The 72,089-nt window shown below is 37.5% G+C and overlaps 4 protein-coding genes, 2 non-coding genes and 1 pseudogene across 6 annotated transcripts; 1 reads left to right on the forward strand and 6 right to left on the reverse strand.

Annotated features, from left to right (window-relative positions):
• Positions 1–22,552: 22,552 nt before the first annotated feature.
• LOC145556949 (small nucleolar RNA R71) lies at positions 22,553–22,646 on the reverse strand (annotated as a pseudogene).
• A 9,288-nt stretch (positions 22,647–31,934) lies between these two features.
• Positions 31,935–32,041, reverse strand: LOC145556859 (small nucleolar RNA R71). The gene has a single exon (XR_014091952.1). It is a non-coding gene; the product is annotated as a small nucleolar RNA R71 (small nucleolar RNA).
• Positions 32,042–46,131: 14,090 nt separating this feature from the next.
• On the forward strand, positions 46,132–48,885 carry LOC145641736 (proteasome subunit beta type-2-A-like). The gene is made up of 3 exons (XM_081692668.1): positions 46,132–46,426; positions 46,525–46,648; positions 48,334–48,885. Exons 1-3 carry the CDS (start codon positions 46,269–46,271, stop codon positions 48,691–48,693), a joined length of 642 nt encoding a protein of 213 aa, XP_081548794.1. The 5' UTR covers positions 46,132–46,268; the 3' UTR covers positions 48,694–48,885.
• Positions 48,886–55,333: 6,448 nt separating this feature from the next.
• LOC145642767 (uncharacterized) lies at positions 55,334–55,747 on the reverse strand. The gene has a single exon (XM_081693941.1). The coding sequence runs from the start codon at positions 55,745–55,747 to the stop codon at positions 55,334–55,336; it is 414 nt and encodes a 137-aa protein (XP_081550067.1).
• Positions 55,748–55,792: 45 nt separating this feature from the next.
• On the reverse strand, positions 55,793–57,142 carry LOC145642768 (uncharacterized). Its single transcript, XM_081693942.1, has one exon. The coding sequence runs from the start codon at positions 57,140–57,142 to the stop codon at positions 55,793–55,795; it is 1,350 nt and encodes a 449-aa protein (XP_081550068.1).
• Positions 57,143–58,500: 1,358 nt separating this feature from the next.
• Positions 58,501–60,803, reverse strand: LOC145642769 (uncharacterized). Its single transcript, XM_081693943.1, has 2 exons — positions 60,793–60,803; positions 58,501–59,332 (listed from the first exon to the last, which is right to left on the reverse strand). The coding sequence occupies exons 1-2, from the start codon at positions 60,801–60,803 to the stop codon at positions 58,501–58,503; spliced, it is 843 nt and encodes a 280-aa protein (XP_081550069.1).
• Positions 60,804–61,627: 824 nt separating this feature from the next.
• On the reverse strand, positions 61,628–61,733 carry LOC145557006 (small nucleolar RNA R71). Its single transcript, XR_014092089.1, has one exon. It is a non-coding gene; the product is annotated as a small nucleolar RNA R71 (small nucleolar RNA).
• Positions 61,734–72,089: the final 10,356 nt, after the last annotated feature.

The following is a 72,089-nucleotide window of genomic DNA, read 5'->3' on the forward strand; positions in this document are numbered from 1 at the left end:
TGTTAGGGTGTTTTGATCTTCCTAGTATCATGTTTAGGGTAACAACTATAATTTCTAATATCAAATATGACAATTGTGATTCATGTGATGCTTCCTATTTTCTTCCTAATATTCATGATAGTATCATGTTAGGGTTAAAGATTTGATTTTTATATGTTTAGTGACATGATAGGGTTTGTTATTAATCTTGTTAGTATCATGCCTAGGATCTTGCTATTATTATGCTTTAATATGATAATTAATATTGATTATTATTATTATGATTATTAATTTATGATTGTTATTATGTTGCTTGATATTTTTTGTTATTGCTTGATCACGCCTTTTATGCATGTTTAAAGGGAATTTGTACTTGTAATCAGGCTTATATAAGATAATTAATAATCTTGTTTAGGGTTAATATGATTATAATTCAAGTGATCGCCAATAATAGTTTTATTTGTGCATTAATATTCAACCAACATAGATAAACAGGTTTAGAAATAATCCTATTGCTTGCATGTTAGTCAGAAAGCAAACGTGAATACGATCAGAATAAAGTAGAGGCCTATTATTAGGGCAGGTTCAATCTCTTTAGGTTGGATTTGTACCTTCATCCCCGAACTACCAGTCATGGTTCCAGACCTATTGGAGTTGACGATCTCCTGGACGTTAAGGGGTGCAATCTTCACCTCGTGAACGGTTTACAAGTTCCTAAAACTTGTTGGCGACTCTTTTGCTCTATCTTCTTTCCCTTAGGACGCCACCGTACTTAAGTGTATGATCACAGTGGGGTTCAAGCTAGGGATAATGCTTGAAATATTCCCTACATTTGCCATGGGTAATAGGTAGTAGAGTATGGGTGTCGAATTTTTCTACTTGTATTATTCCTCTCTTTGACTCTGATATTGCTATGAATGATAACTAATCACCCAGTTTGGGTTGTTTTCAAAAAAAAAAAAAAAAAAAAAAGGTTTACCTTGGGTTTTCTCCTCTCTAGACAAAGTTTAATTTGCCCCAGTGTTGAATATTTATACCCCTTTCTCTAGAAACCCTTCTTACCTAAACTTTCCTTTTTTTAATCTTTCCTAATCCCTTTCCTAATAAAACTTTACTAAAATAAAACTTTCCTAAATTAAACCCCAACTTTAATAAAATAAATAATTAAATAAACTTTTCTTTTATAAAATATTTCCAAACTTATTTAAAATAATAAATTAAAATGCCATAAATAAAACATTTCAAATTATTTGAACACTCCACAAAATACTTATTTTAAATAAAGTCATATAAAAATATGGGGTATTACAGTGGAAGTGGTTGTCGGAGGTGGAGGGGATCTAAGCGGCAGGTCCGGTGGGGGAGGGGGTTGTGGCCAAGGGACGAAAGGGGAGGGGTGGTTGGGTGGTGGGTTTTTTTTTTTATAACATATATAATCTAGTGATAAGTTTGGAAGGGTTTCCCTAGGAACTAATCTAGATCGTCCATCACGTTTCATCCAATGGTCTACACTTCATCCGCCTCATTAAGGAGATTTTCATAATATTATGCTTTGAACGACTACCTAGGTTTTTCCTCTATTTCTTTTTTCTCTCTCTCTTCTCTAGATTTTCTCTCTCTTCTTCCCAAATTCTCTATGAAGCAATTTTGTTTGACCTCTCTTCGATTCCTTCGCTCTTAGATTCTTCACTTTTGTTCATCAATTCTTGCGTTTTTCTATAAAGATAAGACATGTGAATTTCAATTATTAGTATGTTGAATTTGCTCAATTCAGTTTAAGTTATTACTCGATTTGGTTTCAATAAATTTGAGTTTGAATTTATGGGTTTTTTTTTTTGTTATTTTTAGTTCGATTAATTTGTGTTTCATTTCTTAATCAGATAAAATAGTCGAAATTTTGGGGTTTTTTTTTTTTTTTTTTTTTTTTTGTGTTTGTATGATTGCTTTGTGAATTTTGATTGTTTTGTGTGCTTTAATTTTTAGGAAATTTTGAATTTTGGTGCCTCAAAAATGACCCTAATTGAATTTTTGTACCTATTTAAAATTTATTTTATTTTGCTACTCATCAAAGTCACAAAATATAGGTTTTGGTACCTGCGTCCAACCTACGTTTAACTTTCTATTAGTGGGGGCCCATTATCAAATTATTTAATAATTTAATTTATTAAAAAAAAGAAAAAAACTTTTTTTTAAAAAAACAACTACCACCCCCCCCCCCCCCCGTGAGCCACCCTTCCCCCTCCCTATGCAGCTGCCAGTGCCCAAACATTCCCTCGACACGGCGAGCTCACCTCCTCCGATCTCAGCCGCAACATCCCTCCAAAACAACCATCGCTTGCTGGAACAACCCCCTACCCTGTTCGTCGGCCCCCTCCCTCCCTGAAACAACCACCCTCCCCTTCTTGCGCGGTCCCCAAAACCCTAAAACCCACCTAATATAACCCGTAAAGCCAAACCTATTTAGGGATTTTAAACAACCCGAAAAATAGGTGGTTTCTAGGTTATTTCAGGTGGGTTTTAAGGTTTTGGGGGCCAGCTGTTGTATGCGGCAGTGGAGGAGATGGTTGGTGATGATGGTTTTTTTGCAAGGGATGAATGGTGCGTGTTGTAGGGGGTAGTTTTGGTTGTGATGGTGCGACGCTGGTGCGAATCAGAGGTGCTGGTGCTGTGATGGTGCAGCGTTGGTGCGAATCGAAGGTGCAAGGGTTAGTTTTGATGGTGATGATGATGGTGTGGTGGTTAGACGAGGTGGATGCGCACCTGGTTGCTATGTGGCTAAGGGGTGGCGGGATCCCAATAACAAAAAACTTAACAGAACATGGACGGTGGTACCAAAATCTATATTTTTTACATTTGATGGGTACCAAAATAAAATAAAATAAAAAGTTTTAAACGGGTGCAAAAATTCAATTAGGTCCATTTTCAAGGTACCAAAATCCAAAATTTCCTAATTTTATTTGCATAGTTTTTACTTGATTATCCATTTTTCTTTTCTTATTTTGTCTTTTGCATAATTTGGGGATTTTTTTTTGCTATTTTGTTTTTTTTTTCTTCTTAATTTGTGCATTTATATTGTTGTATTGTTGTTTTGTGAATTTGGGGGTTGTTGTGAGATGAAAGAGTAGGGGGTTTAAAGGTTTGGGGGTGTGCGAGGTTGTAATGAGGTGAGCTAAGGGTTAATCTGAACGGAATTGAGGTGGGGCAAAAAGGTGTTGTTCCATAGGGATTTATTGTTGGTGTGATTCTTTTCATATGTATTAGAGGTTATACTTCTTGCGGTGCTGCATAATTGGTTCTATATACTGCCTGTGTTAACTTTTAGTTGAAACTTTGAAATATTTTATATCTCACAAATAATACCCCAAAGGTTCAACTAAAAGTTAACGGATGTAGTAATTAATATAGGTGTAGATGTGTGGTGTAATGTCAAAGTAACCGCAATTCTATTCATTAAAGCATGTGTAAAACTAGCAGGGAAAATGTCAGGTTAAACACCGAAATTTAAGTGCTAGAATAGTTTGCCATCAAAGTTTACTAGAATTTACAGAGAATTGAGGATATAAGCAGCAATAACTTATTATATATAGCAACTTAGCAAGTTGTACGTTATTCTTGTAAATGTGCCATGATGAAGATAATTAGAGCTGATTTTGACAAGATGCTAAATTAGTGCAGGCATCTCAAAAGGGAAATATTGACATTGTCTTAGCAACAAATTGGTACGTACCATTGTCAAGTTCTATACAAGACCGCGATGCAACTCAAAGGGTACCCTTATGTCTTGTTGTTCCATGACTGCTAACATCCCTCCTAACTGCTTTTTTTTTCTCATTGTCCTTTCCATATTCTTCATGTTGATGACATGAACTGATTATTATGACATTCTAGAGTCGAATTCATGTTTTGCTACTAATGTTTCATCTATTACATAGAGTATATATATGTAATTTTTTACTTACTTTTTGAGATATATATTTTATTTACTTTAGAGTTATTTAGCGTTACTTTGACATTGCCACACAAAATTCACGTTTACGTTGGACTTAATGATTTTGATGATGACACAACCTAACTTATTTATGAACTAATACGAGCTTGATTGTTTGGGTGTGTGATCAGTTGCAAAGACTAGGAGAATTGAGTGTCTTGCGAAGATTCCATGAGGAACAAGAAAGCCAGGAACAAAGCAATCCAAAAAGAGAAGAGTTCCCTCACGGGAGCTGGTGCTTCAGAATTGAATACTTAAGAATAGAAGTTTCCCCTCAGAGAACTGAAGCTTCAGAGTGGAAGCTTCACAAGAGAAAAGAAGTTCCTTCCAAGGAACAGAAGCCTCGGAGTAGAAGCTTCATCAGAGAATCATAAGACTAAGATACTTTTATATTATAGGATTTATGTAAGTATAAAGATAGTATTACACTCGAAAATAGTTGTGTGGAATTGGTCTAAAAAGATTTAGTTGTGCATGCTTAGTTTATTATTATGCTAAATTGGTTGAATATTAATGCAAGACATAATTTTAAAATATCGTGATCACTTGATTAAACAACAAGATTAAAAAGGAACCTAAACCGGTTGTCCAAATTATCTTATTAGGCGTGATTTTCAATTACATATTCCCTTTAAACATGCAATATGGTGATCAGAAATAACAATAGAATAAACATTAATATTGGAAGCAATTCAACAATAAATTGTTACTCAAATAAAATCATAACCCTAATCATGATAATAGCAACAAGAATAAAAATAAGAGTAATTAGTTGATTAATTACTCATTTTCCGCGTTTCCTTGAATTGCTACATCATGAATAAACTGTTAATAACTTCAATAAAAAAAATCAAATTTTATTAAATTAAATAAAAAATAGAGTTTATTTGGTCTAAACCCTCAGTTAATTCTACCTTTCGCGCCTTGGTTTAAGGACAGAACCTCGGGTCAAGTATGGACTCCTTGGAGTGCTTAGGGAAAGTATTTTGAGAGAATAGGATGACTAGTATTTAGGCTAAAGAGGGAGAAGAGAATTATTTGGTGATCAAGATTGTTGATGATTGAAAAATGGGAGATATTACCTCTATTTATAGAGAAAAAATAAGGGTCTAAGAATTAAGATAAGATCCGAGTAAAATCGGAATAATACTCGATAGACTGCAGTTTTTGCAGTTTTTGTTTTTATCATATCTTTTTATCCAAAAATCGGAATAATATAAATAATATATCATTGAAAAGATGTTGAAGTCTACTTTCCAACCTAATCCAATTAGAATCAGATTAAAATCCTTTGTAGAATAAAAGATATGGACGAAATAGTGGGACGGTGTCAGTTTTGGATAGAGTTTGATATTTCATTCATATCTTTTCCGTTATAGCTCGGAATTGATATTATAATATATCATTGGAAAGATAATTTAAAGGGATATCCAACCATCTAAGATTTGGATAAAAACTATGAGGCATGAAAATAATATCTATCTATCTTTGAACGGCTTTCAATTCGAATAGAATTAGCTTAGGACTTTCAAAAAGAAAAGTTTTATTCAATTTCAAACTCTTTAATCTTATCTTTTCAAAAAGGAGAATTAAGATATTTTAGAAACTTATAGAAGATTCTAATTAATCCTAATTGGTTTAGGAATGGGATGAAATAATTTGGACCCTCCACATGATCATTGGGTCGTAGGTAAGGTGGGCTTAGGTTCGGTTTGGGCTCAGTTTAGTATTTTGGTCTTAACTTATTCGTTATAACTCGGATTTGGACTTATAATATATCGTTAGAAAGCTCTTTTCAAGACCCATCCAACTATTCAATAATTGGACCTAAATTATAGACCAAAATAAACTTTACTAAATGTTTTTATAAAAAGGACACGAAGTGAATGATTTTAAAGGACACGAAATGAATTATTTTGGGTTTAAAGGCACGAAAAGAGGAAAATACGTTATGGTTTGGGGAAATGGGCTAGGAATTGGGTTGATTTATGAAATGGAAATATGAATTTAAGCACTCCAAGATTAAATACTCAACCCGACCAATAATGGCGGTGAAAGGTTGTTCATCATCGGGTTTGGTTTTGGGGAGACATTTTTAGGTGTCTACAAAAACAAACTTGCAAAATTCAGAATTTTCAAATTCATAATTACACATCTTGGGGATTCTCTCAGGTCTTGAGTCTTTTACCCTTTTCTTCTTTAAACCATCAACTTAATCACATTACAATCCTTGAAAGACCTCTTTGAGGTGTACATACACTTGTGCAAAGTTCGGTAAGAGCTACATTCGACCTGATTCCTAAAAGATACGTAGGCAACCTCACAATCAGGTGGAGCCATATTCATACTCAAATTCATACTAACATTCATGTCAACATTCATATCCACACATGACCGAGTCATTTCCAATGCTTATCCTTACCCATTTAGAGCTAGACTTGGGAGCTTGAACCCACATCACTTAGCTTACCCAGCCTAAAGAGTCATCATCTTTGACTCTTCTCACATCTATTTCCATCACCACAGCCTTTGCAGCCATCCTTAGTATCACATTCACACACTTTTTTCACACATACTTAGCCATATCATCTTTCCCTTAGGTACCCTTTATCATGAAATCTTGTTTCCCTACCGCGCATGCTTCCTCATCTTTCAAGACAACATCTATTAAAAGAAACATTATATACTTGATTAGCTTCCTGATTTGAGAAATGTCCATTGTTTCACGTGTTGCATAATGTGATGAGCAACATTTATATATCAATGATTTGTAATCATACAAAGCATGTCATGCTTAGCTCTAGACCTAAGCAACATTCATAATGCAATACTCAACAATCACTTCATCTATATACGTGCTTAGCTTCCAAACCTATGTGACGTTCAAGATCATTTCTTTACACCATATATGATGCTTAGCTCCATGACCAAAGTTCATTTATGTAACATGATGTAATTGTCCTTAGCCTCATGGCCTAAGAACATGCATCATGCATACATAATTTTCAAGACAAGTAATTCAATCCATACGATTCATTTCATCTTGCTCAACGAGGAAGTTCAAAACTTCTTCCCTTTTTCATCTTTTTCTTTTAGGGAAGTTCAAAAACTTTTTCAAAATTTTCTCATCGAAGAAAGTTCAAAAACAAAACTTGATTTTTCACGTCTTTCTTTTTCGAGAGAAAGTTGGTACCCTCCACTCATGACAAAAATGAAGGAAAATTTTTGCTTTTACATTTTCGGTTGCTTGTGTCTGTGCACACATTCACTCAATACACATATACACACAATCATAAGTCATACACAGGTCATGTCTTGGAAAATCAAGTCAAGCTTGGTCAAGTTAGTTGGCTAAGTCAATCATAGTCTAAACAAGCCCATTGGCAAATTTCATTTTGCAGGTCTCATTTACAGCCCATGTTTGGGGGACAAGCGAACCATCTACAACCCACGTTCAAGGACAAGCGAACTATCTACATCCCACGTTCGGGGACAAGAAAATCATATTCGACAACCCACGTTTGGAGATAAGCAAACCATCTACATCCCACGTTCGAGGACAAGCGAACCATCTACAGCCCACGTTCGGGGATAATCGAACCATCTATAGCCCACGTTTGGGGACAAACAAACCATCATCATTTTTCAAAGTTTAGTGGTCATCTCCCAGGCAAAGAGGATTCACGGCACAAGGTTCTCGATACACAGAGACTTGTAATCTCATCATTAGACAAGTTTTTCTACAAGCATGGAAAATTGTCGGTCGTTGCCACTTCTCAAGGCGAAGAAGTCAGCAATTATATCATTTACCGACTTTCCTCAAGCATGGAAAGTATCAAATTAAACATCATCCGGTGGATTTCTTCAAGCATAGAAAACTACCAAACTCGTTTGCCACCAATACATTAGTGTTAGATACGTATTCTATCCCTTTACTCTTTTATTTGTGAAACTAACATTTTTCTGCAGGTATTGGCATATACAAAGTGATTTAGGATCGCAGAACATCTTAAATCATTCTTGTGGACATCTACTTTTGGCCTCCTATCCCGACAGGAAGTGCAATGACGATAAATAAAACCATCTTCATGTTGGATTGAAGTGAAGAATGCTTATGGATAACTAGCTAAACCGCAAAGACACAAAAAGACTAGCCTAACCCAAAACAAATACAAAACAAAGTCCAATTAACTAAACCCGATCATAATTAGGCTTAATCCCGTGCTTAAGACCCAATAATGACGAATTTAGAGGCGCCTATGTTAAAATTAATGTTACCGCAGAAAAATCTGCGCGCATCTCAATGAGTCGTGCTAGACAGGCGCGGTCAACTAATTCAGTTGCGCGCAACACCCAGCGCAACTTCCAGAGATGCGCTCGTGGAAGATTAAGAATTTTATAAAAACATAGAATCGAATCTTACCATAAAACTGCGCGCAAGATATTGGGAAAATACAAGTTACTCATCCTGAGTAACAACAAATGTAACTCAAGGGGCACGGATGTAATTTTGTGCTTTTAAGTTGGGGGTAAAAACGTCCACAACATATTTCATAGCAATGGATGAGTTCCTTCCATCCTCAACAACACCCTCCTTCTTCCTCCATTCTCCCACAGCAGTACCCTTCTTCTTCTCCACCGTTCTTCCTCCTTCCCTCCGCAAGAGTAACACCTCCGTCGGAACAAGATGCTAGCCCTAAGGGGTTGATATGGCCCTAATTAAAACTATTTGTTCCAAGGGTTTCGTTTTATTCCGCCGCGAAGCGGTGCTTAGGGCTTGAAGCCATTGTTATCGAGGAAGGAAGAAGAAAAGGGGGACAACGCGAAAGAAGATCAAAGATCGTAGGTTGGTGGTGAAGCGCAAACTGGTGGTGGTGGTGGTGAAGCCCTGAAGCGCACTCAACTTTCTCAAGAAGACGAAGGTTTTTTTAAAAAAAAACAAAAAAAATTAATAATAAAAAAAATTTGTGTAAAATTACAATATATGCCACTTGAGTAACAAATTTCGTTACTCAGGATGAGTAACTCGGGCTTGCTCCAAGATATTCAGTTGCGCTGCCCACAGCAACACAACTAAATCACTTGCGCTGGGATGTCGTGCGCAACTCATTCAGATGCGCGTGACACCTGCTGCGGCATAATGCTCAAAACCTTAATTGCACCCATTCCCTATAAATAGGGGCTTAATACGAGGCTTAAACACACATAAATTAACTTAAAATCATGGCGGAAACTCTTGTGAGCTTGTGCTACCAAACCCTCTTGTCCTAAACACTCACCCCTCTTAATCTTTGTTACTACGATGGAGGTTATGAACAAGAAGGAGTCCATAAGTGTTCTAAACGGAGATCTAGCAAAGAGAAGTGGTAAATTACCGAGCACTTAGATAAATAACATTTACTTTTCTTGTTTAAAAGAACTTTAATCAACAACATAGTGTTGTTTGACCACTTTAAAAGGATATTCAATTAATCAATTCCACATAGTATCTTGTGTTAAATAAGATTAGAATTGAATAATTAATTGATTGATTGATCACCTAAGCCAAGGTGAATCTTGTTTACTTTTGATCTTTTAAAAAATTAGAATTAAATAAAGAATAACGATTTTGCAATGTAATTCCTACATGATTAATGCTTGCAAACAAAATCAACTAACTTAGTTTTAGGTATCATGTTGCATAGATTGTTTGGTGATGAAATTGCAAAAAAGGAAGAGCTAGTAGAGGCCGCACTTGTAACACCCTAGAAATTCCTTTATTTTAAAATACCTGTTTTGCCCTGTATAAAACTTTAAATAGGAATATCTAAGACATTATCGCCACCGTGGAAACTGTTAAGGCAAACATCAAAGATACACAGTGGAAGACTAATTTTTAAAACCTTTCCAAAACAAACCAACTTGAAAAGTTAACCAAACAAAAGTAAAGTTAAAACCAAAATAAACGAAGTAAAATGAAAATCAACCTATAACTTGGAACCATTAAAGGCCCTTATTAAAAACCAAACCAAACCAAATCCAAAACTTGATGTTAGCTCCACATATAAATAATAGCATAAATAATTAAAGCAGAAACACATTGTAAACTAATAGAAACTAGCATGATTCGCTCTTCACTCATGCCCCGTCATGAACATTCTTCAATACCTAAAAAAGCTCATATCTACATGTCTCAACTACTCTCCATTAAAAATGGGTCATCATAGGGCCAAGATAAAGACATGGCCAAAACACACAAACACACACAATCATCAAGGTTGAGTACATAAGCATAATAAAGCACACTAACATGCTTTCACCTATCATCACGCACTTACCTCAACGCACCTGTTTACAACACACACAACATCCAACAAGACTCTACAACTAGACACTATATAATTTATTTAGCATTGATCACGCATCGAACGGATTTCCAACTCTACCTCCCCCAAATTAATTGAGGTTACTGACACGGGAGCTAACTGTGCCAGCATCAAAACCACACATAGGTGGCGGAATTCCTGAATAATTAGTGACCACATAATATTTAATGTTGAACCCTTTTTAAAACTACCTCAGTGTCAAAGACACCTTAAACCCATAAAGCGCCACAAATCCTATCCCTCGGTGTTAAAAACACCTTAAGTGCACGAAGGCACCAACATACAATTTATTCCTCGTGTACCTATACAATTATATAGCTCCATTCTCGTGCTTATAACATCAATAAAAATAATATGAACCATAATAAAATTCCTTTTCCATAATCAAAACCAAATAAAACATGTTGTTTAATTAAACATGCATTCTAACATGACATAAATAAAAGAGTAGTCCATATAATCATGCCAAAATGTAATTTTCCAATCCATAAACCATCACAAATAAATCATGCTTCGCAATACAATCACCAACATCAATAATCTACAATTCTAAACATAAACCTTAACATGATACTACTTGGAATTAATTTAAATCAAGTCTAGCATGATACCACATCACCAAAAGATGTTAAGTACGCGAATGTACCTCAATTAAGCCCCTAAAGTAGCCGATTACACTACAACAATTCTCAAATCAAGTCTTCTACAAAAAGGGACATAACACTATATTACTCCTCTTTGTATACACAATTTCCAGCAACTTAAATTCACTTTATACTACTTAAAATAATCTGAAAATTATTTTTAAAAAACCCATAATTAGTCCCTTCTTTAATGGGTAATTAAACCCTTTTCATAAAACCATCAAAAGTAGTACTTTGGGCAAAATTCCAGCATTATAATTTAATTAAAAACTCATCTAAACTCCATAAAGATTCAATCTTTAAGCTTTATTAACGCTTCCAATCAATGGGTATATAAAACCCCCAAATTAATTGCAAGTTAGAACCCTAAAAATCAATTCTTTTAAAATTAAAACCCTAACTTTATATACTTTATAAAATTGGAAAATAAAACACTTTAGTAATCTTAAATTTAAAATCTTTAATCATCAAAACATAATTATAAAAGATACTAATCACGTTTAGACAATTAAAATCAATACCCAAAATACATAATACATAAATTAAATTAAAAACAAGAATTTAAAACAAGGAGGAGGAGGAGAAGAGTGGCTTACGGTGGTGGTGGCTAGTCGGATCGGTCGCCGGCGGGAGTCGGAGGTGGTGCCGCTGGTGGGGACCTCGGGTGACGTGGCAACCACTAGGGGTTATGAATGGAGAACCATGCGTGAGGTGGGTTTGTTCCCCATGGTTCTCACGTACAACCAAAACAAAGGGGAAAAAAAGAAAGGGAAAAAGAATAAGAAAAAGAAGAAAAGAAAAAGAAAGAAAAATAAAGGAAAAATAAAGAAAAAGGGAAAAAGAGTACTTACTCCCAAATAATCTGACTTTTGATGTCTTTGTTTGGGAAAATTTTGAGGTTTTGAGAGGTATTTATAAAGTAGGGAATAGGGTTTAAGTTTGGGCTCAATAAATAAATGAGCTTGAGTTATAAGATGTTTGACCCACAAGGGTTCAAATAAAGGGTTGAGCTTATTTAAATGAAATGAGTTGTTCCAATAAGAGTATGTAGGACCAGGTTACATACAATATTTTAAGCAAGGCCCAATATTTAGTAAACGTTTGACCCAAAATATATATTACATTTATAAAACCTTATATTTAAAATACTTTAACCCTTTAAAATATTTAATTAAAATACTTGAGCCCTTAACAGTACATTTTATTAATACTTAAATACTTTATAAAAATACATAAAAATACGGGGTATTAAAGTCTAACCCCCTTAAAAGAAGTTTCGTCCTCGAAACTTAGGTACGAAAACTTTAAAAACTCGTTTAAAGGCAAATAAATACTTAAAATCTCAAAAACTTTTCTTAATACTTTTAGTTGCTGCACTTTTGTGATACTTCCTTTCTACCTCATCTATTCATTCACACACAAACTAGTGTGTAAAGTAACCAACTTACTGACCAACTTACACAAAATAATGTGTAAGATAAGAACTTTACTAACAAACTTACACAAAATAATGTGTAAACTATTAGACTATCTAACAAACTCACACTAGCATTAGTGTAAGAATCAACTTTGGTAATAAACTAACACATCTTAGTGTGTAAAATAGTCAAACTTATAAACTAAATCAGTGTAAAACTGACGAAAAAACACTTTAAAATGCCAAAATTAAGGAAAAAGCGCGTAATTCTATCGCACTCTACCCCCCTTAAAGAAAACGAGTTACACCCCTTTAACTCCACTTAACTCAACTTTAGAATTATGGTGATCTTTTCTCATTCGATCCTTGGTAAGGTCATAATACTTCTCTGTATTCATTCCTTGTTGCGAACCAAAATTCTTGTTAATTCCTTACTCATTATACCAAAAATAATCAATTTCCATCTATACTATCTTTTACCAATCCTCTAGTAAAAGTATGAAGCACTTTGATATTCAAAACCTTGATTTTTTCTAGATTTCTCTTAATCAAATTGGTTTCGCTCAATAGTTTCCTTTGCAACTCATGCCTTTATTCAATGTTTTTAGCATGCCATATACCTTACCAAGGTCCGATAATATTCCAACTTATTCGCCACTTTACCAATTCTATGAAAATTCATATATATTTCTATATATTTTGGCTCATATTCCTTTATTTCCAATGTTAATCTTTTGTCTTATGAGTTACACTTTCAATAACACTTGTACCTTGTTTGTTGTTTAACTTGCACCACTCATAATATATCCATTCTTGGATACTTTTCCTGCTTCAGTCACTAATGTTCCCTGATATAGTTAACTTTCATGGTTCTTTTATTCCAACCTCAAAATGTTGCCATGCCAATGCTGGCTTGTATAGTGACTTTGTTACATCCTTTCTGAAATTGAATACACATGTTTTCTGCATAAATTCCCCTGTCAAATATTATTTCGTTATTATACCAATGGGTGGATGTTGTAATCGTCCCCAATATATTACCAAAGTTCTCATGTATACCTTCTTCTATGATTTTAAAAGAAACTAGGAATCTTTATCTAACATGATATTCTCAGGAACTCCATGTAGTCTCACAACAAATTTGATGTAAGTTTGCAAGTTGCTCCATCTTCCAAGTCTCCTTCATCATTTTTTTTAACGCTTTCGAAGAGATTGATTTCCTTATTTCCCAATTACTTTTTCAAATATTACTAATGTATCAATCCACCATATCACCTCCCTTCCAATAATATTAGATGTCTTACCCATAGTCCTTTATTAATTCCTATCATTACCCTGTTACACATTCAAATCCTTATGTGTGAGAGTTTACCTCAACTCTACACTTCACTCATATATGCATGTTTCCATATAAAATTATTCCACACTTATTACTCTCCATTAATGCATTCACTACTTGTCACTAATCCTTGAAAATCCATCATAGGTCTTTTCACCACCATTATCCAACTTGAAACCTCAAAAAATAATTAATTTATAACATAGTCCATAATTCACCGTTTCTATCCCTGCCACACCGACAATTGCCTTTATACTTTATCACAAGGTCTTCCAAAATGGTTTTTTTTTCAATCACAACTCACTCTTAGGAAATCTATGCGTGCATTTACTTCTCTTTATATTAATAACTTTATCCCAAGTGTTCACATCGTCCTTTCTTTTCCATTCTTAGAATTCACCAAAATATCTTCAATAAAAATACTCCATTCCTTTAGGTCCATATAAAACATAGGTGCTTCATTAACCCAAAAGGCAAAATAAAAACACCAACCGTCCAAATTCTATCATAAATGCCAATTTCGAAATTTCCTCTTTTAAATATTCTTACTTAGTAGTTCCTATCCTCGAGTCTAACCTCGAAATTATATTTGCACCTTTCATTTAATCAAACAAATCATCCCTTTAAATCAAAAGATAATTAATTTCCATTGTCACGTTAATCAATCCCCCATAGGCCTTTTACAAACACTTTTATCCTTCCTCTTTAACAATTACTTTCGCTCACCAAGGCGATGTAACCATCTTCAATGACCTACAATAGTATCTTCCAACCCAACATTGATTCTTCCTCCACACACAAAGATGTCCTTATAATACTTCCAAGTTCCTTAACCTTTATATCCTTTTTTTTTCATACTCCCCTTGCTTATATTTATCCTCCAATCAATCCATAATCTCTCTTCTAGCATCCCTTGAATAAATTCTCATGACTCATAAATAATCTCAACTTCAATCACCTCATGGACAATCCTTACTTAAATTATATCAACGCATCTCAATCAAATTCATAAATCTGGTCATAAACTCTTCTCTTTTATGACATTTTTATATCCATAGTTCAATATTCTCAATATTTTCAAGTATACCATGTTTTCATAGTTCAAACTTCCTAAATTTTCAAGAGTTACTCAAGCCAGCTTCATACTTCTTCTCATTTCCTAAAATATTCCTTTAAAGCTTCTTTAGCTATTTTGTTGGCCTTTTGCCTACCTTCTTTCTTGTTTTGATCCTCTATCTTCATCCTTAAACTTAACACTTACTTCCAAGAGTATATAAATACGACATACTCTTTACAACTTTATCGATTGAAATCCATATCCAATCCTCTTTCAAGTTTGTTCACTTGTTCATCCCTGCCTCCTTAATAGACACCACCTTCTCAAGTGTACCCTATGCAACTCAATGAACTCCAACTGTTGTTATTGCCAAAGAGAATCCTTTACTTCCAAATCCATTATGACTTGTATACCTTTTCTTATAACAACCATGGACAAGCAACCATTTTCTGAGTTTTTGACAAGGTAAAGTCGTATCCCCTAATCAAAAGTAATTCCTAAATCCTCTAACTAATGTAGATAGGGAAGTAGGGTCGAATCCACAGAAAAACGAGTCTTTATATTCCTAATTAATTAATATAATCTAGATTATAAAGTAACCAAAATATAATAATCGAAGGAAACTAAACTACTAAGAGTAAAAGTGGGAAAGAATAAAAGTAGGAGGAGAAACAATGAATAAAAGGCCTAGGGCATAGGTTCACCAATAAATAATATTCCAGGGTAAAACATAATAATCAATCATCAATGCATACATTAATCAGATCATAAAGGGCTTTCGCTACGTATTACAATCACACAATTAATTTACCGGTATTAAATCTTATCTCTCGAATCTCGACTTAACCATTTATAAATTAACCTGCCTATTGAAATTAGACCTAAACATTAATTCTCATCTGTCGAATCTCGAATCAATATTGTCAAACTCATGCATAAAAGATCTGCGCAAATCTAGTCACAGTGCATTAAATCAATCAATAGGAAATTAATCTAGCATTGATAATCAACAACAATAAATTACCTCTTCATATAATTTATGGATCCCCACAAACCCTAGAAATAAAACTACTCACACATAATTAAATTTAAATTAAACAAAGCAATTCAACAAGAGATGATCAAGGAAAGAGAATTAATAAAGGATGGAGTTGTAGAGAGAGAAACAAGAGAGAAAGTAAGACTAAGAATTTAATTAAAAGGAGAGAGAGAGAGAAAGAGAAAAGAAAACTAAACTAAAACTAATAACAAATTAATAAAACTAAAACTAAACTAAGAAAGGAAATTAACAAACTTAAAACAAAATTAATAAAATTTTCTCCTCTAAAACCTACGTACTTCCTCCTTTTATAAGGAAGGAAAAACAAGTTGATTTCCAATCAACTTAACTTTTAATCTCCACTGAAAAAAGTTGTGTGAACTTGGTGCAAGGCATTAAAATCGGTCATCTAGAGTAGGGCCCAAGGAGATCGAGCCTATCCATTTACCAGGTTTCGTAGGTTTCGATTTGGGCTTAATTACCTCGACCCAATTTATTTCCTTTCTTCACATGGTCCATGATAATGATTTGGTACGTGAATAATAGTATTAAAACCTTTGAACTCTTCATTAAATCATCGAACTAAATTCCTTTAACTCAGCCTTGGTATCAAAATATACAGTCATAAAATACGATCCGACTCCAATATCTTTGTAGTGGCTCAATAGACTCGGGAATCGTCAAAAATCTACAAATTCCTATAAAATAATACCAACTCTACAAAAACACTAGAAAACGTATATTAGTAATAAAAATAGCTCCACAGAGCTCAAATAAGCACAAATATGACCGTGGGACGGGGAATAAAAATATATATAAAATAGACTCATCAGTTATGCCTTAAAGCTTGCCAATTATAATTATGCGTGACCATCACTGCACCGTTCTTTCATCCTTTTTCATTAGCTCTAAAGAGATCTTTATTAATTATGGTCATGATTATCTCTCAAGTTAGCCACCCATCTAACTAACTTATACCTTTCATATACACATTCAATTTAAGCTAACAAATTGAGGTTGCATAATTACAACTCCCAAATTTTGCAGCATGATCAATCAAATTTTGATTGCTAACCAACCATACGTTTAATAAAGAATCACATAATAAAAAAAAAAATTCCCATGGTTTCCCTTGAGTTTAGAAATGAATTATTGGAATATTTGAGTAAGAAGTGACTCATTGGAGTAGTAATATGAAATGAATGGTTTAGAGATGAAATGAAATATTTGACGGTAAAATAAATTAATCGGCAAGAAAATGAATAAAATTTTGTTGCTGAGAAAGAGCAGGGCTGGAAAATGAAATGAAATATATTAAATTAACCTGCACAACTCAATAGATTGAAATAATTAAATTGTGGAAATGAAACTAAGAATCCTAAAAGAAATGAAACTACAAAATTCTAGTCCTTTCGAACATTGTCCTTTGATTGTTTGTAGCTTCTAGGATCGAATTCACGGTTATCTTCCTCCTTTATTGGTTCAGGTGTCTCTGGATTTTGCTCTACTTGAATAAACTCTTCATCTTTTTCATCGTTAGATGAAATGTCAATTATAATTGGAGTTAAGGGTGGATTTAGATTCGAGATCTCCATAGTGGAACTATTAATAATATGGTTACTCCCATCCATTAACTCTCCTTCCTTTTGCCCTCTATTCGTTCCTACTTGATTACCTTGTGGTGGAGAGGAATATTCTGATTGATGACTAGTGGAAGGGGGATGATTCCCTACTGGTGATCATAGTAATAATTTGGATATAGAATATGTAAGCGTTCGCAATGGTATTTCTCAACTCTAACGAGATAAGAAATCAAGTATTTGTAATCTAGGTACCACAGTCCATCATAACCTTTATAGTTGGAGCAATATGGGATGTCCCTAGGTAAATAAAAATTAAAACTTTGCTTTGACAGCAAGATATGGGGTTTCATCTCGAATACATTGAATTATCATAGCTGAAACAATATTAGGAAGGTTGTAGTGCTTGTCTCCTAAGACAATTCTCATGTGTGAGCAATAGGACCGAATTTCCTGACATAATCGAATGGATATTCCTTGGTTTTCTTAATTAGAGTACCAATTTGGGAATATTTTCTAAGAAAGATCGGCATTCTCTAAAGGAAAAGGCTTAGAAAATAATTCCCTTCCCAAAGAAAATAAAAATAATACAGTTCTTGCATGATTTAGGTTCAATGTTCAATCAAACAATTTCATTTATTTCTAATCACATAATTACATGCTTCCAATCAATCAATTCACATGATCAAACATCACAACCTAAATATTAATGCATACAAGAACATGATTATTTCTAACTTATATGCCCGAATTCTTTCCTACCCAAGCTCACCAACATGCTTTTAAAAGCTTTTAACACATAATACTTACCTTAATCCTTGCTTTCTTGCAACCTGAACAAACTAAAAATATTTTTAACTCCTCTTTTTAAAACAATTTTTGAAAATAACCTTCGAAAAATAAGGGCCAAAAATTCGGACCTGCCATAAAAATTTTGGATGTCCAAACTAAAAATTTCGGACCTCATAAAAATAAATAAATAAATATTTTGGTCTTCTTAAAATCAAAATAAAATAAAATAACTCGCTTTTAAAACTTCTTAATTAAATAAGAACTTGGCCAAGTTTTAAAACAAAACATTTTAAAACACGTTTTTCACTTTAGTGGTAATAAAATCTCAACCAAAGCTCCCAGATACCACTTTGTAACACCCTAGAAATTCCTTTATTTTAAAATACCTGTTTTGCCCTGTATAAAACTTTAAAAAGGAATATCTAAGACATTATCGCCACCGTGGAAACGGTTAAGGAAAACATCAAAGATACACAGCGGAAGACTAATTTTTAAAACCTTTCCAAAACAAACCAACTTGAAAAGTTAACCAAACGAAAGTAAAGTTAAAACCAAAATAAACGAAGTAAAATGAAAATCAACCTACAACTTGGAACCATTAAAGACCCTTATTAAAAACCAAACCAAACCAAATCCAAAACTTGATGTTAGCTCCACATATAAATAAGAGCATAAATAATTAAAACAAAAACACATTGTAAACTGATAGAAACTAGCATGATTCGCTCTTCACTCATGCCCCGTCGTGAACATGCTTCAATACCTGAAAAACTTATCTCTACTTGTCTCCACTACTCTCCATTAAAAATGGGTCATCATAGGTCCAAGATAAAGACATGGCCAAAACACACAAACACACACAATCAGCAAGGCTGAGTACATAAGCGTAATAAAGCACACTAACATGCTTTCACCTATCATCACGCACTTACCTCAATGCACCTGTTTACAACACACACAACATCCAACAAGACTCTACAACTAGACACTAAATAATTTATTTAGAATTGATCACGCATCGAACGGGTTTCCAACTCTAACTCCCCCAAATTAATTGAGGTTACTGACACAGGAGCTAACCATGCCAGCATCAAAACCACACATAGGTGGCGTAATTCCTGCGCATAATAATAAATAAAAGGAATGTACATCATCCTGTACTCCATTAGAAGTTATAGTCAAATATAAAACCCCATAACTCCCCCCATATGTTCATACTCAAGGTATATACGTTCGAAGAGTTTTGGTGCGTAATCTCTTTCACTTTATGTTATTTACAAATTATTAGACTTGGTGATGACTCTCAAACCACAATCATTCAATCATCAACAAATATTCAATCAACCAAACACGCCAATTTAATTCTTGAATAATTAGTGACCACATAATATTTAATGTTGAACCCTTTTTAAAACTACCTCAGTGTCAAAGACCCCTTAAACACATAAAGCGCCACAAATCCTATCCCTCGGTGTTAAAAACACCTTAAGTGCACGAAGGTACCAACATACAATTTATTCCTTGAGTACCTAGACACTTATATAGCTCCTTTCTCATGCTTATAGCATCAATAAAAATAATATGAATCATAATAAAATTCCTTTTCCATAATCCAAACCAAATTAAACATGTTGTTTAATTAAACATGCATTCTAACATGCCATAAATAAAATAGTAGTCCATATAATCATGTCAAAATTAAATTTTCCAATCCATAAACCATCACAATTAAATCATGCTTCATAATACAAACACCAACATCAATAATCCACAATTCCAAACATAAACCTTAGCATGATACTACTTGGAATTAATTTAAATCAAGCCTAGCATGATACTACATCACCAAAATATGCTAAGTACGCGAACGTACCTCAATTAAGCCCTTAAAGTAGCCGATTACACTACAACAATTCCCGAATCAAGTCTCCTACAAAAAGGGACATAACACTATATTACTCCTCTTTGTATACATGATGTGTCTATTTTATATAGTTTTTTACCCCCGTCCCTTGGTCATAATTAGTAGTGTTTTTGGCTCTTTAGAGCCACTTTTATTACTAATTGGGGTTTTCTATTGTTTGCGTAGATTTGGTTGACTTTTGCAGGGATTTATGCTTTTGGAGTATTTTCCCGAGATATTTTGGAGCAATCACGAGCATTGGAGAAACGCGACCAGATTTTATAACCCAGGGCCGGTTAGAGCCATCGAACCGGTGATTAAGGGCTTAGTATAGGTGATACCGGGGCAATTGGACCGAATATTCAAGACCCAAAGAGGAAACCCAGATTGGCTCGAAGAATTGGAGCCTAATCGAAGTCCAAATAGTGGCCCAAATGAGCCGCCCGGCCAAAGAGGCTGGCGCCCGGAGGCGCGCCCGGCCGGGCGGGAGAAGCTAAGGCTGGCGCCCGGTGACGCACCCGTCCGGGCGCGAGATTAGTATTAGAGGCAAAAAGGCGCGCCCGATCGGGCCTCGCCCGATCGAGAGCGTGTATTTCTTAGGAGACGATTAACGTCGTTTTAATTTGTTTTAGTTTAGGATTTTGTACGGAGTATAAATACTCCTCCGTAATACGATTTTAGGATCTCTTCTTCTTCTCTCTTCACTTTTCTTTACTCTCTTAATTATTCTCTAAGATTTCTATTCTCTTAAAACCTTTGTTCTTAATTCTTCTCTTAATTCCAGATTTATTTTGGTAACGATTCTTCTTCCCTTAATCTTAGTTGTTTATTTTATTCCTTTCATCATGATTTATTTTATTACTTTGATTAGTTTAGTTTTTAATATGTGTGAGTAGTTTAATTTCTAGGGTTTATGGGGATCTAATAAATAATATGAAGGGGAAATTTGTTGTTGTTAATTATCAATGCTAGATTAATTTCCTATTAATTGATTTAATGCTCTGTGACTAGATTAGGCCTATCTTTTATGCATAAGTTTGACAATATTGATTCAATATTCGAGAGATGAGAATTAATGTTTAGGTCTAGTTTCAATAGGCAGATTAATTTATAAATGTTTAAGTCGAGATTCGAGAGATGAGATTTAATACCGGTAAATTAATTATGTGATTGTAATACGTAGCGAAAGCCCTTTACAATCTGGTTAATTGATGCATTGATGATTGACTATTATTGATTATTGGTATTGCATGATAATTTCTTATTGAATTGTTTTAATGTTTTACAATTGCGGCTTGTAAAAGTATAGCAATATTAAATTGATGAATCGAGCAGATGTTAATTTGATATTAAAGGCTATTTTCAATAAGAACTTAGATCTAGTAAATTGCGAGAGCCTGTTAGATCTATGTTGATTAATAAATTGCGAGAGCCTGTTAATCATGTTATTTATGCAATGTCAATGATTGATTACTATGTTTTACCCTGGAGTATTATTTATTGGTGAACCTATGCCCTAGATCCTTTTATATATTGTTTTCTCCCTATTCCTATTCTTTGTAGTTTGGTTTCATACTCAAATATAAATATTAATTACTTAGATAATTTAGATTATAATAATTAATTAGGAGTAAAAAGACTTGTTTCCCTGTGGAGATCGATCCTACTTCCCTATCTACTTTAGTTAGAGGATTTAGGTATTTACTTTTGATTAGGGGATACGACTTTACCCTGTCAAAATTTGGCGCCGTTGCCGGGGAAACGGTTTTATTTTTATTTCTGATTGTTTTTGTAGTCTAGATTATTTCCCTTTTTGTCTCAGAGAGCGATATAGTTCTCTGAGACAAATCTCACATTTGCTTCTAGTTTTTGTTTATGCCCAGGTGTTCCAGATCAGGTTATATCCCATTCGATCCTGAGATCGAACGTTCCTTCCATAAACAGAAAAATCTCTACAAGCAAATCCTGGCGGATTCTGGTGATAATAAATATAATCACCGCGATCCTCCAACTGATTCTAGCGATTTAGAGGCATCATCAGACGCAGAATCAGAGATGACGGCTCCAAAGAAGCTTAGTGATTATTCACAACCAAAGCTTACGGATTTTCCACATCTCACCCCTACTCCGGCTCTTGATGGGGTTCAATTCGAAATCAAACCTCAATTTATAACGATGATAGAGAGGAAGCAATTCAGTGGAGCCAAGGGTGAAGACCCGAATCTTCACATTTCCGACTATTGTCAATATTGCAACACCATCAGGCAAGCCGGGGTCACTCAAGACCAAATCAGAGATATTCTCTTTCCCTTCTCTCTAACTGGAAAAGCTAAATTGTGGTTTAATGGCTTAAATAGAACTACACTTGGTATAACTGACTGGGAAACTCTTGTGTTGAATTTTTATAACAAGTATTATCCTGCAGAGAGAACAGCAGTACTATGGAGTGCGATTCAGAACTTTGCCCAAGAAGCCGATGAGTCTTTATATGAGGCTTGGGAGAGGTTCAAGGACTTACAAAGAGAATGCCCTCACCATGATTTAGCACAATGGCAATTAATCCAAGCCTTTTATAACGGCATTGGAAATTCCTCTGGAATAATTTTAGACTCTGCAGCTAGTGGGAGATTTATGAATCTTAATGTTGATGATGCAGGTCAGGTTATTGAAGATATAGTGATACACAATTCCCAATATGGGAATCCCAGAGGATTTGCTAACAAGGGGAAGCATAGTGTCGACTCGGTATCCTTTTTGCAAGCTCAATTAACCTCTATTTGCCAAAAATTAGATAATCTGAGTACTGCTAATGTAGCTAATTTTTCTGCGATTAATAATAATTCTAATGAGGCTTTCTGTGAAAGTTGTGGTATTGTAGGTCATTGAGAGCAGGATTGCAGGAGTTCCGTGGAGCAAGTTAATGCCTTCCAAGCTTATAGGCAGAATAACCCATACTCCAACACTTACAATCCTGGGTATCGGAATCATCCATACCTTTCCTACCGGAGCTCCAATGTTCAAAATTCACCACCACAAGAACCACAGGCGCCGCAGCAACAGCAGCAGAAATATTATCATCCCAATGCTAGCCAGAAGAACCAGCCACAACAACCCTCCTCATCTTCCGACCCTTCTCTGGCGGAAATTAGAGCAATGTTGGTCAATATGCAAAAGCACATGGAGAGCAGAGATGCGACAATTGATCAAATTCTAGCGCATAATAAAATTGTAGATAATCAAATTGCGCAACTCTCCGCTACTCTACAAGCCCGCCAACAAGGAGCCTTGCCGGCACAGCCTACAAGGCCTACGGATCAAGCATTTGCAATTACTCTAAGGAGTGGTTCGAACTATGAAGGGCCCTCTATGCCCAGAGTTGATGAACCTGTTTTATCAAATAATGCTAATCTTGATTCCATTAAACCAAACAATGTAGTTGATAGCCCTGGGGGCTAAAGAATAATACTAACATCTCTAATTCTACATTGCAGGGTAAAACTCTAGAGAAGGTGGCTACTCCGGACAAGAATAAGAATGCTCCAAAGCCAATTATCAAACTTCCTTTCCCCAATCGTCAATTGAAGACAAACTTGGATAAGCAGTTTGGTAAGTTCCTGGAGGTGGTAAAAGATTTGAAGGTAACAGTTCCCTTTACTGAATTAATAACACAAATCCCCTCTTATGCAAAATTTATGAAAGAAATATTGACGAGAAAAAGGTCTATTAGTGAGGTAGAGACAATAGCTTTCACTGCAGAGTGTAGTGCCTTACTTCAAAATAAGTCTCCACCTAAATTAAAAGATCCGGGTAGTTTTTCTATCCCTTGTCATATTGGCAATCTCTTGATTGATAATGCATTATGTGATTTGGGTGCTAGTGTTAGCGTCATGCCATTATTTGTGTGCTCCAAGTTGAATATGGGTAAGTTAAAAGCTACCAATATATCTCTACAAATGGCCGATCGTTCTTTCAAATACCCCTTAGGTGTTTTAGAGGATGTCCTCGTTAGAGTAGGTAAATTTTATATACCTGTAGATTTTGTTGTTCTTGATATGGCTGAGGATATGCAAACCCCAATTATTTTGGGTAGACCATTCCTTAACACTGCAGGAGCAGTCATAGATGTAAGAAGTGGTAATCTAACACTATCAGTAGGGGACGATAAAGTTGTTTTTAATCTGAATAATGCCCCTAAAAGCTCCATGACTGAGGAGAAATGTTTCAGTGTTAATGTGGTTGTAAATTATTCTAACAAGCCCCAAGCTCTTGAAAAAGATCCATTGGAGGCGGTATCTTGTGTTGCATCTTTTTTAGATGAGATAGACAAATAGCAGAAGGAAGTCGATGCAATAGAAAGAGCACTCTACAATGTTGGTCTTGGTTTCGAGGATGAACAAGTGGAACCGATCGAGCAAGTTGTGGGAATCGAGCCTACGGTAAGTGTTCAGCCAGATCGAGTTGCAAGTGTTGAGCGCAATGACAATTTGAAGCAACATTCGATCGAAAAAGGGGTTTTAGTGCGTAGCATTGAAGATTCCCCAGTCCAAGTCAAGGAGGATCCACCAGATAAGGCGACTTGGCGTCCCACAGGTTATGTCAGGAAGCCGCATCGCAGCTTAAACATCGCTAGACCGGGTGAGAAACCACCCGATCAAGCGTTAGGCCAAGGGTCCTAGAAATTGTACTTGGTAAGAAGGTCGTGCGGGACCTAGATAAACCAGCGCTTTGCGGGAGGCAACCCGTATTTTTAATGCTTTTTAGACCAGTTTTTCTTCTCTTTTTCTTATGAGAGGAGAGATGAGGGAATTTAACGAGTTCTATGAGTGTTTGTACAGGTTTGAGGAAAAAGAGTTAGCCATATTTTGGAGAAAAGAAGAAAATTAATATTTCGCCGATTTAGTCTCGGGCCCGACCGGGCGAAGCTCGCCCGATCGGGCGAGAGAGCAAGGATCTAAAAATAAGAAATTTCGCCCGACCGGGCGAGTGGCGCCTGATCGGGCGCGACACTTGACGTTTACGAACTAATTTGTCCGCCCGATCGGGCGCGAGAAGGGTGAAATTTTTGGCCTAAAGATCGCCCGATCGGGCGAATGGCGCCCGACCGGGCGCGAGAGCTAGAAGAAATTCAGGTTGGCAGATCGCCCAACCGGGCGAGTGGCGCCCGACCGAGCGCGAACATAAGCAAATCAAATCGCCCGACCGGGCGAAGGCCGCCCGACCGGGCGCGAGTATCAGCAAGGAAAATTATTCGGGTCGCCCGACCGGGCGACCCACCGCCCGACCGGGCGCGAGTGGTTCCTCCCCCCCTACTTCTTCTTTCTTTCTCCATTTCTTCTTTCCTCCATTACTTTCTCTCTCTAAAACTCAAATTTTCTCTACCTTCTCTCTAAGATTTCTCCTCCATTTCTTATCCAAATTCAAAACTCTTTACATATTTGTGATCCTCTCTTCATCCTCTTCACTCTCATATAAAAATTTTTCAGTTTTAATTCAATAAATTTTCAAACCCATTTCTTGAACATGGCATCAAAGAGGGCTAGGTCCATTTTTGGTAGGAGCTCCAATTCGAGGGAGGAATACGACCCGGACTTGCAACTCCCGTATTGGCCGACGATCCGGATTGTGAGCCGGGAACAAAAGGAACGGCTAGAGCATTTGGTCGGTCGTGAGGTAATTCCTTCTCGGTGGTTACACCGCCCTACCTTAGAATCATTTGGTTTGTATGATTTTGTTAAACGATTTTTGAATGACATTGGCATGAGAAAATTTGTTGACATGCACTATCCTACATACCGAGAACTTACCTGTGAATTCCTGTCCACTTTTCATGTTGTTAGTAGTAGGAATGGGCCTAATTTATTTTTCAGGTTAAATAATAGAAATATTAGTTTAACTTTTGTTGAATTTTGTAAAATTTTTGAATTAAATTCTGAATTATCTCACCAGTGGCATGCAGACTATAAAATGGGTGACTTATATTATGCTTTGACTGGTTTACCTGCCCCCGACCCCCAACATGCTAGTACCAAACCTATTCACCACCCTGTCCCAAAAATCTGGCAAAGATTTGCAGGTTTGTGTTTTTTAGGTAGGGCCGAGCCTCATAACGCTCAAACTAACGAACGCTGTCATAGGACACTATGTATACGGGTACGGGAAATTGAACATAGGTAGGTTTATAGTTCACCATTTGAGTAGGCATGCCACAGCCAGCACCACTTCCAAGTCCCCTATCCGTTTAGGTGGCCTTATCACTCGAATAGCGGTGAAAAAGGCCGGTTTTGTAGTAGACGGACCCCACCAGCTGACTAACTGTGGACCAGATACCTACATGATTGCTAGGTATTTTGAGGATGTGGGGTGGGTTAGACCGGATAGCGAGCAGACACCATTTTGGTGTATTCGGACTGGGAACGAGCAACCTTTGCCCATTTTTCCCCTACCCAGTCCTGACTTGACCGCCTTTCCCCCAGGGCAACTTTCTTACACTTATGATGCTTTAGTTGCCAACGCTAGGGGGCAGGCACCACCACCTCAGCCTCAGCCCGAGGTGGCTTTCTCTCCACCTCGTATGTCCCATTCCGTCCCTCATGTTGACTCTGACCCAGTTTGGGATCTTCAGAGTATAGGTCAGGCCTTAGGACGTATCGAGCATTCACATACTGACCTTAGGAGGATGGTAGGCTCCTTAGACCAGAGGTTAGGGTACCTAAAGAGGAACCAGGGTAGAGCTCTCTACCCTATGTACGATGATTATGCTCGTCGGGGCAACATTCCCGACGACGCTATTCACCCTGACTGGTTTCAGCCTCCACCCCAGGGATACGATAGGGATCCCACTGCCCGTGGTATTTACACTGACTATTCTTCTTTTTTCGGGTACGGGCAGGACATTCCTTTCGGGGGACCGGCGGGGGGGAGTTTTCACGCTGATTATTTTGGTGGTAGCTCTTCTGGTGCAGGTGGTGCAGGTGGCAGTGGAGGTGCGGGTTTCGGCTTGATGGATGAGGATGATGAGGACTAGCTATGTTGGGCTAGTTTCCGAGCCAATGAGGACATTGTCTGATTCTGGCTTGGGGGAGATTTTGGTTTGGTATTTTTTCTTTCTCTTTTCTTTTATTTTTGGTGTGTTTTGTTTTCTTAGGTTAGTTTTCTTGCTTTCTAGGTTAGTTTTATTGCTTTCTTTATATAAAAAATACAAAAAAATTGAAAAATAAAAAAATCCAAAAATACGTTCCAATGAATTATAAATTATGCTTCCCTGTGCCCCTTACTTGAAAGATTGTTTTGATTCTTGGTATTTGATGATAGGCATTTTAGATTAGTTGATCATGATTTGATGTTAGATTGCCTTGAAACCTTAACATGCGTCAATTTTGTCCAACTACTTGTGAATATAGTGCTTGACTAGTTGATTTGGTAAGGAATGTGTGATAGTTCCATAGTTCCTGGTATGTCAATGAATTTGAGTATTGGTTTGCAACTATTAGTAATATTTATATGATTCATTATTATGCACATTGTGGAGGACGAAGGCATTTGTTCTTTTAGGTAGCCTCCAGATGATTGTAGATACATTTGTTCCCTTCTTGCTACCCATGTTGTTGCCTTGACCTTTTGTTGTTTATTAGCCACATTACAAGCCTATTTTTCCCCATTGGTTACTAGTCCCAAGCTTGGCTTGGGGGAGCTATTAGTGAGTGAGGCGAGGGAGTTTGTAGTGTGCTTATTATTAGCACAATTTGGGTGGGGTTTTGAGAAGTTGTTTTGTTGTTATTCATGTTTATTTTTGATGAGTTTGAGAGTTATATTTTCTTGAAAAAAATAAAGCATGATATTATGAAAAAAAGAGAAGTTCAAAGGAAAAAAAAATGTGAAAAAATAAGTGAACTTCGGAAAAAAAAATGTACAAATGTTCTAGTTGGAGGTTGATCAAAAGGAAAATAATTTTGAGCCTCAATGTAAAAATTTAAAGTTTGAAAATAAGTTTGTTTATTCACTCTACTTCTCCATTATTATATCTTATGAGTGAAATTGTAAGTGTTGGGATTATTTATTATGATTGGAGTTTATTTGGTTGATGTTAGAGTTGGTTATGTAGGAGATGTTGATCATTATTTATTTTTTATCATGGGTTTTATTAGGATATGGCTCCTTTAAGCATAGCTTTTCTCTCACATAATCCCAAATTTATCCTACCTTTACCCTAGCCTTACATTACAAGCTTTAAAGACCTTCTGACCTTTGTGCATAGAATTGTATGAATGTGAAAGTGTTATTTATCAATGCAAGTTATGATTTGGCATATTTCGAGTCGACTAGTAGGATTGAGCGTTCATTGTTTTATACACACGAGAGTGTGAGTTGGGAGGGCATTGTTCACATAAAGGGGTTGGATGGAGAGCGATCGAGTACATATTTTACTCGCCACATAAATGAGAGTTGAGTGTGTGAGCACTAGTCTTGAATTCTATATGCTCTTGTGGTTTGCTCTGTTTGACAATTGTTAGGGACGAAAGGTAATTGGATGCATTTGATTGGTTGACTCTGAAGCGTGTTTATTTGATTTACCCTGGATCGTTCGTGCTTGATTTTTGCTTTTGGGGTGAAGCATACTTATTGATTCATTGATGAGATCTTTGCTTAGGGACAAGCAAAGGTTTGGCTTGGGGGAGTTTGATGTGTCTATTTTATATAGTATTTTACCCCCGTCCCTTGGTCATAATTAGTAGTGTTTTTGGCTCTTTAGAGCCACTTTTATTACTAATTGGGGTTTTCAAGTGTTTTCGTAGATTTGGTTGACTTTTGCAGGGATTTATGCTTTTGGAGTATTTTCCCGAGATATTTTGGAGCAATCACGAGCATTGGAGAAACACGACCAGATTTTATAGCCCAGGGCCGGTTAGAGCCATCGAACCGGTGATTAAGGGCTCAGTATAGGTGATACCGGGGCAATTGGACCGAATATTCAAGACCCAAAGAGGAAACCCAGATTGGCCCGAAGAATTGGAGCCTAATCGAAGTCCAAATAGTGGCCCAAATGAGCCGCCCGGCCAAAGAGGCTGGCGCCCAGAGGCGCGCCCGGCCGGGCGGGAGAAGCTAAGGCCGGCGCCCGGTGACGCGCCCGGCCGGGCGCGAGATTAGTATTAGAGGCAAAAAGGCGCGCCCGATCGGGCGGTGCCTCGCCCGATCGGGCGCGTGTATTTCTTAGGAGACGATTAACGTCGTTTTAATTTGTTTTAGTTTAGGATTTTGTACGGAGTATAAATACTCCTCCGTAATACGATTTTAGGATCTCTTCTTCTTCTCTCTTCACTTTTCTTTACTCTCTTAATTATTCTCTTAGATTTCTTTTCTCTTAAAACCTTTGTTCTTAATTCTTCTCTTAATTCCAGATTTATTTTGGTAACGATTCTTCTTCCCTTAATCTTAGTTGTTTATTTTATTCCTTTCATCATGATTTATTTTATTACTTTGATTAGTTTAGTTTTTAATATGTGTGATATGTCCATTTTATATAGTGTTTTACCCCCGTCTCTTGGTCGTTATTAGTAGTATTTTTGGCTCTTTCGGGCCACTTTTATTACTAATTTATGTGTTCTAGTGTTTTCGTAGTTTTAGTTATATTTTACAGGAAATTGCACTCTTGGAGCATTTTCCCGGGCCTTATTGGATCAACTACGGAAACTAGAAGAACACGACCATTTTTGGAGCCCAAGGCCGGCTAGAGCCATCGAGCCGGTGACTAAGGGCTCGGTGATTTGGATCACGAGGCATTTGGGCCATGTATTCGAGACCCGAGAGGAAATATGGATTGGGCCGAGAAATCTAGCCCAATCGAAGTCCAAGCCTCGAAGGAGAAGACCGGGCCCGATCGGGCAAGCATAGACCCGATCGGGCGGATGCACGCAAGGGCAAGATGCGCAGCAAGCCAGGCGCGCCCGATCGTGCGAGGCTTAGCACGATCGGGCGGTGCTGTGAGAAGACCTGTGCGAGGAAAAAGGCGGGCCCGATCGGGCGGCCTCTAGCCCGATCGGGCGCGTGTTTATGGAAGGGTCTTTTGACGAGCAATTAGTTTCTAATTAGGAGTAGTTTTTAGTTTTGTTTAAGTACGTTTTTAGGAGGCTTAAGGGGGAGCTCTCTTCTTCTTCTCTTAATCTATCTTCTCTCTTAGACTTTCTCTCTCTACTTAGTTTTCTCTCTCTTAAATTCTCTCTAAACTTTTGTTCTTAATTCTTTCATGAATTCCAGATTATTTTGGTAACGATTTCTCTTCCTTTGATCTTATTTATTTTATTCCTTCCATCATGATTTATTTTATTACTTTGATTAGTTTAGTTTTTAATATGTGTGAGTAGTTTAATTTCTAGGGTTTATGGGGATCTAATAAACAATATGAAGGGGTAAATTATTGTTGTTGATTATCAATGCTAGATTAATTTCCTATTGATTGACTTAATGCTCTGTGACTAGATTAGGCCAATCTTTTATGCATGAGTTTGACAATATTGATTCAAGATTCGAGAATGAGAATTGATGTTTAGGTCTAGTTTCAATAGGCAAGTTAATTTATAAATGGTTAAGTCAAGATTCGAGAGATGAGATTTAATACCGGTAAATTAATTGTGTGATTGTAATACGTAGCGAGAGCCCTTTACAATCTGGTTAATTGATGCATTGATGATTGACTATTATTGATTATTGGTATTGCATGATAATTTCTTATTGGATTGTTTTAATGTTTTACAATTGCGGCTTGTAAAAGTATAGCAATATTAAATTGATGAATCGAGCAGATGTTAATTTGATATTAAAGGCTATTTTCAATAAGAACTTAGATCTAGTAAATTGCGAGATCCTGTTAGATCTATGTTGATTAATAAATTGCGAGAGCCTGTTAATCATGTTATTTATGCAATGTCAATGATTGATTACTATGTTTTACCCTGGAGTATTATTTATTGGTGAACCTATGCCCTAGATCCTTTTATATATTGTTTTCTCCCTATTCATATTCTTTGTAGTTTAGTTTCATATTCAATTATAAATATTGGTTACTTAGATAATTTAGATTATAATAATTAATTAGGAGTAAAAAGACTTGTTTCCTTGTGGAGATCGACCCTACCCTGTCAAAATTTGGCACCGTTTCCGGGGAAACGGTTTTATTTTTATTTCTGATTGTTTTTGTAGTCTAGATTATTTCTCTTTTGTCTCAGAGAGCGTTAGTTCTCTGAGACAAATCTCATATTTGCTTCTTGTTTTTGTTTATGCCCAGGTGTTACAGATCAGGTTACATCCCTTTCGATCCTGAGATCGAACGTTCCTTCCATAGACAGAAAAACTTCTACAAGCAAATCCTGGTGGATTCTGGTGATACTAACAATAATCACCGCGATCCTCCAACTGATTCTAGCGATTTAGAGGTATCATCAGACACAGAATCAGAGATGGCGGCTCCAAAGAAGCTTAGTGATTATTCACAACCAAAGCTTACGGATTTTCCACATCTCACCCCTACTCCGGCTCTTGATGGGGTTCAATTCGAAATTAAACCTCAATTTATAACGATGATAGAGAGGAAGCAATTCAGTGGAGCAAATGGTGAAGACCCGAATCTTCACATTGCCGACTATTGTCAATATTGCAACACCATAAGGCAAGTCGGGGTCACTCAAGACCAAATCAGGGAGATTCTCTTTCCCTTTTCTTTAACTGGAAAAGCTAAATTGTGGTTCAATGGCTTAAATAGAACTACACTTGGTATAACTGACTGGGAAACTCTTGTTTTAAATTTCTATAACAAGTATTATCCTGCAGAGAGAACAGCAATACTACGAAGTGCGATTCAGAACTTTGCCCAAGAAGCCGATGAGTCTTTATATGAGGCTTGGGAGAGGTTCAAGGACTTACAAAGAGAATGCCCTCACCATAATTTAGCACAATGGCACTTAATCCAGCCTTTTATAACGGCATTGGAAATTCTTCGAGAATAATTTTAGACTCTGCAGCTAGTGGGAGATTTATGAATCTTAATGTTGATGATGCAGGTCAGATTATTGAAGATATGGCGATACACAATTCCCAATATGGGAATCCCAGAGGATTTGCCAACAAGGGGAAACATAGTGTCGACTCTGTATCCTTTTTGCAAGCTCAACTGACCTCTATTTGCCAAAAATTAGATAATTTGAGCACTGCTAATGTAGCTAATGTTTCTGCAATTAATAATAATTCTAAGGAGGCTATCTGTGAAAATTGTGGTATTGTAGGTCATTGGGAGAAGGATTGCAGGAGTTCCGTGGAGCAAGTTAATGCCTTCCAAGCTTATAGGCAGAATAACCCATACTCCAACACTTACAATCCTGGGTATCGGAATCATCCATACCTTTCCTACTGGAGCACTAACGTTCAAAATCCACCACCACAAGAACCACAGGTGCCACAGCAACAGCAGCAGAAATATTATCACCCCAATGCTAGCCATAAGAATCAACCACAACAACCCCCCTCATCTTCCGACCCTTCTTTGGGGGAAATTAGAGCAATGTTGGTCAATATGCAAAAGCACATGGAGAGCAGGGATGCGACAATTGATCAAATTCTAGCGCATAATAAAATTGTAGATAATCAAATTGCGCAACTCTCCGCTACTCTACAAGCACGCCAATAGGGAGCCCTGCCGGCACAGCGGACTAGGCCTACGGATCAAGCATTTGCAATTACTCTAAGGAGTGGTTCAAACTATGAAGGGCCCTCTATGCCCAGAGTTGATGAACCTATTTTATTAAATAATGCTAATCTTGATTCCATTAAACCAAACAATGTAGTTGATAGCCCTGCAGGGCTAAAAGATAATACTAACATATCTAATTCTACATTGCAGGGTAAAACTCCAGAAAAGGTGGCTACTCCAGACAAAGATAAGAATGCTCAAAAGCCAATCATCAAACTCCCTTTCCCCAATCGTCAATTGAAGATAAACTTGGATAAGCAGTTTGGTAAGTTCCTGGAGGTGGTTAAAGATCTGAAGGTAACAGTCCCCTTTACTGAATTGATCACACAAATCCCCTCATATGCAAAATTTATGAAAGAAATTTTGACGAGAAAAAGGTCTATTAGTGAGGTAGAGACAGTAGCTTTCACTGCAGAATGTAGTGTTGTACTTCAAAATAAGTCTCCACCTAAATTAAAAGATCCGGGTAGTTTTTCTATCCCTTGTCATATTGGCAATCTCTTGATTGATAATGCATTATGTGATTTGGGTGCTAGTGTTAGCGTCATGCCATTATCTGTGTGTTCTAAGTTGAATATGGGTAAATTAAAAGCTACCAATATAACTCTACAAATGGCCGACCGTTCTTTTAAATACCCCTTAGGTGTTTTAGAGGATGTCCCCGTCAGAGTAGGTAAAATTTATATACCTGTGGATTTTGTTGTTCTTGATATGGCTGAGGATACGCAAACCCCAATTATCTTGGGTAGACCATTCCTTAACACTGCAGGAGCAGTCATAGATGTAAAAAGTGGTAAGTTAACACTATCAGTAGGGGACGATAAAGTTGTTTTTAATCTGTATAATGCCCCCAAAAGCTCCATGACTGAGGAGAAATGTTTCAGTGTTAATGTGGTTGTACATTATTCTAACAAGCCCCAAGCTCTTGAAAAAGATCCCTTGGAGGCAGTATCTTGTGTTGCGTCCTTTTCAGATGAGATAGACAAATGGTAGAAGGAAGTCGATGCAATAGAAAGAGCACTCTACAATGTTGGTCTTGGCTTGGAGGATGAACAAGTGGAACTGATCGAGCAAGTTGTGCGACTCAAGCCTACGGTAAGTGTTCCGCCAGATCAAGTTGCAAGAGTTGAACGCAATAACAATTTGAAGCAACATTCGATCAAAGAAGGGTTTTTAGTGCGTAGCATTGAAGATCCCCCAGTCCAAGTCAAGGAGGATCCGCCAGATAAGGCGACTTGGCACCCCACAGGTTATGTCAGGAAGCCGCATCGCAGCCTAAACATCGCTAGACTGGGTGAGAAACCACCCGATCAAGCGTTAGGTAAAGGGTCCTAGGAATTGTACTTGGTAAGTAGGTCGTGCGGGACCTATATAAACCGGCGCTTTGCGGGAGGCAACCCGTATTTCATGCTTTCTAGTTTAGTTTTCCTTCTCTCTTATTTTATTTTTATTTTAGAAAGGTGAGGAGAGTGATATTTTACCATTTTTAAAGTGTTGTTGTACAGGTATGAATTTGATAGGTAAAAAGACTTAGAAAAATTTGAAGAAGAAAAGAAATCGGAGAAACTCCAGGGCTTGGTACGGGCCCGATCGGGCGAGGCTCGCCCAATCGGGCACGCAAGTGAGGTAAAAATCGGAGAAAAATTCGCCCGATTGGGCGTTTCTGCCCGATCGGGCGCGCAAGCAAAGCTGTTTTCGAGGCTAATTTCACCCGATCGGGCGCGAGAGGAGAGCTGGAAACGAGTTCTCTTTTTGCCCGATCGGGTGAGGTCGCCCGATCGGGCGCAAATCGAGTGAGAAGAAACGAAATATCGGGCGAAGCTCGCCTGATCGGGCGAGCAAAGGGCGAATTAATATGTTCGCGTTCGCGCCCGATCGGGCGCGCAACTTGCATTCTGGAAATTTCCCCATTCGCCCGATCGGGCGCGCCTACAACCCGTCCCCCCTTTATTTTCTTTTCTCTTCTCTCTTTCTTCACTTTCCCCTTATTTCATCTTCTTCATTTCACTTTCTCTCTCTAAAACCTCCATTTCCAAACCTTCAACTCACACTTCATTCCAAGATCTCCCCCAATTCTTCCATCCAAACTTAAAAATTCTTACATTTTCCAACTCCTCTCATCTTCCTCTACAATCTACACTAAATTTTCAACACTTTCTCTCAATTTCTTCTCAAACCCTAAGAGTGAGAAAGCTTCAATTCCTACTATTTTCACATTAAAATGGCTTTCAAGAGGTTTAAAACTGTTAGGGGTGAAGGATCGAGGCAACAAGCACCTAGCATTGACCAGGAGCTGCAAATTCCGGGGTGGGAGAGGGTGGTCATCACCACCCAAGAGCAAAAGCAGAGGATGCTCAACCTCATCACACGGCAGGTAATTCCTACCCGTTTTATTCACCATCCTACGCTTTCTAGACTAGAAATTGATAAACATGTTGAAAAACTATTCAAAGGAATTGGCATGAGTGGTTTGTTCAATTTACACTATGATACTTATGATTATTTGACTTTAGAATTCATTTCTAGTTTTAATGTCATAAAATCAAATGCTCTAATCTCTCATGTTCAATTTCGATTGTTTAATAATGATATTAGATTGTCCTTGAAAGATTTTGGAAAATTGTTTGAATTGAAAGCCGATAGACCAATTGAACCACCCCAAGACAACATTACTTTTGTCTACCGTGCTATAACAGGGAATCCTAACTTAAACCTCCAACATGCCAAGGGCACTTGGATTCAACATCCCGTGCCAAAACTTTGGCAACGGTTTGTTGGCCTTACCATCTTTGGGAGGCATGAACCGGCTAATGTGAGGAGAGATGAACTAGAGCTATTAGGATCATACATGATTCCTAAGAGTGACAAGCTTAACATAGTTCATAGGATGACCCAACACTTTCAGAGGGTGGCCAATGCGGCCGAATCGGGTAGGTCTAGGGTCCCAATTTACTTTGGTGGGTTAGTAACCCACATTGCGGTCAAATACCTTAGTTGGACCCGTAGCGATGATGGTAAGGTAGCCGGACCAACCTTAATGGACGCACCCTACTTAGGAGGCCTTAATTGGATAAATGTGATAGGGGGTGAGACTTGGTGGGTGATTCATAGGGAGTCGGGTAGGAAAGACAACGCTTTCACCTTGCCTAACCCGGCCTTGACCAAATTTGGGAAGGGTCTTCCCTCTTATACCTTTGAATTAGGAGACCAAGGGGAGGCCCAAGCACACCACCAAGCACCTCCCTCACCACCACAACATTTCCACCAACCATCACCCCAACACTACACACATAACATTCCCACTTCTTCAACCAACTACAACATCGACCCTAACGCCCCATATGACTTTTCGGCTTTTAGAAGCCAATTGGATCGGATAGAGAGTGGGCAAGGGAGGATGGAGGGTATGGTTAGGAATTTGGACACTAGGGTAGGAGCCCTAGATGCTAGGGTTGGGGTTGTGGAGAGGAACTTAGGGCGGGGTTTATACCCCATGTATAATGATTACGCCTGTCGGGGGGCTATTCCCCCCGAATCACTTGTCCCCGATTGGTTCCAATACCCCCAAGGGGGATACACGGACCCAAGTGCCTACGGTACTTATGTGGACTATTCATCGGTCCATGGATATGGGACCGATGCTCCTTTTGGTGGGCTTGGGGGGAATGTAGACCCTAACTACTTTGCAGGTGGTTCGGGTTATGGATGTGGTGGTTCGAGCCATGGAGGGGCCGGTTCTAGCCATGGTGGTGGCGGCTATTTGAGGATGGATGAGGATGAGGAGTAGGTTACACTCCCAAGTCAATGAGGGCATTGCTTGATTTGGCTTGGGGGGGTAATCTTTCGCTTGGTAACTCTCTTTCCTTTCTCTCTATTTACTTGCTTTCTAGTGTAGTTTTTATTTGCTTTCTAATTTAGTTTTATTGCTTTCCTTATATGAAAAATACAAAAAAATTTGAAAAATAAAAAATCCAAAAATACGTTCCAATGAATTGTAAATCATGCTTCCCTGTGCCCCATACTTGAGAAAATTTGTTTTGATTCTTGGTATTTGATGATGAATATTGTGGATTAGTTGATCATGATATGATGTTTGATTGCCTTGAAACCTTAGCATGCGTCAATTTTGTCCAACTACTTGTGATTATAGTGCTTGACTAGTTGATTTGGTTAGGAAATGTGTGATAGTTCCATAATTCCTGGTATGTCAATGAATTTGAGTATTGATTTGCAACTACGAGTAGTGTTTCATGACTTTTTATTATGCACATGAGGAGGACGAAGGCGTTCATTCTTTTAGGTAGCCTTCAGAGTATTTAGATACATTTGTTCCCTTCTTGTCACCCATGTTGTTGCTTGTGTCCTTTTATTGTTTATAGCCACATTACAAGCCTTAATTGCCCCATTGGTTACTAGTCCCAAGCTTGGCTTGGGGGAGCTATTAGTGAGTGAGGTGAGGGATTCGTAGTGTGCACTTTATTTGCACAATTTGGGTGGGTTTTGAGAAGTAATGTGTTCTTGATCATATTTTTGTTTTTATGAGTTTGAAAGTTGTATATGTTTGAGAAAAATAAAAAAAAAAGTGTGATGGAAAAAAAAAAAAGAAGTTCAGAAATAAAAGTGAGAAATTTGAAAAAAAAAAAAGAAAGTGAACTTCTAAGAAAAAAAAAAGAAAAGAAAAAAAATGTTTGATGTTCAAATGTTCTAAGTGAAGGTTAATCAAAAGAAAAAGGGAAAAAAAAAAAGTTGAGTTTCAATGTAAATATTTCAAGTTATGAGTTCAAGGGTTGTTATTCACTCTTGTTCCATATTGTCATATTTTTATGAGTGAAATTGTAAGTGTTGGGATTGTTTTTATTGTTTGGAGTATATTTGGTGGTTTGTTGTTGGAGTTGGTTATGTTGGAGATGTGTATGATCATTATTTTTTATCATGGGTTTATTAGGATTTGGCTCCCTTTTTGCATAGCTTTTCTCTCACATGATCCCAAATTTATCCTACCTTTACCCTAGCCTTATATTACAAGCTTAAAAGACCTTCCGACCTTGTGCATATAAGTTATGTAAATGTGAAAGTGTTGTTTTTCAATGCAAGTTATGACTTGGCATATTTCGAGTCGACTAGTAGGATGAGCGTTCAATGTTTTTATACACACGAGAGTGTGAGTTGGGAGGGCATTGTTCACATTAAAGGGGTTGGATGGAGAGCGATCGAGTACATCTTTTACTCGCCAAAAAAATGAGAGTTGAGTGTGTGAGCACTAGTCTTGAATTCTATATGCTCTTGTGGTTTGCTCTATTTGACAATTGTTAGGGAAGAAAGGTAATTGGATGGATTTGATTGGTTGATTTTGAAGCATGTTTATTTGATTTGCCCTGAATCGTTTGTGCTTTATTTTTATGGATTGGGGTGAAGCATATTTATTGATTCATTGATGAGATCTTTGCTTAGGGACAAGCAAAGGTTTGGCTTGGGGGAGTTTGATATGTCCATTTTATATAGTGTTTTACCCCCGTCTCTTGGTCGTTATTAGTAGTATTTTTGGCTCTTTCGGGCCACTTTTATTACTAATTTATGTGTTCTAGTGTTTTCGTAGTTTTAGTTATATTTTACAGGAAATTGCACTCTTGGAGCATTTTCCCGGGCCTTATTGGATCAACTACGGAAGCTAGAAGAACACGACCATTTTTGGAGCCCAAGGCCGGCTAGAGCCATCGAGCCGGTGACTAAGGGCTCGGTGATTTGGATCACGAGGCATTTGGGCCATGTATTCGAGACCCGAGAGGAAATATGGATTGGGCCGAGAAATCTAGCCCAATCGAAGTCCAAGCCTCGAAGGAGAAGACCGGGCCCGATCGGGCAAGCATAGACCCGATCGGGCGGATGCACGCAAGGGCAAGATGCGCAGCAAGCCAGGCGCGCCCGATCGTGCGAGGCTTAGCACGATCGGGCGGTGCTGTGAGAAGACCTGTGCGAGGAAAAAGGCGGGCCCGATCGGGCGGCCTCTAGCCCGATCGGGCGCGTGTTTATGGAAGGGTCTTTTGACGAGCAATTAGTTTCTAATTAGGAGTAGTTTTTAGTTTTGTTTAAGTACGTTTTTAGGAGGCTTAAGGGGGAGCTCTCTTCTTCTTCTCTTAATCTATCTTCTCTCTTAGACTTTCTCTCTCTACTTAGTTTTCTCTCTCTTAAATTCTCTCTAAACTTTTGTTCTTAATTCTTTCATGAATTCCAGATTATTTTGGTAACGATTTCTCTTCCTTTGATCTTATTTATTTTATTCCTTCCATCATGATTTATTTTATTACTTTAATTAGTTTAGTTTTTAATATGTGTGAGTAGTTTAATTTCTAGGGTTTATGGGGATTTAATAAACAATATGAAGGGGTAAATTATTGTTGTTGATTATCAATGCTAGATTAATTTCCTATTGATTGACTTAATGCTCTGTGACTAGATTAGGCCAATCTTTTATGCATGAGTTTGACAATATTGATTCAAGATTCGAGAGATGAGAATTGATGTTTAGGTCTAGTTTCAATAGGCAAGTTAATTTATAAATGGTTAAGTCAAGATTCGAGAGATGAGATTTAATACTGGTAAATTAATTGTGTGATTGTAATACGTAGCGAGAGCCCTTTACAATCTGGTTAATTGATGCATTGATGATTGACTATTATTAATTATTGGTATTGCATGATAATTTCTTATTGGATTGTTTTAATGTTTTACAATTGCGGCTTGTAAAAGTATAGCAATATTAAATTGATAAATCGAGCAGATGTTAATTTGATATTAAAGGCTATTTTCAATAAGAACTTAGATCTAGTAAATTGCGAGAGCCTGTTAGATCTATGTTGATTAATAAATTGCGAGAGCCTGTTAATCATGTTATTTATGCAATGTCAATGATTGATTACTATGTTTTACCCTGGAGTATTATTTATTGGTGAACCTATGCCCTAGATCCTTTTATATATTGTTTTCTCCCTATTCATATTCTTTGTAGTTTAGTTTCATATTCAATTATAAATATTGGTTACTTAGATAATTTAGATTATAATAATTAATTAGGAGTAAACAGACTTGTTTCCTTGTGGAGATCGACCCTACTTCCCTATCTACTTTAGTTAGAGGATTTAGGTATTACTTTTGATTAGGGGATACGACTCTACCCTGTCAATGTGTGAGTAGTTTAATTTCTAGGGTTTATGGGGATCTAATAAATAATATGAAGGGGTAATTTGTTGTTGTTAATTATCAATGCTAGATTAATTTCCTATTGATTGATTTAATGCTCTGTGACTAGATTAGGCCTATCTTTTATGCTTGAGTTTGACAATATTGATTCAAGATTCGAGAGATGAGAATTAATGTTTAGGTCTAGTTTCAATAGGCAGATTAATTTATAAATGGTTAAGTCGAGATTCGAGAGATGAGATTTAATACCGGTAAATTAATTATGTGATTGTAATACGTAGCGAAAGCCCTTTACAATCTGGTTAATTGATGCATTGATGATTGACTATTATTGATTATTGGTATTTCATGATAATTTCTTATTGAATTGTTTTAATGTTTTACAATTGCGGCTTGTAAAAGTATAGCAATATTAAATTGATGAATCGAGCAGATGTTAATTTGATATTAAAGACTATTTTCAATAAGAACTTAGATCTAGTAAATTGCGAGAGCCTGTTAGATCTATGTTGATTAATAAATTGCGAGAGCCTGTTAATCATGTTATTTATGCAATGTCAATGATTGATTACTATGTTTTACCTTGGAGTATTATTTATTGGTGAACCTATGCCCTAGATCCTTTTATATATTGTTTTCTCCCTATTCCTATTCTTTGTAGTTTGGTTTCATACTCAAATATAAATATTGGTTATTTAGATAATTTAGATTATAATAATTAATTAGGAGTAAAAAGACTTGTTTCCTTGTGGAGATCGACCCTACTTCCCTATCTACTTTAGTTAGAGGATTTAGGTATTTACTTTTGATTAGGGGGTACGACTTTACCCTGTCAATACACAATTTCCAACAACTTAAATTCACTTTAGACTAATTAAAATAATCTGAAAATTATTTTTAAAAAACCCATAATTAGTCCCTTCTTTAATGGGTAATTAAACCATTTTCATAAAACCATCAAAAGTAGTACTTTAGGCAAAATTCCAGCATTATAATTTAATTAAAAACTCATCAAAACTCCATAAAGATTCAATCTTTAAGCTTTATTAACGCTTCCAATCAATGGGTATATAAAACCCCCAAATTAATTGCAAGTTAGAACCCTAAAATCAATTCTTTTATAATTAAAACCCTAACTTTATATACTTTATAAAATTAGAAAATAAAACACTTTATAATCTTAAATTTACAATCTTTAATCATCAAAACATAATTATAAAACATACTAATCACGTTTAGACAATTAAAATCAATACCCAAAATATATAATACATAAATTAAATTAAAAAACAAGAATTTAAAACAAGGAGGAGGAGGAGAAGAGTGGCTTACGGTGGTGGTGGCTGGTTGGACCGGTCGCCGGCGGGAGTCGGAGGTGGTGCCGCCGGCGGGGACCTCGGGTGACGTGGCAACCACTTGGGGTTATGCATGGAGAACCATGCGTGAGGTGGGTTTGTTCCCCATGGTTCTCACGTACAACCAAAACAAAGGGGGAAAAAAAAGGTAAAAAAGAATAAGAAAAAGGAGAAAAGAAAATAAAGAAAAAGGGAGAAAGAGTACTTACTCCCAAATAATCTGACTTTTGATCTCTTTGTGTGGGAAAATTTTGGGGTTTTGAGAGGTATTTATAAAGTAGGGAATAGGGTTTAAGTTTGGGCTCAATAAATAAATGGGCTTGAGTTATAAGATGTTTGACCCACAAGGGTTCAAATAAAGGATTGGGTTTATTTAAATGAAATGAGTTGTTCCAATAAGAGTATGTAGGACCAGGTTACATACAATATTTTAAGCAAGGCCCAATATTTAGTAAACGTTTGACCCAAAATATATATTACATTTATAAAACCTTATATTTAAAATACTTTAACCCTTTAAAATATTTAATTAAAATACTTGAGCCCTTAACAATACATTTTATTAATACTTAAATACTTTATAAAAATACATAAAAATACGGGGTATTACAACAGTAGGGCTAGAATAGCGATTCTCCTTTAAAGGGAACGTTATTTTAGTACCTTCGCTCCCGAACTCATTTCTAGTTTATGTAGACAAATTTGGGCATGGGTAAACTTAGGATTTGTGCTAAATATCCCATGAACTCCACATGGGAGAAAGGCATGAACGAGATTTATGGGTTTTCCCAAAACTCATTGGCGACTCCTACTTGTTTCTTACAAAAAAGCGTGATGATAGAATTAATTCTAATTCAAAGTCCCCCAAACAGTCAGGAATTCAAATCCTAATACACCTTAATAAGTGTAAAGTCCTAGGATTTTAAATGGCCATGGGCATTTAAGGAAGGACCCACTACGATGGGATCACCCTCCTTACAATTCTCTGTCCCAATCGTCTAATTTGACTATCGTTTTCGAAACTGACGTTTCTACATGTAGACACCTAAAAATGTCTTCCCAAAACCAAACTCGATGATGAACAACCGTTCACCGCCATTATTGGTTAGTTTGAGTATTTAATGCTTAGAGTGCTTAGTCCATATTTCCATTAAATACATTTCATAAACCAACTCAATTTTAAACCCCTTTTCCCAAACCATAACATATTTTCCTCTCTTCGTGTCTACATCACAAAACCGAGAAAAACTTATTTTGTGGCCCAATAATTTTGATCCAAATGTAATTTGGTTGGATAGGCCTTTCAATAAGCTTTCCAACAATATATCATAAGCCCAATTCCGTTGAAACGAAGAAAATATGAGCAAAATACTAAACTCGGCTCAAAACCGAGACCCTTTAACTAAAACGGTTATATATTAAAATATACAAATGATTTTGACCTGATACTAATTGGGATGGAAAGAAGACTTGATAAGCTTTCCAAGATTATATTATATACCTTAATCCGAGTTACCGGATCAAAACTTATCATAGTTTTAAAAACACGTAAAAAAACTGGAATTACCGCGCAGCAGCTAAAATGTCGCGTTGCGGCAAAAGCTGAGACGGTGCATATTTCCATGACATGGTACTCTACACCATGTCACGGTGATTTTTCTGTGTATTTTCCGCATTTATAAATCTGGACGCCATTTTGGGTAGGTTGTACACCGTGACACGGCGTCACGTGCCACGCCACGGTGGACTATGTCGCGTCACGGTATCCTTTGCCGTGTCACGGTACACATACCGTGACACGGGATTTTAATGTGTACTCTCCGCGTACACGGTAAGCTATATAGTGTCACGACACCCATTGTCGTGTCACGGCAGACACATGCCGTGCCATGGTGTCCAAAATTAGGGTTCTTATCTTTAGGGTTCCGTGTGATCCCCTACACATTTCCTCTATAAATACAAGCTGCAGTTCGAGGCACCAAGTCATTCTCTCTTCCTTTCTTTTACACCAAAAATCATTCTTTTCTCTCTCTCATATTCTAAGCCTAGAACTTATATTCCTAACTACATAACTCCTTCTCCTAAGCACTCCAAAGAGTCCATACAATACCCGAAGCTATATACTTAAATCAAGGCATGAAAGGTATAATTAATTGAGGGTTTTGACCAAATCAACTCTTCATTCATTTAATTTAATTGTTTCAATTTGATTTATATATTTATTGAAGTTACTAACAATTTATTCATAATGTAGAAATTCAAGAAATTGCGGAAAGTGAGTAATTAATTCACTTAATTACTCTTATTTTTAATATTGCTAGTATCATGGTTAATTAGGTTTATAATTATTTTGATTTGACTAACGATATTATGGTTAAATTGATTCCAACATTAATGTTTATTCTATTGTTATTATGATCACCATATTGCATGTTTAAAGGGAATATGTAATTGAAAATCACGTCTAATAAGATAATTTGGACAACCGGTTTAGGTTCCTTTAATCTTGTTATTAATCGAAGAGATCACGGTATTATAGAATCATATGTGTGCATTAACATTTAACCAATTTAGCATAATAATAGTTTGGAGCAAATTGAATATTTTGTTTGTATGCATTTGAGATCGCGGGATGGAATACTTTTCATAATAAGAATCGAGTAGAGGCCAATATGGCCATACGGGCGAATGTGATTCCATGACTCACTTCGTACTATCATCCCCAATCCTCCTTTCGTGGTTCCGAACCATATGGAGTTAGTAATCTCATGAATTATGAATGAGGTGTAACATTCACGGGTCAATCGTTGTTGTCTTTCATTGTCACTTTATCGTGGTTGCCTTTTATGATCCGTGAATGGTTTACAAGTTTCTTAAAAACTTGTTGGCGGCTCCCTACTTTCTTTGTCCCTAATCGTATATGTCAATTCCCACTTCTTAAGAGTGCCAAGCATTTTCACACATGCTTAACGTAGGCGCACTTCAAACGACACCTATTAGTACTTAGTTAATTCTAGAAATGTTTGAACTATTATTAATGATAAATGATAAAGTACTTTTCTTCTGCTGCAAATCTCTGTTAAGCCTTACGTAATCACGTGGCGGTAATATCCCCAAATTACTCCCTAAAGTTGGATTATTGTTATTATTATTGGAGGGTAATTTGGGGGTGTTGCAGTAACGTGTGACTTCATAGGATTCGCTTAGTTGGCATTGGTTTTACCCAATGATCAATATTGGTCTCTAGCTCCATATTATATTAGTAATTGCACGAGAGTCGATGACACATTTCCTTAAAATACGACAAATATCACATAAATATAGCATATAAAACAAGTAAATTAATGTGTCATCACACAACAAGCCTGAGGACCTATGAGAACAACCACAAAAAAGCACCTACTGTGATCGAATTATACACTCACCCCAAGTATTCTATCTCACACCAGCAAAGACCATCAAATTTTCGAATTCTCTTTTTCTTAGGGTTTCGTTTAAACTAATGTTATAAAGACCGTTAGTCAAACAAAAACATCCATTTACCATGTTGCAACTATTGATACATTCCCAATATACCCATACGACCATACACAAGATTGTGAATTGACCATAAAACCCCCGAGATAAACGACAATTGTTTCTCCTAAAGATCAACTTGTATTTACCCAAAAAAAAAATGGAAATTTTGTAACATAACACCACAAAAAAACTGAAAAATTGATTATAACACTATTTGAAAAAAAAAAAAATTAATTATAACACCACAAAAAAGAAAACATCGAAATTTGCTTTAACCACCACTTAACGGATTATTGGATGAAATCTGTTAATGAGACCCCTAACAGACACGTGTCACATCTTAATTGGTTTTAAAAAAAATAAATAAATAAAAGAAAAAGGAAAAAAACCTAAACCCCAACCCAACCACCATTCCCACCACCAGGCTTCCTACGCGCCACCGCCGACCAGCCTCACTGTCGTAAGCCTAACCACATAAACATCACCACCGTCGCCGCCCTCCTTTTCCCTTCCCAGAATCGTTGCTGAACTCCTCTTCCCCTACCAAAACCGTCGCTAAACCCCATTCCCTCTCCCTGGAAACCACCCAACGTACAAACCATCACGAATTCTACCACTTTGGGGTTCGAAGGTCGATTTCAGCCTTACCCTCCGCCCTCAAAACGACCAAAAGATTGAAATCAACCTTCGAAGTCCTAGAAACTTCGATCTCTCGGTGAAGGGCAAGGGTTGTTTTCGGGGAGGGGAGAATGGGTTGGGATGGTTTTCGGTGAGGAGGGGGAAGGCCAGGGGAGTTGCCGGTTTAAGAGGTGGTGGTTGGGCTGATTTCGGTGGTCAAGGTGGAGGCAGGGCATGCTGGCGGCGGGGTTATGGTGTCGGTGGTGGGGCTAGGCTAGGTTAGCCGGTTAAAGTTTTTTTTTTTTTTTTTTTTATGTTTTTTTTAAATTAATTTATTTTTTTAACCAATAGCCTATTAACACGTGTCTGTTCATGGAATTCGTTAAGTGGTGGCCGGCGAAATCAAATTTTAGTGTTATTTTGTGGTGTTATAATCAAAGGGTTTTTTGCATCAAAAAAAAAAAAAAAAATAATAATTAAAGGGTTTTTTTTATTTTTTATTTTTATTTATTTTTTTTTTATAATTTTTTCTGTGGTGTTATTTTGCAAATTTCCAAAAAATATACTCGTATGTATAAATGAACCAAATTCCCTAATTCCTACATGAACCAAATTCCCTAATTCCAAATTCCGTTATTCGAAACCAAACAGAGTTCACATCGAAATAACAATAAACCCAAATTCCCTAATTCCTCATTTTCGCAAAATCAAACTTGTCAAGATTCAAAGATCGATCAACAATGGAGTGTGTTTTCGGATTAGTAGGCAATGGATTCGCAATAATTGCAGCAGATACATCAGCAGTGAACAGCATTTTGGTGCACAAAACCAACGAAGACAAGATCATGAAGCTCGATTCTCACAAACTCTTGGGCGCCAGTGGCGAAGCCGGCGATAGGTCCAATCTCTTCCATTTTGCAAAATCAATTTGTTCATTTGTGACGTTTGATTTGAATTTGAATTTAATATTTTTTTGTTTGATTGATTGAATTTCAGAGTTCAATTTACGGAGTTTGTCCAGAAGAATGTTTCTTTGTATCAGTTCAGGAATGGTATACCTTTGACTACTGCTGCCGCTGCTAATTTCACTCGAGGTGAACTTGCTACTGCCTTAAGAAAGGTACATTTTCTGGGTTTTCGTTTCGAGGTTTTTTTTTATTTGATTTGAATGTTTGTTTGATGATTGTGTGTATTTTAGATTTTGAAGAGATGCTATTTAGGGTTCACAAATTCTTTTATGTGTCACCGGCTATTATAGGGGTTACTTCGTTAGTGTTGTACAGGTTACTTGGTCAGTTCTAGAAGGGTTACTTCATGAGTTCATGAGTGCTATAGAGGTTACTCGATCACTATTATAAGGGTTACTTGTATAGGGTTAGTGTTTTTTTAGTAAACCTGAATTTGTTACAAGTGTTGCTGACTTAATTAATGAATGTGGGTATTTGTTCGAGAAGGCAGATCGTATGCTGTGGATTACATTAGATTGCTATCCTTTGGGTTTACTCGAAAAATACAGTGCTGCATAAGGGTGATTATGAACATATCTTGGTTCATCAAGTGAGGATTGGCTGGTTTAGTTGTATGCAGTGAGTTGATGTAGACTATTAGGCAAACAAAGATCGACGTATTTCCACATTAAGGGTCATAACCTTGAGCAAATTAAGTTTAAACTGTGAGTTGATGTAGACTATTAGGCAAAGGAAGATTGATGTATTTCCACAATTAAGGGTCATGACTAAAAGCAAATTAAGTCGAAACTCTGAGTTGAAGACTATTAGGGAAAGGAAGATTGATGTATTTCCACATTTAAGGGTAATAACCTTAAGCAAATTAAGTCGAAACTGTGAGTTGGTGTAGACTATTAGGCAAAGGAAGATTGATGTATTTCCACAATTAAGGGTCATAACATTAAGCAACCTAAGTTGAAACTAAGATTTTGCTACTTAGTGAAGTACACTGTTAGTTTCCCCTCATTTCTTTCACCAAACGCCAAACACTTGAAAATTGTACACCGTATTATTTTTATGCTTGGTTGAACTTGTTTCATTTCCTGCAGCTATATAAATCACACTGTTGACCAATATTTTGTTAGAAGATTCAGTTATTCATGATTTTCAACTTTCACTGTACACCAGGTTTGCTTAGTTCTATGCAATTCTATATTATGCTTTCATTTTGTTTGAGTGCTCCAATATTTAGTTTTAAGTTTATGCTAATGTACCTTAGGCTCTCCGAGCATCTACGGTGTATTATGTGTGCTACGCATTTACTTGAAAAGGTTTCTGCTACTGAAATTTGGATTTTGTGTGCAATTTTGATATGAACCATAAAAACATTAAGAAGAATCTGAATCGGAGAGATTTGAACTGAATTTAATGATAAAACAAGTTAGCTTTTTTTTGGTTGGTTGTACTAGTAGTAAACTAGTAATAGTGGTAGTAGTAAATAGGGATGCCCTTGAAAGCTTAAAATAGGATTTCAGCTCTAGTATTGGAGATTTATTTTGGATTTTTCCCTTCTCTTTAAATTAGGCTGTAATTAGAACTTTTTTTTTCATAAAGTTCTCATTACTTAAGATGTAATTATTATTTTTGTAAAAGAAAATTTTCTAATATATTTCCCTGAAATTTATGCCTTTTCAATACAGCACTTGTCTCGAGTTTGTTATCCCCCTGATAAGATTTCCTCTATTCCCAACTCCATCCTCCATAATGCTTCCTTCCCTTTATTTGGCTTATTGGAACTTATGAATTCCACTTTGATTGCTTGTAGGCTCTCTTGACATTTATCGTTGTTTATTTGCAGAATCCATACTCAGTAAACATAATTCTAGCTGGTTTTGACCAAGACACTGGACCTTCATTATACTTTATTGACTACATAGCGACTCTTCACAAGGTAGATAAGGCAGCATTCGGCTATGGTTCCTACTTTGCTCTCTCCATGATGGACAGGCATTACCATAGTGATATGTCAGTTGATGAGGCCATCAAGCTGGTTGATGATTGCATTGTAGAGATCAGGACTAGGTTGGTTGTAGCTCCACCTAATTTCGTGATCAAAATTGTTGATAAGGATGGAGCTCGTGAATTTGCCTGGCGTGAATCCATTAAAGATCAGGCCGTTGCAGATGCAAATGCTGCTGCTGTGTCTGCTTCTGTCTGAGGGTATCCGGTTCAGTAGTGAAAAATAGGCCGTTTTTTATACTTTCTGAAGGTGGTAGCGTTGATATAACAGGATGATTTACTATGTTTGAAACTGTATACCCTTACTTTGGAGTTGTCATCTTGAGATTTTACCCCACTGTTATCATAATTGCTGAAACAATCATCAAATTGATTGATCTAGTTCATTTATAATTTTGCTAATCTTAACTTGTCTGAGAATCGTGGATTCGTGGAAGGTTGAGCGAACACCTTACCATCTCCATTCTACATCCTATTGTGAAGACCTCACCATCTCTGTTCTACATATCTCTATTGCTTGGCCTTCCCACTCTACTTGGAATTCTGAAAATCTTTGGAGTACCTTCATGTGTCCTCCAGCTGCATAGTGAGACTGAAAGCTCTTAACAGAGTCAAAGTAGCAAGGGTTATTACTCTCTTTGGCTTTGTTGTTGTTGTTGAGGTTATTCAATCCCTTTCGATGGCCTCGTTCACCCTCTCGATGCTTGTGCTCTCCCCTATGTTGATCAAATTTTGTTTCACATTGCAATTTGCATTGCCTTTGTCGTGGAAGACCTTCCTCACACTTTATCAGACAATGTGTGTAATCATGTTCCCTTGGGTGCCTATCCATCCATGAGTTCAAGCTAATTTATCATATTGTTTAAATTAAGTAGTAATGTTGCTAGGTACTCACTCTACAAGCGGGGCTTGATCAACAACCCTATAATTAATTTTATAAGATATTATTAATGCAAAGCAAATAATTTTCTAAAAAAAAATCAATTATGTAAGGTTGAAATAATTCATCCATTTCTTTCTAACCTAATAAGTTGGACTGAATATACAATTAATTTCTTCCACAAAAAAAAAAAAAAAAAAAAAAAAAAAGAAAAAAAGAAAAATAATAATAATTCAACGAACTATATAATCATATAACTTCAAATAAATCAATTATACTTATAAGATTGAAATAATTCATCCATATCTTTCTAAGCTGACATAGTCTATTTTAATCCGTATCACAATACATGGTGTATCCACTTCACATAATCACATACTATAAAACAATTAATTAAGTAATTGGGGTCCAGTGATGAGCAAATGGAGTTACATTAACGTATGTAGGTTACTTAAATGAGAAAAAAGGGGTTACTCTTTTAAATATGCAGAATTATTCCTTCATTTTTTAAACTAAAGAATATGGGTTACTCGAATAAACAAATAAGGTTACTTATATTTAAATTACTTGATTTTACACGTATAATGAATTTGTGTTACTTTATGGACAACGTGGGATTACTCTTATTAAAAAAAATGAGGTTACCCATACATTTAATTGAAGAGTACTCTTATAAACCAATATAGCCACATACAAGACTTTCCCATTATCTTCTTTTTTTTTTTTTTAATTTTTTTTTTATTATCAAGTTGAGATATGCCTAAAATTTATCTCTCTTTTTTTTTTTTTTTTTTTTTTTTTTTTTTTTTTTGTTGTTGTTTTAAAATTTATCTCTTTTAATTTAACAGATATTACAGAGTATTTGATGATAAGATGAACATATGATAAATTGATTATTTTTTCATGCCAAAAAAAAACAGAAGATTGAAATTTAGTTAAAATAATAAACAAATAAATTGAGCATGCTTATATTATGCATAAATATATCATGAATGAAAGAGAAAATAATATAGTACATCCAAGAGAAAAGCGAAGGATGGTAGAATCATCAACAACAAATCTAGAGAGTGAGTCATCATTATGGGCAAATACTAGTTTATCTGCTACATAAATGAATTATTGTTAATCTGATGACATTTTTGTAAATATATTGAGGGGGCGTTTGGTTCGCAGAGTGATATAGGTTTGGAATCAGGTATAGGGTTAAGGTGGTATCGGGTTGGAACTTGATACTTAATACCATGTGTTTGGTTCAATTTTGGAATGAAATATCATCCCCTTAATTTCATATATATTTGATACCTAAGGGAATGGAATGAGCCAAACCCACTTTCCCCCCAAGGTTTCTAAACCCCATACCACATGGTTTTGAGGTATGAGTTTAAAAATCATATTTTTGACAACCAAACATATGGTATGGGTTTTGGTCATTCTAAACCCATACCTAATACCTATAATCCGCGAACCAAACACCCCTTGAAAAAGCATGGTCATTTATTCAGTACTTTTGGTGAGCTGTTCAATTACTGTTTGCAACTTGCTTTTACTATTTGGTAAGGAAACTACACATGTACCCCTCAACTAGTACTTGAAAAGAAACATGTACCCCTCAATTGGTACTTGAAAAGACGATTATACCCCTTTGTTTATCTGGGGAATTAATTGTATAGCTCCATCATTATGCGATATTGAGTTAACCATAGAGTCGTGGCAATCCCCAAACTCTCTTGTTGGACTTGGATGCTCAGCCTTGGTCATTCCGTTCGAACCTATGCAATAATGTGGATTGACCCTTTTAAGAAGAAGTATACAAAAATTGACGAACAAGCTAAGGTGGGTCGAACTCAAATTGGAACAACACCTTTAGCATGAGGGTGAACAAGAACAACAAAAAATCATGTATGATGAAGAAAATTTTGTCAAGAACTACCAATTAAAGCGTGTGTTTTGAAAACAACTATCTGTTAAAAATTTCTTTTAAAACAACTACCATAAAATTGTAAAAAGTTTAAGCAGCACTACCACTCTAATAATTCTATCTTGAAAATTCGACATTTAGGTTCCACTTTTTACCTTTACCTCATAAAATCACCATCCAAATTGACTAAATTACCCTTTATAAAGGTAAAAAGTGATAAATAGTGAGACCCAAATGCCGAAAATTTAAGCTAAAATTGTTAGAATGGTAGTGCTACTTAAACTTTTTACAAATTACAACTTTGTGCTATTTCTTTTTTTTTAAAAAAATTAATAGGTAATTGTTTTCAAAACACATCTTTATTGGTAATTGATGACAAAACTTCCTATGATGAACATTGAAATATATTATGCTGCGGTCGGGTAGATGAGCAAAGATAGGCTAATTGACAAGGCTTGGTTGGAAATAGCTTTACCCTATATTAATAATGATATTGTTTGGGCAAGTCTCAGCTAGGACATCTAAGAATTTGCTATGTTGTGAGGGGTAATAACAATCATACTACCAATAGTATCTAAAGCGAATAAGAACTACAATAAAGCAATAAATAATCAATAAGTAAGCAGTAAATATTCAATAAGAACAAGAAGATGAGATTAGAGACACAATACTGAGTAAGGACAAGCCTCCTTGTTCAGTAGGGACGCAGTTCCGTAGATAAAAGTAGAGCAAATCGTTTATATTGAATTATATGTGAGTGTACATGAGTGTTAAAATGCTTAATTCTTCGTATTTATACCTAGGAATCCCTAGGGTTTACATAGATATTCAGAATATATTTGAAATGTAGAAGATCCCCTTGATTTATTTTGTTCCCTGTTCTGTAGGTGTATCTTTGGCAAGTATCTTCTTGATTGATGCTCTTGATGCTGCTTTCCTTGTTTACTCCAATCACGTCGTTTTTGTTTATTTTGCTGAATCCTTGATCTTGGATTAATGCCCTAAGCATACTAGGTCGTATGTTAATATGGGCCCAACAATTACCCCTAATTTTTATTTTCAAGTATTGGAAGTGAAAATTACCTAAAGAAGTCGTTAGAAGGATTTTTCGAATTATCTCAACGGTTAACAAAAACGTGGAGCGTGGTGGCAGTTTTAAGGCAAGTTCCTCGGTAACCGTGGAGGGCGGTTTATTTCTTTCTTCAGTATTTATTGGGCGTGCTAGCTCTTGTTAAATCACTTTAATCTTTGTCCCAATTTTTGATTTTCATCAGGTATTTTCTCTCTCTTCTCTGTTTTCTCTGTTTTTCCCGTTTCTTCACTTTGTTGTTTTCTCTTTTGTTTTGTGATGGGTGATCCTGTAAGAGTGGTGTTTGCTGGGGTGGATGAGGGTGTTAAGAAGCCGACTTTGGTCGCGCAAAACATCTTTCCTGCTAAAGATGTTTACCCTTCTACTGTGACGAGGGAGGAAGTTTAGAATATCGCTGCCCGTTGCGCGATTTCCTAATGGGGTTGTGGTGAAAATCTCGTCTTCTAGGGAGAGGGCTGATTGGACCGCCCCTGGTTGGGTGTGCTTTTTCGAGTACCCCTTTGTGATTGGGCACACTTTCCCTTTTTCTTCTCTTGTTCGTCAATTTTTGTCTAAGGTTAGGGCTTCGCCTTGTCAGTTATTGCCCCAAACTTGGAGGGTTTTGAGAATTTTGGATTTGCTGAGTGCGAAATTGGGTATAGAACTTGATGTGAGGGATTTGTGTTATCCTTATACTATTAGGACCAGTGGTAAGGGTCGGGTTGGTCTTCGTTTGAAAGATGGTGTTGGTCCTTTGAGGACTGACTTGGAGAAGGTGTTTGACAAGAAGTGGTATCACAAGTTCTTCTTTGTGAGGATTGATTCGTTGGGTGATGATTGTGATTTTTTTATTGACACTGTTGAGGCTGAAGGTATTTTGTTTTCTTATTTTCCCGTGTTTTGCTTTCCTTCCTTGTAGATTCGGGCTTATTTGCTTGATGGTTGCAGTGAGTAAATTGAAGCAGCGTTCTCAGTCTCCGTCCTTGATAGATAAGCTGTACGAGTTGAGTGCAGACGAGAGATCCTTCATCAGACTGACGCAGCCTGAAGCGGTTATTCAGATTAAGTCCTTGGACGATTCTGATTCTGAACAGAAAGTTGCTCCAACGATGTCTCAAGGTTTGCTTTTATTCCTTTCTGTTCTGTTTGTGAAACTCATTGTTGTGTCAATCCTTGTAGATGTGTTTGGTTGCTACGATTCTACTTTGTCTTTGTTATAAGTTTTGTTGATTCCCAGTTTGTTTTTCCTTTCTGAATTGGTTATGTATCCTGCTGAGTATGCTGCCGTGTTACCTGCTGTATTCCTTTTTGAAATTTGCCGTGTTTCTTGAAGATACTTCAAGGTCACTAAGGTCTCATGACCTTCTTAGCTCGTCCTCTCTCTTAGGTTGCCTTAAACACCGTACTTCTCCTTAAACTACAGAGGTCGTTCCTCTCAAAACGGTTGCTCCAAAGAGCGGTCCTCCTCCACCTCCACCTCGCACTGGCCTTAAGAGGAAGTTGGAGGTGCCTATTGATGTTGATGTTGCTGATTTCTCTTTTGATTCCTTGGCTCCACATGTAGATACCCTACTGTTTCCGTCCTTCAAGGATCGTCAGTCCTCACAGACTTTTGCTGACCTTTCTCAAGAGGCTGCTGTGCAGTCTTTCTAGGTATGGTATACTCCAAAAAAAACAAAAATTTAATAAAAATTATTATATCGGGCTACGTTTCTCTTACTTGATTCCGTATTCTGCAGAGCCTTCAGTCTTGTCTGGGCGTACTGGGAAAAGTGTCAGAGTTTACTCGGGTGTATGAGGCTATGAAGAAGGAGCGTGATGCCCTTTCCGACAAGTGCAAGGCTGCTACTGACGCTCTGAAGGCTGAACGGGCTAAGCATAGGGAATGCATTGCTGAATGTGATGGGCTGAAGAGCACCTTGAAGGAGGCTGGGAACGAGGTCGTTGATGCTGCAGCGTATTACTTTGGGAAAGCTCATCTTGAGATGATGGAGGAGTTTCAACAAGGAAAGCATGAGGCCTGGGATTATGATGCTGATAAGGCTGCCTTTGAGATTGCGTTTCCTGAAGGGACTGCTGCTCCTGGCTCATTGTTGCTGAGCTTTGCTGATGAGGAAGTGAACTCACCTCACAACAATGAGGTCAAGGATGTCCCAGAGAGTACGAAGTCTGTTACTGAGGAGGTGGTCCCTGCTGATAACATGGACGAGAATTAGTTTCAATGGTGCTGTGTCACCTTAAATATTTTTAATTTTGAAGAACGTTTGTTTTTACTGCCTTGGTGCAGTTGGATATTTTGTTTTGTTTTTATGCTGCATTGTTGTAGCTGGATGATTTGTCTATTTTGTTGCTTTTGCGACTAAGTGATTCTACTTCTATTACTATGTTGAACTGTGTTTAGATTTCTTATTGTATCGTTGTTGCATTACTGTCGTATTACAGTTGTATTACAGTTGTTTTTAAGGATGTAGTATTGCTTAAATGTGTTTGCTTATTCTGCGGGGGCAGTTGGTTTGCCATCCTCGTGTTGGTTTGTTCCTTGTAGGGACGAATAAGCATTGCTCTGTAGTGTTTTGTTGCGCTTTTGCTTAGCAGTGTCGATGTTGTCCTTGCAAAACAAAATTGGGTGAGGGGTGGCCGTAGGTTTCCCCAACGGCCCTCCGATGCCAAAGTCAGTATTCGTAGTGAAAATAAATTGAATTGATAAGGTGTAAGTAAAGAAGAGTACCTTTCATGCTGATTTTGGCTGTTGGAGATTTTTGTCTTTTTTGATTTTCTTCTTTTTTTTTGTTTGTTTTCTGTTTTTTTTTTGTTTTGCTGTTGTAAAAATAAATGAAATCGAAATGATGACTGCATAGCTTCGCTCTTCAGAAATGATAGAGCTTTAAATGTGCTGCGTTCCAGCTTCTTTGTACCTCTTTTCCTTCTGTATTTCTGAGTCTGTAGGCTCCATTACCTACTACCTTGATGATCTAGTAGGGCCCTTCCCAGTTGGGTGCTAACTTCCCTGCGTTTACCTCTTTGGTATTTTCGTACACCTTTCTGAGAACCCAATCTCCCAACTTAAAGACTCTTGCCCTGACGTTCTTGTTGAAGGACCTTGCTACTTCTTGTTGATATGCTGCCATTCTCATTTTTGCGTCTTCTCTTAGTTCCTCCACTGTGTCCAGGTTGTGAATTAGTTCTGCTTGGTTCCTTTCTTCTATCATTAACCCATACCTTGCTGTGGGGACTTCTACTTCTGTTGGGATTACTGCTACACACCCGTACACCAATGAGAATGGAGTGTGGCCTGTAGCGCCCTTTGGAGTTGTTCTGTCTGCCCATAATATGTTGGGCAATTCATCTGCCCATTTCCCTTTTGCTCCTTCTAGCCTTTTCTTCATGTTGCCTATAAGGACCTTGTTACTCGATTCCGCCTGTCCGTTTGCTTATGGGTATCTAGGCGTAGATGTGATAAGAGAAATGTTCCATTCCTTGCAGAACTTCGTGGTCTTATTGCTGATGAACTGAGATCCTTTATCTGTAATGATCTCTGCTGGTACTCCGAATCTACTCAGGATGTTTCTTTTTATAAACGAGATGACATGTTTGTCCTTGATTTCCTTGTACGCTTCTGCTTCGATCCATTTTGAAAAGTAGTCTGTCATTGCTAAGAAGTATACTCTTTGTCCTGATGACGGGGGTAGCTTCACTATATCCATTCCCCACTTCATGAATGGCCAAGGCGTCAGTGTTGGATGTAGCTCCTCTGATGGTTTGTGTGTCAAAGGTGCGTGCCTTTGGCATGCTAAACATTTCTTGGCGAACTCCGCAGCATCCTTTCTCATGCTAGGCCAATAGTATCCCATTTCGAGTGCTCTGTTGGCTAGATTCCTTCCTCCTGAATGGTTTCCGCATTCCCCGCTATGTAGGGACTGTAAGACTTGTTGTGCTTCCTCTTTCTCTAAACATCGTAAAAAGGGACTTGCTGCAGATTTCTTGAAGAGTACGTTGTTGATTAAGCAATAATTGGAGGCTTTCAGGGCGAATGCTTGAGCTGCTACTTTCCCTGTTGGTACTGTTTTGTCCAGAAGGTATTCCTTTAGCGGTGTTGTCCAGCTATCGCCTTCTTTCCCTGTAGAACCTATTTGAACTTCGCAGACGTTCATGGTTGAGTCTTTCTCTATGGCCGGAGAGAGTACGTGCACTAGGGGGATAGCTCCAAATTCTTCTATATTAATGTTTGATCCCAAGTTTTCCAGGTTGTCTGCTTCAGTGTTCAGATTCCTAGGTACCTGGTCTATCTTGAATTCCTTGAACTCCTTAATGAGTTTCTTTGTGACTTCTAGGTAAGCTATCATCATGGTATCCTTTGCCGCATATTCTCCGTTGATTTGATTTACCATGAGTAGGGAGTCTGAGATTACCTTTAGATGTTGTATCTTCATATCCCTTGCGATGGTCAACCCTGTGATCAATGCTTCGTATTCAGCTTCATTATTGGTGGCTTTGAAGTTGCATCTTATTGCCTGTGCTATCTTGTTTCCTTGGGGTGAAGTCAGTACTACTCCTAAGCCTACACCGCGTATGTTCGCTGCGCCATCTATATGGAGTATCCACTTCTGTGTAGCCTTTGGCTCCTGTAATGTCAATACTTCTTTTTGTGCTTCTTCCTCAAGGGTTGGACTGAAGTCTGCTACAAATTCTGCCAAAGCTTGTGATTTGATTGCAATCCTAAGCTCGTACTGTATATCGTACCTGCTCAGATGTAAGGCCCATTTCTCCATCCTTCCTGACATTTCTGGCTTTCTCATGATGGCTTTGATGGGGTAGTTGGTGCGAACTCGTATGGAATGGCTTTCAAAGTATGGGCGTAGCTTTATTGAGGCAATAACTAGGGCCAAAATAATTTTCTCTAAGGACGCGTACCTTGTTTCCGCGCTGAGTAGGGTCTTACTTACCTTGTAAGGACTGTGCTGATCGTCCCTTCAGACATTGCGAGGTACAATTGGAGGGGCTCCCTTTCCTTAGGTTTAGAGAGAGTTAACGGGTTGGCCAAGTACTCTTTTAACTTCAGAAATGCCTCTTCGTGTTCCTGCTCCCACTTGAATTCCTTGTTTTTCTTCAGTACCTCGTAAAAGGCTCTCCTCTTGTCTGAAGATTTTGAAATGAACCTGTTTAGTGCTGCAATTTTCCCTGTTAGGCTCTGTACATCCTTCTTTGATTTTGGTCGTTCCAGATCTAGAATGGCCTTGACTTGGTCTGGGCTGGATTCTATTCCTCTTTGTGTAACCATGTATCCTAAGAACTTTCCTAACTGTACTCCAAATGTGCATTTTGTGCGGTTCAACTTCAAACCGTACTGCTTCAAGATGGAAAATGCTTCTTTAAGGTCTCTGATGTGCTCTTCTGCCTTCTTGGATTTAACCACCATGTCGTCTATATAGACTTCTATTGTGTTCCCAATTTGTTTTTCAAACATCTTGCTCACCAGCCCTTGATATGTCGCTCCTGCGTTCTTCAATCCGAAAGGCATTACTTTGTAGCAATATATTCCTTGACTAGTGATAAAGGCGGTCTTCTCTTGGTCATCCTTGTGCATGAGGATTTGATTATAACCACTGTACGCATCCATGAAGGACAACAACTCGTGTCCTGCTATGGCGTCTACCATTGCATCAATATGAGGTAGGGGGAACGGATCTTTTGGGCATGCCTTATTGATATCTATGAAGTCTATGCAGATTCGCCATTTTCCGTTCTTCTTCCTGACTACCACTACATTAGCAAGCCATTCTGGGTATTTTACCTCTCTGATCTTTCCAGTCTTCAATAGGTTTTGGATTTCCTCGTTGATAATCTTGTTCCTTTCTGGCGCAAATTTCCTTCTCTTCTGCTTTACTGGTGTATGCATTGGGTCTACATTCAGCTTGTGAGTAATTACATCTGGAGAGATGCCTTTCATGTCTTCATGAGTCTAGGCGAACGCATCTTTTTCTTCTTCTAAGAAGGCATATATTTGTTGTCGGAGATCTGGCTTCAATTCTGACCCTATCTTGACCTTTTGATCTGGGTGTTTGGGGTTCAACTGGACTTCTGTGGCTTCTTGCTCTTCTGCTATGCTCAACTTCTCTTGGCCCAGTTGACCCTCTAATTGCTATGCTGAACTCTTTTCTGCAGATGTTTCTTTTAATGCGATCTTGTAACATTCTTTGGCCTCTTTAGGGTCTCCTCCGATTTCTTGAATACCCCATTTGGTAGGGAACTTAATGACTTGATGGTATGTAGAGGGGATGACCTTCATCTCATGTATCCAGGGTCTGCCTAAAATCATATTGTATGAGGATAGAGTGTCGATCACTAGGAACTTGACTTGTAGGTTGACTCCTTTCGCATAGGTAGCTAATGTGATCTCCCCACTTGTCTTCTTGGTTTCTCCACTAAATCCCACTAGCATTGTTGACTTATTGATGATGTTCTTTTCGTCTATGTTCATATGTTTCAGAGTATCGAGCATGATGATATTTGCAGAGCTTCCGTTGTTAACAAGGATTCGCTTGATCATGCAGTTTCCAACTGGGAGTGAAATTAATAGACCGTCATGATGGCCTTCTACTGCGTCACTTTCTTCAAACATAATGGGAATGTCTATTTTGGAATTTTCTCTTATATCTGGTTGATCCTTATTGCTCTCCTTTGCGTATCGCTTTGCTGCTGAGTATGTTAATCCACACACTTCTGATCCTCCTGATATGAAACAGATGGTTTTGACAATTGGGGGCGGAGGTGGAGGACCTCCCCGCTTTGATTCTCTTTCTTTCCCTGGAGCTTTAGATCTGTCTGACAGGAGTTCTTTGAGATAAACTTTCTTCAGTAGGTAAGCAACTTCCTTTCTGAGCGCAACACATTCATCGGTTGTGTGACCAATATCTGAATGGAAATCGCACCACCTGGACGGGTCTTTCTTCTCTCCAGGCCTATCATTCTTTCTGGGTGATGAATTATATTTATATAGGGTTCTTAGGCACGTTTATGTTAGTTTTTATACATTTTTCTTAGTCTTTTTGGTCGATTTTAGGGTCATATCTGCATAAGTCATTCTATATCGCTCTATTACGCTCCGTTTGTGTATTTCTTAATGTTTCAGGTGATTTCGTAGTCATTTGGACGCTTTCGAAGTATTTGGAGATGATTCGAATGATATTTGAATGGAAATAGATGGATCGAGTTCATTAACCGGGTAATTTATGCTCGTGGATGTTGTCTCTAAGGATTATATGCATGAGAATTGAAAATAGCATCCACAAGGATCGATATGCACTTTTCGGAATTGAATTTGGGTTAGGAACAAAGGGAAACGAAAGCTTGCAAAGTATCAAAAAGGACCTTTGTGCATTGTTTTAGCCATATCTCGAGTTCTACAGATAGGATTGAGGTGATTCGAGTTGAGTTGGAAACTAGACTTGAAGAGCTTTCCAATGATAGGTCGCATGCCTTCATACGATTCCTAGATTGAGAATTACAGCCTTTTGAAATCGGTCCTGCAAATCTGCCAGCAAGCGCCCAGCCATCGGGCGATGGTTTAGCCGCACAAAAGACCCTTCGAATCTGCCTAGCCCGATGGAAATCCATCGGCCGATGGTCTTCGTCGCAGCCCTTGATCACTCGACCATCGGCCATCCATCGGGCGATGGGTCTGGCGCGTGGGAAACTTATTTTCCGTCGATCGTAATTCTCTCGACCAATTAAAAGATGACCTTTGTTACTTTTATTTCATTATTTTTATTTTATCTATTTTATTTTATTTAGGATTAGGTTTTAATATAAATACTTGGGAGGATTTTATTTTCCTCTTTATGCTTTATTTTTCGAGATTAAACGTTTCTTAGTTTTTCTCTCCATTGTTAAACCCTAGCTTTTCATTCTTCATTAATTCAATCATCGAGGTATTTCAATTATTCTTTTCGTTCTTTATTTATTTTATTAATTATGAATTCAAGTTTATTTATCTCTTTTGTTTTGTTTATTTCAATTATGAGTGAGTAGTCGTTTTCTAGGGTTAAGTGAGGGAAGCCATGTTTATACCATGATTATTTGTGCTTATTTATTTATAAATTTATGAATTAGGGTTTGAATAATTCCAATTGATTTGTGCTTTATTGTTCGATTCATGTAATTGGCCAATATCATGAGTTAATTATTTAGCTAATAAAAATTAGAATTGAAAGATCATATTTTTAGAGGCTTAATTACAATTGGCGAATTTGATTATGCTAGCGGCCGAACTACATATGTTAATTCGTAAGCGTTAATTCCCGACCGTAGGATTAACAAGTGCTTTAATTATTCAACCTAGTTTGTTTATTAATGGATTGTTTGCATTTCTTGGATTGGTATAAGTATGGTGGACCGAACGTATGCCCTAGACTTTAATTTGTCTGAGAACAACCTTATTTTCATTATTGTCTTTCTTTAGTTAATTAATCATCGAATCATTATTCGTTTATAGAAATAGTTCATATAATTAGGCAAAAACTAATAGAACCTGTCTCCCTGTGGGATTCAACCCGTATTTTCTAAATCTCTGTTAACAACAGACACCGTGCACTTGCGGTATAACTTTTTATTCATCAAGCTTTTGGCGCCGTTGCCGGGGAGACGACTAGATTCTATTAGTTTTAGTTTGATTGTTGAACTGTTTTTATTGTCCCATTGGAACTTCTAGTTTCAATTGGGACATTCTCATTGCTTTCTTTTCTTTTTGTTTATGCCCAGGTCAAAACGAACAGGTGATTTGATCCCTACGGATCCGGACTTGGATAAGACCCTTAGGCAACTCAAAAAACAAGGGAAAGGGAAGCAGAAAAAGACCCACTCACAGAAGAGCTCTACAATACAGTCTGACACACGCAAAGAGATGACTGATAATAGGTCTCTTAATTCTTACGGAGTACCATCCCAAGATGGCATTCCAACGGGTCTTAAAATGCCAGCAATCTCTGCAGAGAACTTCAAGATCAAACCCGCATTGCTCAGTATGGTCCAACAAAATCAATTTAGTGGCCATCCTACTGACGAGCCGATTAATCACTTGCAGCGATTTCAACAATTATGCTCCACTGTTCATCACAAAGGAGTCACTCAAGATCAACTGAAAGTGATGTTGTTCGGATTTTCCCTTCGCGATAGAGCTCAAAAGTGGTTGAACACTGTCAAGGAGACGGAGTGGAGCAAGATTTCTCAAGCATTCCTCAAAGAATATTTTCCCCCTGTAAAAACTGAAAAGATTCGACATCAAATATCAACATTTTCTCAAGAGTCGGGGGAATCTCTTAGGGAAGCATGGGATAGATTCTTAGATCTTCAACGATCATGCCCGCATCACAATTTTGAAAAGTGGAATCTTGTTCATATTTTCTATAACGGACTAGAACCCGAGACTAAATGTATTGTTGATTCTGCTGCAAGTGGTGTTTTCCTTGACAAGACAATCAAGGAAGGGTATGATTTTCTTGCAAATCTTGCAGCCAACCACTTCTCATCTCCAAGAACGCGACCAAAGAAAGGGAAGATGGAAGTTGAAGCCTATTCACTCATGACATCTCAAATGGCTCAATTAACTGCAAAGATTGAAGCATTGCAGGCCGCTCAAGAATCTTCTCTTTTATCTGTTAATGCTATGTCTTCTCAACCTTCGCAAACTAATTTTTTTTGTGAATTGTGTGGTATACAGGGTCATTTTGGATATCAATGTGCTTAGAATTCTCAAGACACCAATCAGATGGAGCAGGTGAATGCCTTTCAACAAAGGCAACCAAATGATCCGTATTCTAACACATTTAATCCAGGTTGGAGGAATCATTCCTACCTTTCATACAAAAGCAATAATGTTCAAAATCCTCAACCTCAGCAACAATGGGCACAACCTCAGCAACAATGGGCACAACCTCAGCAACAGTGGTCACAGCCTCAGAACCCTCAACCTCAACAATATGTTGCAAGGCCTCCACAACATCAACAAGGGGCCTCTCATCATCCTCCTCCGGGTTTCAATAGACCACCTCAACAACCTACTCATGGAAATGCTAGCACTCAAGAGCCTACTATGTCTGACCTCATGAGAATGATGACATCCATGAAGCAAAACACTGAAGATAGCATCAAGGAGTTGAAAAATGCGACAAAGCATTTGGAGAACCAAATCGCGCAAGTCGCAGGTACCAATATCCAAAGGCAACCTGGCCACTTACCAGGACAGCCTATCCCTAAGGAGACCGCCAATGCTATCACTACTCGTAGTTGTGTTAGCTATGAAGGGCCCCAAATGCCTATTGATGATGCAAATCTTGAGAAGGATAAGAGTAAGGTTGTAGAGAAGGCCTTGGATGATGTTCCCACCTCAAAAGATGGGAAAGCTAAAGCAAGTGATGCTGAGAAAGAGAAAAAGAAAGGTTCCGAGCCTCCACCTGTCGAGCCAAAGCTACCATTCCCACATCGGATGCAAAAGAACAAGGTAGATCAACAATTTGGTAAGTTCTTGAGTATGGTCAAGAACCTTGAGGTAGCTGTTCCTTTTACTGATTTGGTCTCTCAAGTTCCAATGTATGCAAAGTTTTTAAAGGAAATGATTACTAAGAAGAAAGACTTTGGTGGTGTAGAAATAATCTCTCTAACTGCAGAGTGTAGTGCTATATTGCAAAATAAATCCCACCTAAGCTTAAGGACCCTGGTAGTTTTTCCATCCCATGTCATGTAGGTGCATTATTCATTGATAAAGCTTTATGTGACTTAGGTGCTAGTGTGTCAGTTATGCCTCTTTCTGTTTGTAACAGGTTGAATATGGGAGCTTTAAAATGCACACAGATCACTTTGCAAATGGCGGATCGTTCTATAAAATACCCTTTAGGTGTTTTGGAGGATGTACCCGTTCGGGTTGGGAAATTTTTCATCCCTGTTGACTTTGTAGTTTTGGATATGGAGGAGGATAGTAATATCCCGATCATTTTAGGTAGACCTTTCTTGTGTACTGCAGGTGCTGTTATTGATGTCAAGTCTAGATCCCTTACTTTGTATGTTGGTGATGATACAGTGACTTTAAATCTAACCAATGCGATGAAGTCGCCTATGCTTGAGAATACTTGTTGCAGGATTGATGTGCTTGATGAGATTGTGAGAGATGATACGCCTCGTGAGTTAGCTAATGATCCATTAGAAGCTGTTCTCACCCTGGAGGTCTCTGAAGGAGAAGGAGATGCAGAGATTGATTCCTTGATTCGTGACTTGGATGCCCCTAACACTGAGGGGTTTGAGGTAATGGAAACTATTTGTTCTACTTCTGAGTCACAAGTAAAAAAAGGTAGAGTTAAAACCTTTGCCTCCTCATCTTAAATATGCATTTCTTGATGATAATGAGGAATGCCCTGTAATTGTTAGTGCTAAACTCGATAATAGCCAAGTTTCTAAGCTTTTGACTGTGCTTCGCATGCATAAAAAGGCAATCGGGTATAGCATTGATGATCTTACAGGGATAAGTCCTAATTTTTGTATGCATAGAATCAATTTGGAAGAGAATCATCGCCCTTGCATCCAACCACAACGTCGATTGAATCCTAATATGCAAGAGGTGGTGAAGAAAGAGGTAATGAAACTTCTTGACGCGGGCATCATCTACCCCATCTCAGATTCTAAGTGGGTGAGCCCGGTACAAGTCGTTCCTAAGAAAGGGGGGAAAACTGTTGTTAAAAATGATAAGAATGAACTAATTCCTACTTGTGTTGTCACAGGTTGGCGTATGTGTATCGATTATCGCAGGTTGAATACAGCCACCTTGAAAGATCACTTCCCCTTACTGTTTATAGATCAAATGCTTGAAAGATTAGCAAAACATATTTTTTTCTGTTATTTGGATGGATATTCAGGTTTCTTTCAGATTCCCATTCATCCGGAAGATCAAGAGAAGACAACGTTTACATGCCCGTATGGTACATTTGCTTATCGCTGAATGCCATTTGGGTTGTGTAACGCCCCTGCAACGTTTCAAAGGTGTATGATGGCCATTTTCTCTAATTTCATTGAGAACATCATGGAGGTATTTATGGATGATTTCAGTGTTTATGGCTCTGATTTTGATATGTGCTTGCATAATCTTTCAAAGGTGCTTAAACGTTGTACTGATGTCAATTTGGTCTTGAATTGGGAAAAGTGCCACTTCATGGTCAATGAAGGAGTGGTACTTGGTCATCTTATTTCTGATCGTGGCATCCAAGTTGACAAAGAAAAAATTGAGGTGATTGAGAAACTTCCCCCTCCCGTGAATGTCAAGGGAGTGAGAAGTTTTCTTGGTCATGCAGGGTTTTATCGCCGATTTATAAAATATTTTTCAAAAATAGCGAAACCCCTCACTCAATTATTGCTTAAGGATGCCACATTTGAGTTTACTGATGCTTGTATGGAGTCTTTTAACAGGATTAAGGAGGCATTGATAACTGCTCCTATCATACAACCTCCAGATTGGGATTTGCCATTCGAGATCATGTGTGATGCGAGTGATTATGCTGTGGGAGCCGTGCTTGGACAACGAAAGAACAAGGTTTTGCATGCCATTTACTATGCTAGTAAAACCTTCGATGAGGCTCAGATGAATTATGCCACCACTGAGAAAGAGCTCCTAGCTATTGTGTATGCTCTTGACAAGTTTCGAACTTACCTCATTGGTTCGAAAGTAATTGTCCACACTGACCATGCCGCTCTGAAGTATCTCCTAGCAAAGAAAGAGGCTAAACCGAGGCTCATTCGATGGATTTTTCTCCTTCAAGAGTTCGATTTAGAGATTCGAGATAAAAAGGGTGCCGAGAACGTTGTTGCGGATCACCTCTCTCGATTAAGATTTCAGTCTACTTCAGATAGCCCTATAAATGACTCTTTACCCGATGATCATTTATTCTCTGTTTATTCTGTATCTCCATGGTATGCTGACTATGCTAATTTTTGTGTAGGTGGTTCACATCCTCCGGATTTGACTTACCAACAACGCAAGAAGTTCTACCATGATGCCAAGCGGTACTTTTGGGATGACCCTCATTTGTATCGAAAGTGCGCTGATGGAATGTTTCGGAGATGTGTAGCGGATTGGGATACCCATGGTATCCTTCATCATTGTCATAATCTACCTTCTAGTGGACATCTTGGTTCTACTGCAACTGCCCACCGAGTGCTTCAATGTGGTTTCTATTGGCCCTCATTATTCAAGGATGCTCGTGCTTTTTGCAATGCATGTGATGAGTGTCAAAGAACGGGAAATATATCAAAGAGGCAAGAGATGCCACAAAATGGGATTCTTGAGGTCGAGCCTTTTGATGTCTGGGGCATTTATTTTATGGGACCATTTCCCTCTTCTTGCGGGAATCGGTACATTTTGGTTGCCGTCGACTATGTCACTAAGTGGGTTGAAGCTATTGCGTCACCAACTAATGACTCAAAGGTTGTTATGAAGTTATTCAAAAAGATCATCTTTCCACGCTTCGGAGTCCCAAGAGTTGTTATTAGTGACGGTGGTTCTCATTTCCATCAACGAACTTTCAAGGCTCTTCTTAAGAAACATGGAGTTACTCACAAGGTTGGCTTGGCCTATCATCCTCAAACGAGCGGCCAAGTCGAGGTATCTAATCGACAAATCAAAAGAATCCTTGAAAAGGTTGTCAGCAAGTCCCGGAAAGATTGGTCATTGAAGTTGGATGATACATTGTGGGCATTGCGAACGGCTTACAAGACTCCGTTAGGGACAACTCCGTATCGGTTGGTGTATGGCAAAGCTTGTCATTTACCGGTCGAAATGGAATACCTTTCACAATGGGCCGTCAAGGAGATTAATTTGGATCTAGAGAAGGCCGGTGAAGCGAGACTTCTTCAATTGAACGAGCTAGATGAGATTCGGCTCGATGCTTACGAAAATCATAGGCTCTACAAGGAACAAACGAAGAAGTTTCACGATAAGATGATCCAAAAACGAGAGTTCAATAATGGTGACAAGGTGTTTCTCTATAACTCAAGACTTCGACTTTTTCCTGGAAAACTTAAGTCTAGATGGTCCGGACCTTTCACAGTCACCGATGTCAAAGCATATGGAGCCATAGAGGTTGCTAGCGAAAACGACACGAAATTCAAGGTAAATGGACAACGTTTAAACTTATATACCGAGGGTGCTTTCATCGGAAAATTGGAGACGATTTATCTCTCCGATACATCAATTGATGCTTGATACTAAGGTAAGAAGTCGAGCTCACGACTCTAAATGAGCGCTTATGGGAAGGCAACCCGATTTCCTAACTCTTCTTTTTTTTGATTTTTTTTTTTTAGTTTTGTTTTTCCTTTTCTTTTTAGTTTCTCTTCTTTTTTTTGTTTTTAATTTTTCTTTCTTTCTTTTCTCCATTTCTATTTTTTTTCTATTCATTTATTTATTTATTTATGCTATTCTTCTAGTTTTATTTATTTATTTTTTTAGTGTTAATTTTGTTTCTTTTTTTTTGTTTTGTTTTTGTTTTACTTCACTAACTCTTTTAACTTTGTTTTTTTTGTTATTTTTAGTGAAGGTATAATTTTTTTTTTATTTTCATATATATATTAAAAAAAAAAAATGGAGGAAGCAGAGGCAGCCAGCAGCAGGCACCAGCCCGCACAGCCAGCGGCAGGCCAGCGCCCGCTGGGCCGAGCCCCCACCAGCAGCCCAACGTTCTGCCTGGGCCGCTGGAATTCCAACGCCCGCTAGTTCTGGCGCCCAGGCAGCTACAGGCATCCCAAAAAAAAGAAAGAAAATTAAAAAAAAAAAAAAGAAAAGAAGCTTTCAGCCTGCACGAATCCCAAGACACCCCACCCCCTTCTCTCTCCACCTCTCCGCCACCCCACAGCCGCGCACCTCCACCTGCATCATCGGCGCCCCACCGACGCCCCTCCGAGCCACCAGTCCGCCTCCCTCCACGAAAAAAGAAAAAAAAAAAGAGAAGAACCCTAATTTTTCTAAAGGTTAGGGCTTTTGATTTTCTTTTTCAATTGGGAGAATTGGTTGAAATTGCAATTTAATTGGTATTTGATTTAAGGTAACCAACAACAATATTGTTTTAATTGCAAAAAGCATAGGTATTATTTTCAATTTTTCATCCAACTTCTCTTCTTGAATTGTTTACATTCATATAAAAATTGAAAATTTTGCCTCTTGTATATTAATATTGGCTTGTTGATTGAATTTGTGGTGATTAATTTTGATTAAACACTGATATTTGGTTGGTGGTTGATTGGAATTGATTCTACTTTGGATTACTAGTGTTGGTTGGAGTATTTTGTTCTTATTGCTATTTGATTGTGACATTGCATCATGCGAACCACAAAAACCACTAGTTCTCACCCAAAGTCCACTCCTTCTCCACTTGCACCACTAAGATCCACTCCCACAAAGAGAAACCCACCTCGAAAAGCAAGAGCCTCACCTTCAAAGAAGCATCCCAAACTACCACATAAATCCCCTCCAAACACTTCTTATACCAACCCACATTCCACCTCCCACCCTTCCTCAAGTTTGAGCAAAGAAGGCCTTGGTTTCTCACTTCAAGACCGAAAAATCAAACCAACACTTCGTTATTCACAAGACGATGGTAAGAAGCTTGGGGTTGATGATTGTTCGCAAGAAATAGGTCGAAGGTGTGGTTGGTCAAAAGTTCTAAATTTGAAGGAAGAGGTTTATCCGGATTTGGTTATTGAGTTTCTTACTTCATTAGTAGTGTCTAATAATGGTGACATATCTTTTTCTCTTGATGGAATGGCACATTCAATGTCACCAAAGGAGGTTAATGAAATTTTCGAGTGGCCTTGTGATGGAACTATTGGCCCATCGGAGTTTGGTTCGTTTTGGGGTGACAAGAATGGATTACAATTTCACTAAAAAAATGTTTTGGAGAGAACTCACAGGTTGAGATGATTGGAAAGTTGGTCTTACTAAGTCTTTTTCAATTGTGAACCCGGTGCCTCGTATTCTACATCGCTTGCTTCTACAAGTGTTCTTTCCAAAGACAGAGATGGGACAAATTGCTACAAGTGATTTCAAGATGCTTTGGTGGTTCATACATGGTGATCGAGATAGAATGGGTCAATTGGATTTCGGGAAATTCCTTATTGCTGCATTTCTTGTGGAGAGAAACAAGCCGAAATGGCCTATCACTATGGGAAGCTTTGTAACCGTCTTTGCTATGCATCTGGGGATCGATTTGTCTTACTTTAAGAAGTTGAACTCATATGCACTCCTTGATACTGTGAGCATGGAACGATATGGATGGTTGTTGTTACCAAAGATTGGTTTGTTTGTATGGCAGGCTAAGGGAGAGGAAAAGGACTCACATCCGACTCCTTATGCTGTTTTGCCCACTCTTGCGACTCGAATGGGAACTCCAGATGCCCTTTTGTTTCCGCCTACCCCCAACATCAAAACAATCATCCTCACAGGTGTGCATTCTACAAAGCAAGATTCTTCTTCGGCCCCTCCGCCTTTGGTTGGTGACAATTCACAAATCTCTCATACTCCTTCTCGTGGGACTATTCCATCCCACCCTTTTCGTCATAGTGTCAGTTTCAAGGGGTCTAGCAGCGATTTAGTCACTATAGAGATGTTCAAGCAGTTCATGGCTAACATTGGTACGTTTGCTCAGGAGGTTATTGATCATTTTGGCAATTTGGAGCAACGGTTTCATGCCTTGAATTCGGTGGTTATTTCTCTACGTCAGCAGATAGTAGCTTCTGGCACCACCGCTACATCTATTGGCACTACAGTCGACACCTCTTCTGTCGACGAGGTTCCTGCTGAGTGAGCTTTTCTTTCTCGTCTCTCTCTCTTGCATTTTATTCTGCCACAGTGAGGACACTGTGTTTCATTCTAGCTTGGGGGAGGGATATCTATCTTTTAATGCTTTCATAGTGTAGTTTTATTGCTTTCTGTAGGTGTTGCATGGTTTGTACCGTCTATTAGGGATGGGAGTTTACGTGCAACGAAAAAAAATGTATTGCATTATTAGTTTAGTTGTGCTTTCGAATAATGCATTCTTGTGCCTATTTTCCATTTGTTTGACTTCGAACCGTGTGCGGATTAGATTAGACTCTCTTGAGCTTCTTCTCATCATAGTTATGATTTTGAAATTTAGTCGGTGTGCTTTATACGTTGATAACTGCGTAGCAATGTAGCCTGCGACTAATTGGTTTGTGGAAAGATGTTTTGCTCTTTTTGAGTCTAGCTAGTCGATATTTTTGTAGACCCCAAGCCATGTGAGTTTTCAAAACCCGATTGATTGACTGTCACATTTATAACAGTCTAAATTTTTGTATGTGTGATAGTTCCTGGTGCAACTCTGATCTTGATTTTGCCTTGAGACTCGTAGTAATTTGGTTGTGATGAGTGCATGATTGAAATGATAAAGGTCTTTCTTTTTCTCAATTTGAGCCTCCAGAAGTTATTTTTGTACATTTGCTCCTTAATTGTTACCCATGTTGAGCTTTACCCTTCATTGAATTAGCCATATTACAAGCCTTCGGCCTCAATTGGTTACTATTCTCGAGCCTAGCTTGGGGGAGTGGTCCATCTTGTGATTTGTGAATCTTCATTTGGCTAAATATTTGCTTCGTGGCGCAATAAAGGAGATTTTGAATGGAAGCTCAAGGTATTTCGAATAAAAAAAAATAATAAATAAATAAATAAATAAGGGTTGAAGAAGGAAGGGAAGAAGAGAAAATCAAATTACTTTGGTGTATAGTGATTTTTGTCTTGATTCTATGGTGTATGGAGAGCCTAGATGCTAAACGAGGTTATCTTCGTCATGCATTTGGTTGTGTTGTTATTATAAACTATTATTACCACTCTCCCAGCTGCTTCAACTCTCACATCTCCCAAAATGTTAATCCTACCTCTCACCCTAGCCCCATTACAACCCTCATAAGGACCTTTTGATCTTCGTGCATAAGTTATGATTAAGTGAACTGAGTTTTGAGTCAAAGTTAAAGAGTAATTGTTGCATTCCGAGTCAACATGGTATAGGTTGAGTGTATGTTATAACCCTAAGCTGGTAGGGTACCTCTCGTGCTCGACTTCAGCACATCTACAAGAAATCGGTGAAGACTAGCTTGGAAAGAGACTGTTTGTGGCCTCTAGATCTGTGAGTTAATTGCAGGACTATGAGTGCTACGTGGTTCTATATGTATCCCAGCCAGATTTCAGTTTCGCTAACTTTGATTTGATAGTTTGCTCGAGAGTCGAGTCGATCTTATTCTGGTTCCCTGGAAGTTTTTTTTTTATCTTATTTCTCCGTCATGAGTCAAGTGTTTCTTAGGGACAAGCAACAGTTTAGCTTGGGGGAATTTGATGAATTATATTTATATAGGGTTCTTAGGCACGTTTATGTTAGTTTTTATACCTTTTTCTTAGTCTTTTTGGTTGATTTTAGGGTCATATCTGCATAAGTCATTCTATATCGCTCTATTACGCTCCTTTTGTGTATTTTTTAATGTTTCAGGTGATTTCGTACTCATTTGGACGCTTTCGAAGTATTTGGTGATGATTCGAATGATATTTGAATGGAAATAGATGGATCGAGTTCATTAACCGGGGGATTTATGCTCGTGGATATTGTCTCTAAGGATTATATGCATGAGAATTGAAAATATCATCCACAAGGATCGATATGCAGTTTTCGGAATTGAATTTGGGTTAGGAACAAAGGAAAACGAAGGCTTGCAAAGTATCAAAAAGGACCTTTGTGCATTGTTTTAGCCATATCTCGAGTTCTACAGATCGGATTGAGGTGATTCGAGTTGGGTTGGAAACTAGAATTGAAGAGCTTTCCAATGATAGGTCGCACGCCTTCATACAATTCCTAGATTGAGAATTACAGCCTTTCAAAATCGGTCCTGCAAATCTGCCAGCAAGCGCCCAGCCATCGGGCGATGGTTTAGCCGCACAAACAACCCTTCGAATCTGCCTAGCCCGATGGAAATCCATCGGCCGATGTTCGTCGTCACAGCCCTTGATCACTCGACCATCGGCCATCCATCGGGCGATGGGTCTGGCGCGCGGGAAACTTATTTTCCGTCGATCGTAATTCTCTCGACCAATTAAAAGATGACCTTTGTTACTTTTATTTCATTATTTTTATTTTATCTATTTTATTTTATTTAGGATTAGTTTTTAATATAAATACTTGGGAGGATTTTATTTTCCTCTTTATGCTTTATTTTTCGAGATTAAACGTTTCTTAGTTTTTCTCTCCATTGTTAAACCCTAGCTTTTCATTCTTCATTAATTCAATCATCGAGGTATTTCAATTATTCTTTTCGTTCTTTATTTATTTTATTAATTATGAATTCAAGTTTATTTATCTCTTTTTTTTTGTTTATTTCAATTATGAGTAAGTAGTCGTTTTCTAGGGTTAAGTGAGGGAAGCCATGTTTATACCATGATTATTTGTGCTTATTTATTTATAAATTTATGAATTAGGGTTTGAATAATTCCAATTGATTTGTGCTTTATTGTTTGATTCATGTAATTGGCCAATATCATGAGTTAATTATTTAGCTATAAAAATTAGAATTGAAAGATCATATTTTTAGAGGCTTAATTACAATTGGCGAATTTGATTATGCTAGCGGCCGAACTACATATGTTAATTCGTAAGCGTTAATTCCCGACCGTAGGATTAACAAGTGCTTTAATTATTCGAC

The sequence above is a fragment of the Chenopodium album genome, chromosome 8 (genome assembly GCF_948465745.1).
Source record: "Chenopodium album chromosome 8, dcCheAlbu1.1, whole genome shotgun sequence".
NCBI classification, from domain to species: domain Eukaryota; kingdom Viridiplantae; phylum Streptophyta; class Magnoliopsida; order Caryophyllales; family Amaranthaceae; genus Chenopodium; species Chenopodium album.

Coding starts and splice junctions, on each gene's coding strand:
- LOC145642767 (XM_081693941.1), bottom strand. CDS start 55,747: ATGAAGAAAAGGCTAGAAGGAGCAAAAGGGAAATGGGCAGATGAATTG.
- LOC145641736 (XM_081692668.1), top strand. CDS start 46,269: ATGGAGTGTGTTTTCGGATTAGTAGGCAATGGATTCGCAATAATTGCA. Junction 46,427..46,524: donor AGTGGCGAAGCCGGCGATAG/GTCCAATCTCTT, acceptor ATTGAATTTCAG/AGTTCAATTTACGGAGTTTG. Junction 46,649..48,333: donor TTGCTACTGCCTTAAGAAAG/GTACATTTTCTG, acceptor GTTTATTTGCAG/AATCCATACTCAGTAAACAT.
- LOC145642768 (XM_081693942.1), bottom strand. CDS start 57,142: ATGTCAGGAAGGATGGAGAAATGGGCCTTACATCTGAGCAGGTACGAT.